This window comes from Gigantopelta aegis, chromosome 4 (assembly GCF_016097555.1).
Source record: "Gigantopelta aegis isolate Gae_Host chromosome 4, Gae_host_genome, whole genome shotgun sequence".
Taxonomy (NCBI): Eukaryota; Metazoa; Mollusca; class Gastropoda; order Neomphalida; family Peltospiridae; genus Gigantopelta; species Gigantopelta aegis.
The window spans coordinates 29817432-29888774 of record NC_054702.1 but is presented as its reverse complement, the minus strand read 5'-3'; the positions used below and the strand labels follow the sequence as shown (position 1 = coordinate 29888774).

Here is a 71343-nt window from a genome sequence, read left to right as displayed (position 1 = left end):
CAACCCAACCCAACCACGTCTTTTATCACCTTTTTATATTTTCATGCCGCCCCATAACAAGACTCATAAGATATTGTTATCCCCCACCACACACACCGTAAATTCCTTTAATTTAATTTGAACTAATGTCAATGTACTAGATACTATTGTGCTTTAAACATGTGAGGGGTCCTACTAAAGCATATTATAATATTTTTTGTGTGTGCGGAATTAGGGTAATCAAAAACGCTTAAACCCATTTTTTCCCGATTTACTTTAAGAATGAGGTGTAATAATATTTATATTCATGGTGTATATACTGACTGAAATGCTGCGTGTACCAATATAGTCTATGTGATTCGAGTTTGTGATACACAGCCTCTAAAACGCCCCATGTTTTACTAAACCCCCAGAAGGCAGGTAAAACATCCATAGCAAATATATAGGTATTTTAAGAAAGAAAGAAATGTTTTATTTAACGACACACTCAACACATTTTATTTACGGTTATATGGCGTCAGACATATGGTTAAGGACCACACAGATTTTGAGAGGAAACCCGCTGTCGCCATTACATGGGCTACTCTTCCGATTAGCAGCAAGGGATCTTTTATTTGCGCTTCCCACAGGCAGGATAGCACAAACCATGGCCTTTGTTGAACCAGTTATGGATCACTGGTCGGTGCAAGTGGTTTACACCTACCCACTGAGCCTTGCGGAGCACTCACTCAGGGTTTGGAGTCGGTACCTGGATTAAAAATCCCATGCCTCGACTGGGATCCGAACCCAGTACCTACCAACCTGTAGACCGATGGCCTACCACGACGCCACCGAGGCCGGTTAGGTATTTTAAAGATATTTACAGAATTTGTGATATTCCTGTCTAAAAAGCCCCCCCCCCCCCCAAAAAAAAAAAAAAAATAATAATAGTAAAAAATATAGAGTCGGTCTCAGACGAATATTCCAAAATTGTTTGTTTATTTTATTTAACGACACCACTAGAGCACACTAATTATTAATCATCGGCTATATTGGATGTCAAACATTTGTTAATTTTTAACATATAGTCTTAGAGAGGAAACCCACTACATTTTTTCAGTAGTAGCAAGATATCTTTTATATGCACCATCCCACAGACAGGATAGCTAGCAAATACCACGGCTTTTGATATACCAGTCGTTGTGCACTGGCTGGAACAAGAAATAGCCCAAATGGACCCACCGACGGGAATCCATCCTATCCCGACCGCGCATCAGGCGAGCGCTGTACAACTGGGCTACGTCCCACTGTTCCAAAATCGATGCGACGATGCAGGGTTTGCTTTAAAAACAAATGGTTGTTGTTGTTGTTGTTGAAAAGTATGGATTGGACTGAAAAGATTTGTATATTTTTGTTGTTTGATGTCTACCTCGTCTGCCTTGACCCCTCCTCACTGACCATTGTGCTCCCTCATTTGACTTCAGGGCGGATCCAGCGTGAAATCGAGCAGGGGTCACAACGAGACTGTGAAGCTTTGCGGTTGGAAAGTGGTGGTAGTACTTTAGCTATTTTAAAAAAATATTGTCATAACTGGCAGAGGTGCAATGCTTAAAAATGGCACCTATTTTATTCAAAACTTTTAATATATGATTAAATCTTCCATAGAAATGTTCCCCGCTAAAACCAGTAAATGTATTACATTTATCTGCTAAAAACTGGATTTTTTTGAAGCATTTCAAATTTCGGAAGGTGGTGGGGTGGGATGTGAGTGCACATCCAACACCCTCCTCTTGGATACACACTTGCAGTTCTTCAAGTGCAGTTGTTATAGTTAAATTGTTGCAATAAAACTGAACTGACACACTTAATGAACTGAACTGAATGAACCTCGCGTACATTTCTTGTAGTGTTTTATTCATTAATATGAATAGGAGCCATGCCCCCCAATCACGCCTCCCCGCCCACTGGCGTAAGAAGCGGGAAGGGGGGGGGGCAAGGGGGCAAGGGGCATGTGCCCCCCACTTTTCAGATAGTTTGCTTTATAATAGTGTAAAAGTGTGTAAATATAAGTGTGCCCCCCCGCCCCCCCCCCCCCACTTTTTAGCACCTTCCTACGTCACTGCGGGCACCCCAACATCATTTATGCGTGCCTGTCACCCCATAACACGACTCATTGACGGTGTGAGCCTATCCCAATATATAACCCTGTCTACGCCATTACCTACGCATCCTCTCCTGCTTCATCGGTCTTGATAAACAAACAAAAAATAAACAAACAAATAAACAAACAAACAATCAATCAAACACTTACCTATATAGATATATCCACTCCTAACAGCACAGTAGTTAGATGTCATTAGATGGTATTAGATCCATGCACATATATTTACACTTAAAACAAATATGCTTATAAATGTCAAAAAGCGATTCTATTCGCTATTTTCTAAAGTTAAACTACATTCAGAGGAATATACGTAGAATCGCTTTGACTTCAATAAGCATATTATTAAAGCGTCATAGTATTGTTGACGTCACGTCAAAGGATTGTTGACATTTTCATGGAAACGTTCTCGGTAATTTTCGTAACTTATGGAAAAATGTCGAAATACCATTGGAATGCGCACCTTCATACCCTTATGTTGGATCCGCTCCTGACAGGGAATACAAGTAGAGCAGAACTATGAACAGTAATCATCCATTGTCCGTCACCTCCAGACCCTTACCTTGGATCCGCTCCTGACAGGGAATACAAGTAGCGCAGAAATATGAACAGTAACCATCCATTGTCCGTCATCGCCAGGATTGATGATGCAAAAAATATTAAGTACATAAAAAATATTCGTTGCCTAAAATATGAGCCAGTTCTTTGTCAAATTCAGAATGTAATGTCACGTCTTAACAGGTCTGTCGGTCATCCTTATATTTTAATAAAATAATTAAAAACAAATAATAGTAAATAAAATTATTGAGATGTATTTTAGTTTTTGGGTGGTTGGAATACGGGTAAAATCGTTACCAGGCACGGCGGAGCAGGGAGGTGGACTGGGGGGGGGGGGGAGCTTTAGTCCCCCCAATAATTCTGAATCAAAAATATTATTGGTAGTTAGTCTTAAGGCAGAGATGAATTTTGCTTGTAGAATAGCATTTCAGGACATCAAGTTTGAACAATGTTACGGGCGAGCATACCCTAGAACTCCCTATAAACTTTGCTTTGTGTCAGACACCCCCCCCCCCCCCCACCATGTCTACTTCCGCCGTGCCTGGTTACATTTCACAAGAATTTTTTTAATATTTTGGTCATTATGCAGCTCTGAATGTATCTTTAAGCTCAGTGCAATCTCGGGGTTTACATGTATTATAGGCGAGAGTCTGTGATTTGCTATGAGATATGCAAGAAAAAAGAGAGAGTATATTTAGCATAATTTTAAGGGGATTCGTAATTTAGGTGGTTGCTCAATTTGCTAAGCTTTGAATAAAGAACAGCTTTTTTCTTTGCAATGTACTATTATGTAGCTAGAATAGAATAGCATATGATTGACGGTGGAAGGAAGGAAGGAAATGTTTTATTTAACGACGCACTCAACACATTTTATTTACGGTTATATAGCGTCGGAAATATGGTTAAAGACCACACAGATATTGAGAGAGGAAACCCGCTGTCGCCACTTTATATTCACCATCCCACGAACAGGATAGTACATACCTCGGCCTTTGTTACACCAGTTGTGGAGCACTGGCTGGAACGAGAAATAGCCCAATGAATCCACCGACGGGAATCGATCCTAGATCGATCGCGCATCAGGTGAGCACTGTACCACTGAGCTACGTCCCTGACGGTGGAAAGCTATTTCTTACAGGTCCTTGAAAAAGAATTGTTTACAATAACTAAATATTTACAAATTGTTCATTCTTCATTTTATCAACAGCGGCGTAGTATTGAGAGGAAGCCAGCATTATTTTCCCAATAACAGCAAGTGATCTTTTATATGCACTTTTCCACAGATAAGACAGCACATACCACGGCCTTTGATATACTATAGTGGAATGACAAACTTGATAGAAATAATTAATGAGACGTAAAAACATTTAACCCCATGTTGGACGTAAATCTTAAGGCAGAGATGAATTTTACTTGTGTAATGCAGGAAATTGCATTTCAGGACATCTTTTTTATTTTTATTTTACGGGGAGCATACTCCCGAACCCCCTAGAGACTTTACTTTGCGCCTTCGATCTCAATCAGCTACCCCCCCCCCCCAGTGTCTACTTGCTTCCGCCGTGCCTACGTAGGCCTACTTTTTTAAACCTGATTTTGAATATGTTTTATAAACGCATATTATTTGTTAACACTTAATTTGCATATATCACATGTAACAAATGACATTTTTGCACAAAAATGTTTGGAATTCTGAATATTATGGCTCCTACATTTATCATCACCCTGATTCAAAAATCTTTCCGACGTTAATATCTTAATTTTTAACATAAACGTCAACACGAGTCAAATTAACAGATTTTGTTCAATGATGGTGAGAACCTCTCTTTTGATATGAGATCTTCCTCCGTTACTGCCTAGGGGCGGGACGTAGCCCAGTGGTACAGCGCTCGTTTGATGCGCGGTTGGTCTGGGATCGATCCCCGTCGGTGGGACCATTGGGCTATTTCTCGTTCCGGCCAGTGCACCACGACTGGTATATCAAGGGCCGTGGTATGTACTATCCTGTCTGTGGGATGTTGCATATAAAATATCCATTGCTGCTAATCGAAAAGAGTAACCCATAAAGTGGCGACAGCAGGTTTCCTCTCTCAATATATGTGTTGTCCTTAACCAAATGTCTGACGCCATATAAACGTAAATAAAATGTGTTGAGTGCGTCGTTAAATAAAACATTTCTTTCTTTCTTTCCGTTACTGCCTATGATCCATGGTTCGGAGGGGGTAGAGGTGGCGGTGTAGCTAAATAACAAAGCGCTCGCTTGATTTACGACCCATAGAAACGACCGCCCTCGATTTTTTCAGTTTCAAAAAGTGTCAGAATCTTTACATGAAAGGCTGTGATACTGTCCTGCCTATAAAATACCTCTCATAGTTGACCATACAGATGTACAATTACAATGTATGATCAGAGGCAGATTCAAGATTATTCTTGGAGTGTAACTAAAAAAAAACCCCACACTTCTGGGCTGTAAAGTTCTAAAGTCAAGTAGTCAATTCGTCGTATATTTGTATTTGGGGTTTTATTGGCACCGTCCCGTGTGGACTCAATAACCCCACCCTCGCCCCGGATCCACTACTGATGAAAACTAAAAATTCCAGTGAGAGACACTGACGATGTGGGTATGACGTGAATTTTTTTTATATAAAAATGATGTGAAAAGTATTCTATCTGAACTCCTCGGCCGATTGTACAAATAAGTTCACAGATATCGACAACATATGCGACCAATCATATCACAGAACTCTGCATCTTGTTGGACCAATCACGGCCGTACCTAGCTGGATGACAGCTTTCAACCACCCCAGTAATTAAAAAGTTTAAATTTATTTTATTTAACGACACCACTAGAGCACATTGATATAATAATCAGCGGCTACTGGATGTCAACATTTGATAAATCTCACATGTAGTCTTCAGATAAAACCTGCTACATATTAGGGTCTCCACGAGTACTCGGGTACTCGGGTACGGGTCGAGTCTAGCAAGACTCGAGTCCGATAAAAAAAGAAATGTTTTATTTAACGACGCACTCAACACATTTTATTTACGATTATATGGCGTCAGACAAATGGTTAAGGACCACACAGAATTAAGAGGTCATGGAATTGAATCTCCTCATTGGACCCATAGTCAGATTGTAGTTTTTTTTCCATTCAAGGCAGTGTCCAATGACTGCTATCCCAAAGGCCAAGGTATGTGCTTTTCTGCCAGTGGGAAAGAAAAATATTTTATTTAATGATGCACTCAACACATTTTATTTACGGTTATATGGCATCAGACATATAGTTAAGGACCACACATATATTGAGAGAGGAAACCCGCTGTCGCCACTTCATGGACTACTCTTTTCGATTAACAGCAAGGGATCTTTTATATGCACCATCCCACAGACAGGGTAGTACATACCATGACCTTTGATATACCAGTCGTGGTGCACTGGCTGGAGAGAGAAATAGCACAATGGGCCCACTGACGGGGATCGATCCCAAATCGACCGCGCATCAAGCGAGCGCTGTACCACTGGGCTACGCCTCGCCCCCGTACAAGTGAGACAATGTAGACCATTAATTTCAGCAGTAACTAATCAGTAATACGAGTTACACAATAATTATATGATCACGCTCTAGTTTCTCTTTTTAATCTGGTCATCCGTCCATCCGTCCATCCGTCCGTCACAATACTGAACGTATCAACCGTGTTCTAAATGCAATACAGTTGAATGATTTCGCATTCATGTTCAGCGCTTGAATTAAGATGCATGATACTATTTTGCTTTATTCTTTAGTCTCATTATCATCTAAGGTAAGTGTCGGGTACTCGGGTCCAGGTCGAATTTTACCTTCGAATACTCGAGTCTGATCTAATATTCTGGACTCATGGAGGCCCTGCTACATATTCCCAATTAGCTGCAATGAATCTTTTACATACAACTTTCCACAGACAGCTCCAACCAGTCATGGGACACTTGTTGGGACCTAGGACCCAAACAATTTCAATTCCTAGTACCCTTTCTGTGTAAAACGCGCCCGCAGCAGTTCATAACTAGTCAGTGCGTGCCGGGGCGATACGTACCCAGCTGCTTTACCGCTAGCCTGACGCACGGTCGGTTTAGGATCGATCCCCATCGGTTAGCCCATTGGGAGATTTCTCGTTCCAGACAGTGCACCAGATTTTCTCTCTAAGACTATATGTCAAAATTACCAAATGTTTGACATCCAATAGCCGATGATTAATAAGTCAATGTGCTCTAATGGTGTCGTTAAACAAAACAAACTTTAACTTCTCATTGCGACCGGCCTTGGTGGTGTCGTGGTTAGGCCATTGGTCAACAGGCTGGTAGGTACTGGGTTCGGATCCCAGTCGAGGCATGGGATTTTTAATCCAGATACCGACTCCAAACCCTGAGTGAGTGCTCCGCAAGGCTCAATGGGTAGGTGTAAACCACTTGCACCGACCAGTGATCCATAACTGGTTCAACAAAGGCCATGGTTTGTGCTATCCTGCCTGTGGGAAGCGCAAATAAAAAATCCCTTGCTGCTAAATGAAAAGAGTAGCCCATGTAGTGACGACAGCGGATTTCCTCTCAAAATCTGTGTGGTCCTTAACCATATGTCTGACGCCATATAACCGTAAATAAAATGTGTTGAGTGCGTCGTTAAATAAAACATTTTTTTTTTCTCCACCAAATATTACTTCAGTTAAAAGATCTGACATGAGCCAACGTCTTTTCATGTCCCAGCGATGTTTAATCGCGAGCCATCATTCTGTTTTTTTTGCTTAGCTATAGTGACAAGGATATGCCAGCGGTATTTCGTTTGGTAAGTGAAAGGTCATATGGATACATAATATATTGGCTTTGGTCAAATCTCCTGACTGAGACCTATATAGTGGAAGTAGCCATTACGAAATACATTTAGTTAAACTACGTCAGATCTGCCTGTTGCCATGGCTAAGAAGTACATTTAGTTAAACTACGTTAGATCTGCCTGTTGCCATGGCTACGGAGTACATTTAGTTAAACTACGTTAAGCCTGCCTGTTGCCATGGCTACGAAGTACATTTAGTTAAACTACGTTAAGCCTGCCTGTTGCCATGGCTACGAAGTACATTTAGTTAAACTACGTCAGATCTGTCTGTTGCCATGGCTACGAAGTACATTTAGTTAAACTACGTCAGATCTGTCTGTTGCCATGGCTACGAAGTACATTTAGTTAAACTACGTCAGATCTGTCTGTTGCCATGACTATGAAGTACATGCACATTTAAACTACGTTAGATCTGTCTGTTGCCATGACTATGAAGTACATTTAGTTAAACTACGTCAGATCTGTCTGTTGCCATGACTATGAAGTACATTTAGTTAAACTACGTTAGATCTGCCTGTTGCCATGGCTACGAAGTACATATAGTTAAACTACGATAGATCTGTCTGTTGCCATGGCTACGAAGTACATTTAGTTAAACTACGTTAGATCTGCCCGTTGCCATGACTACGAAGTACATTTAGTTAAACTACGTTAGATCTGCCCGTTGCCATGGCTACGAAGTACATTTAGTTAAACTACGTTAGATCTGCCTGTTGCCATGGCTACGAAGTACATTTAGTTAAACTACGTCAGATCTGTCTGTTGCCATGACTATGAAGTACATGCACATTTAAACTACGTTAGATCTGTCTGTTGCCATGTCTATGAAGTACATTTAGTTAAACTACGTCAGATCTGTCTGTTGCCATGACTATGAAGTACATGCACATTTAAACTACGTTAGATCTGTCTGTTGCCATGACTATGAAGTACATGCACATTTAAACTACGTCATATCTGTTGCCATGACTATGAAGTACATGCACATTTAAACTACGTTAGATCTGTCTGTTGCCATGACTACGAAGTACATTTAGTTAAACTACGTTAGATCTGTCTGTTGCCATGACTATGAAGTACATGCGCATTTAAACTACGTTAGATCTGTCTGTTGCCATGACTATGAAGTACATGCACATTTAAACTACATTAGATATGTCTGTTGCCATGGCTACGAAGTACATTTAGTTAAACTACGTCAGATCTGTCTGTTGCTATGACTATGAAGTACATGCACATTTAAACTACGTGAGATCTGTCTGTTGCCATGACTATGAAGTACATGCACATTTAAACTACGTTAGATCTGTCTGTTGCCATGACTATGAAGTACATGCACATTTAAACTACGTTAGATCTGTCTGTTGCCATACAGCAATGCAGCCTCTGAATTAAAATATCTGTTGTATTTGTTATTTCTTTTAAAATATAATGATATGGTTACAATTACTGTGTTCCGTGTAATGAACAATATTCAAATAAGGATATTGCACATTATTATTTGTGCACAATGGATGCTCCTCTGTTGTCAACGAGAATTTTCAATATGTAAATTCATCAGCAATATTGCTCCACTTCATAACTGCATCTTTAAAGTTAATAGGATAGAATACGGTAGGCGTACGGACTCCCATTTTTGTAGATGGGGCGGAGTGTGTGTGTATGGATGGAGATAGGCTGATTTTTGCCCGAATTAAACAAAAATGCCCGAATCTGGATAACAACATTTATTCATACTAGCATCTCTGCCAAACAGCTATATAGGGTTGCGAAAGAATCACTACGCATTTTTACATAGATTACAACCAATACTGTCGGTAGAATGATGGAAATACATGGTGAAAAGGTTTCAGGCCCGCTCATTTTGCTCGAATATCTTTTTTATTTTACCCGAATTTGAGGATTTGCTCCAGCTCTGGAGGGCAGTTGCCACCCCCACCCGTGTCACCGTCTGGTAAGCTTATGAAAACCAGACAAATTATCCTAAAGCGCTCAACGTCTTCAACACACCATTACATCGAATAAAACCGGACCAAGGCGTCAAGACAATTTAGCAACAAACAACCAATGCGGTGTTCTAATTACAAAGTGTTTTCTTTATTTTGGCTGCACAAAACAGTTTAATAACAGACATACATATACATACCCATATATATATATATATATATATATATATATATATATATATATATATATATATATATATATATATGCACACGCAAACGAGGGGTGATCAAAACGTTCTCGGTCTAAGAGGACGGTGTGCATGACATGATCATGCAAAACCGACAACTAACCACCCAACCATCCAGCACATAGCCAGTGCATAACTGTGACTTCCATCCTATAGATCAACCACCGTATTCCCCAGATCTAACACCGTCTGACTACCATCTATATGTATTTCATAACCCGATAGTGATGTCATTTACACAGCTGGGGATTTTTTTTGATCTGCAGGAAATATCCTTCTTTGCCAGAGCGGATCCAGGAATGTCCGTTCTAGTCAATCCGATAACATTTTGATCATCCCTCGTATATGTGTGTGTGTGTTTATATATATATATATATATATATATATATATATATATATATATATCGAGGAATTGCTTAATTAGCAGATAAAGTTGGTACACTGTTCAAGTGTACCACTGTTAACGCACTTTCGTCCCAGAGAAATTAATAATAATAATAATAAAATACAACAGATACTTAAACAAGTGGAACCAAAAACAACAAGTAAAAATGTATTGAGGTATGTACGTACCTTTACATATCACCGCTGAAACGAAGTCAGAAGTCAGGAATAATTTAGTTTTATTAATATTATATGCAGGGTTAAAGGATATTTGATTAATGACCAGTAGAATGTAGTGTGGGGCTACGTTTTGTTTGCTGTTGTAACAATAGATCAATATTACTTCCTTTAAATGCCCTACTATCCCAAATGGACCTAATGTTACATCTGAAGCACTAAAAACAAGAGGTTACATTACTGATACATCACGACACAGAAAACAATAAACGTATTCCTTTTAAATATCGAGAAGTACAAAAAGGTGAACAGATTTGAGAACTTAAAGGCATAGTCACGGATTTAAGGACCGTAGTTCTCTAAAAATTTATATATTAATTTAAGGATTTAAGGACCGTAGTTCTCTAAAAAATTTACATTAATTGTTGGAAACCATATCTAGCTATCGCATCACCTTAACTGAACCATGGTAGAGTGAAATCCATGCCAACCCTCTCGGCAATTTGGTTTTTGAATTATGGACCATTGCCATAATTAATTTTTTTTTTTTACAAAATATCATTAATAAATGGAGTACGGTGGTTATGAAGATGGTTGAATAAAGTACATTTAGGGACAAATCAAATTATATTTGTTTAGGTAATACTTTGTTAGGCCATTAAATAGGTCAGTGGTCTGTAACAATATGCTTTAAAAGGCTAACGCAAATTGCAACATTTACATGTATGACCGTGTACTAGAATATGATTTTCGGAAAAGAATAGTTTAAATGATGTTTTTCTAAACACACACACACACACACACACACACACACACACACACGCACGCACGCGCGCGCATTCATACACACTCACACACAAATCCAAACACGCAGAAAATAACATACGACTTTTTGTTTTTACGATTAGTCCAGTTTTGTAAAGGACGACTATTCAAAAGCCGTGGTATATGATTGCTACTAATGAAAAACAAATGTGACATGTTTCCTCTCTAAGACTATATGTCAAAATAACCAAACGTTTTACATCCAATAGCCGATGATTAGTAAATCAATGTGCTATAGTGGCTCCGTTAAATACAACAAACTTTACTTTGCTCTCCCAACTGTATCATGAATTTTTTTTTTTAAACAACCTTTCATTATTTCATATTTACTTGCCAGCAACATAATATAAAAACAATTTATTCTGCTGTAAAACTATAGTATATTAGTGTGCTGCTCCCAATAACGCGTTTTATAAATTGAAACTTGATGAAAAATAACTCCTTTTTTTTCTGTCAGAGAAATGATGAGAAACATGCAGTTTAACAAATAAACCTATGCTATTATGTTTGTTCACAATCTGAATAGTAACAAAATAGAGTTACTTTGGCTAACAAATTTAATAACACAATACAAATATCACTGGCTTTGTCTTCTTGCATCTCACACAGACGAAAAGACTACAAAGAACATCTTGTATAATAACCTCTTGTTTTAAGGCCAGAAATTAAAATAATGTTTTTAAAAAAGAATCCGGTGAATTTTGCGGGATCTTCAAAAATAGAATATTTTGAAAGTTTCACCCAAGAGCAAGAACAGTTTTGGGGTTGTACTAAAATCCGGATTTCTTTAAAAAATATCAGAAATTCGGTGGAAATCCTAAATTCTGAAGATTATCAGAATCCGAGGAAAATCCGGAGATTTTCATCCCTGTTAATGGCGTCATAATTGTCCCTTCAACATAGAAATGCATTATATTTTAACCTCTCCCCATATACGCTTTTTTGAAACGTTTTGCAGGTCTTTTACGTATATTTAACACTTAAATAGGTTATTAAAATAGATCGATTCAGTCAATCATCTAGATGACCCGTGAATCAGAACGATTATCAAAATCGTATCTCTGCACAAGGCAGAGTCGAAAAGATGTTAGAGAAAGTCTGGACTGTTTCCATGATCCACTACCATGTACTCAGGCTTCAGTGTATGTGAATTTACTTCCACTGTGTTCGAGTTGTAACAAATAATTCGATAATAATTATAATACATTATTGTTTTTAATATCATTAATATATTCAGTGGCATAAGATCGTTCAACACGTTGAAACTAGTGTAGCTAAGAAATGGAAAAAAAAAACCCCAACCCTACTACAGGGGACATTTTAAATTTTCTTTCATTATAATGAATAATTATTCTGCCATAATAAATAAACTGGGTCATTTTCATAGTGATTTAACAAAAAACCCACCTTAATCTCTCGTAATAAATATATTCCGCTACTATACAGATGAGGGATGGGAAAATAGCACACATTTTAGGCAAACACTTCGAATAAAACAATGCAAGTTATATACGTTCTGATCAAACTTACGAAGGAGTGACCTTTTTAGTTTATAACTGCCCCATTTGTCAAGCTGAAGTCGATTACACGTTAGTCTGCTCCGATTCCTGGTTGTTGTGTTTTGCCCGCCTCCCCCTCCTAGTTATTTTAAGTTGGGACCATCCCTGTTTCCGTTGATTTCATTTCCAAATGAATTATTAAACCAACTGATAGACATTTCGATAAATTACTATTATTCACATTTTGTTTTACAGTGTCTTGCATGAAGTGGTTGCCATTTCTGTGGGACAGGTTTTTAGGTTGTTGTTAATTGTAAGTGCATCACGTCCACATAATAATATACATCCTACAGTCACTGTACAAACTTACAAATTACGAAGACTTAAAATATATCTTATAAATATATATACAAATTTCGAAAACATTCAATTAAATATGTATCAACAATATACACAAGATATTTTAAAACATCGTGTCAGAACGTCGCTACTATCGTTGCCAAGGCAACCACAAGCCTGTGGACTTGAGCAGACGTTCTAAACTTCAGCACTCAAAAACCGACGTCGCTGCCCACAACAGTCACAGTGGCGGATCCAAATGTTCAGGAAGAGGGGGTGGGGGTGGGACTAACCCTTCATCCCTGCCGACAAAAAGTTCAACTCGGTAGAGATCAACAACAAATCATCTGTCTAAGAAGGTTCCAGAACACCCCCATTGCCCCCAAACCTTCGCGATTGTAAATCCACCTCTGGCAGACAACAACAAATCAGCTATAAGTTCTTGTAAGCTCACAGGCGGTCACAACCATTAATCTTTGATTGACTAGTAAACAAAAATCTTAATACTGACCCCTTGGAAACAGTTGCCCAAGAGCGCATTTAGTTGTTCTCAACTGTAACAAATTAAAAACAAAAATCAAGCTGTCAGTTCACAAAACCACTGTCGGAATTCAATATGAAATTAGGTTTGCTAAGAAAGAATGAACGTGAGTGCGTCGTCAAAAGCAAGTGTAGCACCTAACTGAGGTAAACGTGTAAATATCTAGTCTGTAGTTTCGTCTGTGATAACATTTCATCTTTTTTCTTCTTCTTCTTCTTCTTGGTTTTTTTTGCGCTTTCTGCACCATGTGTCATTTCGCGCCAATCAACCCGTGGTCAGAGAAACTTTGGATATGAACAAAGCAGAAAGCTTGGCATCGGTTCCAGTCTTTTAGTCTATTCACGCTGCAATATCACATATATGCAGGGACAGTCGCCATTCATTAACAGAACAGTATATATAGACATAACGTACTGCGGGTGCTCAACATTATTTCCCCAACATACTAGCAACCAACCAACCAACCAACCAACCATGCATACGTCACATCCGGAACATTTCACTACGTCACATCCGAAACACTTCACACACCGACAGCAACCATTCCGAGAGGTGAGCGGACGCTATCGGCAGCCACAGGCCTCGACTACCATGTCCTTGTAGTTCTTCAAAACGATTTTCTCCCACTCATCCAGATACAGCATCGATATGGCTGAGAGTTCGGTGGGCACGCAACAAGCCTCTGGCACTGCAGTTGGATTAACTGAATTCACAAGAGTCTGAACTATTGCATGGTTTGTTGAGTTTAGATGGTGAGCTAAGGGAAAGGGACACTTCCCGTGGCAATAGAAGGCGTTGTAGCCCGTTGGGGCGACAATCCAGTCGTTCCACCCGACGTCGTTAAAGTCAACGTAAAGCGCGTGTCGTCTGCAGTGGTTCTTGTGGCCTTTCTTCCTTCTCCTCTTCTTCCGTTTGTTTTTCCTCCTTTTCGACCGCGCCCCGCGTTTCGTCCGCGACTTGGGATTTTTCCCATCGTCCGTGTAGGTCACCAGCAGGGGGCGCAGCGCCTGCCACTCATGATCGGGCGCGGTCGCCGAGCGACGCAATCGCACATGCGCCTCGGGCGACAGCGACGGATCGTCGGAGACGAGTCGAACCTCCAGTCCGTGGTTGAATCGAGGCCTATTCTTCCACTTTAATACTGCAGAATGCACGTCAAACGACTCCCAAGAAGAGTTCCTGAAGTCGACACTCTTCGTGTCGATCAGTCTCGATATGCACTCACTATTCTGGCTGGGAGGCTGCATGATCTCGTGCACCTCCAGTCTGAGTCGGTTTGTCCTTCCTCCACGAATAACAGCAGCACCAGCACCAGAACCACCAGTGCCAGCACCACGAGCAGCACTGTCGCGATTCGCTGTGTCTGTGTTTTTGTGCACGTCCTTAAACACCCGCAACTCTGCCGCTGAGAGGTCCTCAGTGTCTGGAATGGTCGAGATATTGAACCATATTCTCACACACGCGTTGGCTCTGCACCCCGACAGTAGACCGCCATCTGGAAAACAAAACAACGCCAACACTGAATAAGACAATATATATATATATGGAAGTGTATTTAAAATGTACAAATGTTTACAGTAATATTATATTAAAACATTTCATACGACCAGCGTTCGGTTTATGTTGTTGTTTGTCAAATGCGACTTGCAATTGAATTTGGAGAATGTTTTATTTTAAAATCGCCAAACATCTATATCAAAAATCATATAATTACAATTCTTTAAAAGACCTCATATTGAATAATTGATACTTGAAGATGGTTACAGATTTTCAGACCAAATTTGTCGAACTAGTAATAATGTTTTATTTTTTTCAATTAAGACATTTTACTGATTTAACCTTGACCTTTATAGAATTACCGTTTTTAGTAAACATGACCCTCTAGCTAGTTTAGGCCTACCATGGACATTATTGTTTTAGTATGGATATTACAAAACTAGGCGTTTAAGCATTGTTTATACATGTAATTTCAAGCGTCTGTCAAAAACAGGCTTTGTAAATTCTGCCCTAGATATGCCCGATCCGCAGCTGTGTTTTTTCACTAGGGTGGGGTGGGGGGTGGGGGGTGGGGGGTGGGGGTGCAGTATGAAGGACACGTGTAGAAAAGGTCCTTTCCAACAACGTGGAAACTGGTTTAAACAATATTTATTACCAATTATAATACTGGTTGGGGATTAGCCAACGTGGAAACTGCACTCTTTTCCCCATAAAATAAAACAGCCGATGACTAATTAATCAATGTCCTCTTGCGGTACGGTTAGACAAAATAAACTCTACTCTCTCTCTACCTCTTTTTTTTAACTCTTTCTATGTAGACAGTGTACACTTTACCTTTGTAGATACACATTTTACTCATCGAACGTTACCTCTACAAATACACAGGGGTTGCACACACCCTCCACCGAACCACGATATGCCTCTAATATTCAGGGCAGAATTTACGAAGCCCGTCTTGTTTTGCGCGTAATTACATACATTTACCATGCTTAAACTCGTGCGTGTAAGAAAAACTGGCTTTGTAATTTCAGTTGAATATGGTTTTATATCTTTCAAATGGCTGAAATATCATACCTTGGTCGGATGCATGTTTCGGGGAAGACTGACTATCCATGTTAATTTACATTTGATAACTACATATTTCCTTATATTTTTTAAAGAAATACTGCACCCTATTCCTAAAACAAAATCCTTACCACAGCCACGGTTTAGGATTTAAAATTCAGACGAGCCAGGGTCTGACGAAGATGGAGCTATGTATTGCCACACCTCGCTAACCCACCTGCTGGTCAAGATGATAGATAGACGGGGCTGATATGGCGGCGTGGTGCTGGTGTGTGTCATAAACACACGTATCTTATTAGTCTGAATGCATTTCCATCTCCATCACATCGTAAACCGAAAGAGTGGACCCAGCGGCGTGCTTGGTACAACCAAGGTTATACCGGATGTCTTCGCAACATGCACGTCTGACGTAGAAAACGGAGTACAATGCCGTGGTCAGGGTTGTACCTAGCGGTAACATCCAGGAAAGGAAAGACTCGGAGGACATGATATAATATAATGGTCAGGGGAAAAAAAGCGGATGACATGGTGCAGTATTATGGCCACGGTCGCTCCTAGTGGGTAACAGGCGGGGTAAGAGCGTAGAGAACCCAGTATAATATAATGGTCAGAAAAAACGCAGATGACATGGTGCAGTATAATGGCCACGGCCGCACCTAGTGGGTAACAGGCAGGGTAAGGGCGTGGAAAACACAGTACAGTATCTAACGGGCGGCAGGGAAGAAAACATGGATAACGACAAGAGCCATATCAAGCCAGGCCCTGTGGCAAAGGGTATGGGGGACTCACTCAAAATTTATGAAAAAAACCCCTATCTATTTGGTTAAAAGTGCTATTTTAACTAAATAGATTAAACACACGCCTATATTGCTATACCCTAGACTAGTTATTTTCTTATTACCCCCGCCCCGCTCCCCACACACACACACACACACCTCCTCCCCGTAGTTAATTTAGGCTAGGTTCTCTCCTGATAGCACAGCTGATGAGTAAGAAACACGACGTGAGCTGCTGTCGGCAAATAAATTTAAAACATTCCCGATGCGTAAAATGTAGACAATGTGTTCTGAGTTTGGGTTTTTTATTACTAAATCATGAAAAGTGTTACTGCACACCTGAGATCTCGGAAAATCCATAATGGCATGTTTGTTTTACCATGTCTTGCAAGAAAGAAAGTCTAGCAGTCTAGCAACATAAATCATTTAGAAACGACGGTGGGGCGGTGGTGGTGGTGGGGGGAAGGTAGTATTGCAGATCAATATTAGGCATACAATATTAACTGTCAAACTGCGCAGATAATATAATGGCTTTCCTGCTTTGGTTTACATTGAAAAAAAAAGAATGTAAGATCAAAGAAAATACAATACCACCCGTGGGTTTAAGACATTTTGATTTAGAGCGGCAAATAGAGTTGGTTATTTTTATTATATAAATGGTAAATTTAAAAAAAATCATCACATGGAGAAGGGGAACAGGAGTCATCTAAATTATGTTTTGTGCCCGGATGAATTATTTTTAATCTATGCATGATGGGTGGTTTTATTGCCGTTTCTTCCAGTGAATGGGAGCGAGTAAATGGTGATTTTTTAAAATGTATTTACCGTGAGTGGCCAAGCAGAGCCATTTAGTTTATTCATTATATACCTGTGTGATATTCAAATCTAGTTTACGAGTAATCGTTGTCGCAAATTATTTCATTTTGCTTTGTGGGCGGTGGGTACAAAAGAAATTCTATAACAACATAACAAAGGTAGATTTTAAAAAAACTGTTTTAGTAAGAAAACAGAGAAAAATATATAAAACTAACGTTTTAGTAGATAATTTAATCAAACATTAAAGCAAGTTATGCTACTTTTGTTGTTGAAAATAATATTATCCTAACATGCATAATGAAGTATCGTGAAAACGTAAAGAAATTTGAACAGAGGTAATGAAATAGCAATCTTAAAATGTATTAAACATTGTAAACAGTTAGCTGGCAAATACTAAGATGTTGATATAAATTTTCACCCGTAAATATTTAGTTGTGAACTTATATATATATATTAAAAAATAATAATAAAAGATACACGACAGTTCATAAAAGCGACATGACGCGCATACACCATTTTACTAGCAGACGTATTAAAAACTGGAGCAAAGAAAGGACAAACTATACGATAAAACATCCTATCTCCGCTGGATCCAGTAACGGTTCCAAAACCACGGAGGAATTGCCACCCATTGTGATAAATGTATATAATAACGTGTCTGATGGGAAATCAAATAAAAGAAAACGCCTATTTACTTCAAATTCGAATCGTAAGTTGTTAATTATGTATGGAACATGATGTTAAAGAGACTGTCTTGACTTCGTAAGATTGTAAGATATTTCTGACTAATAAAACATTTTAAAGGCTAAAATTACACACTAAATATATTTTCTTGTTTAGACTATTAGTGTCTGTATCTGTATATTCACTGTGTTTCTGGTCGTCCTAATGTTTGTAAATGGCTCAAATCTGATTTCGTATCCCAATAATTTTGCACGTATATAATAATATATATTAGGAAATAAAATGAAATTTCACCTGGTACAAACATTAAGACGCTCAAAAACACATGTACTATACAGACACGGACATTTTATGCAAACAAAAAGAGAGTATTAAATATACAATTTTAGTCATTAAAACGTCTGTCAGTCGACAACATCTTAAGAATGGCGGACACACGACAGTCCCATTAAAACATTTTTTTTCACAATAATTTATACTATAGTTTCCTTTGACAATATACTGAGAAGAAAAATAATACAGATATCATATTTTAAAAATACAAAGTCAGTTGTCAGGATTCGAACCTACCATCACACTCATAAATGTAGGCTACAATATTGTTTTTATTTACTCACCCACGTGGTAAAAACTCCGTATCGTATTAGCAGGAATCAGACCTCTGCCTTTTGTCTTCATGAACGGGCTAGCGGCGCCGGGTTTGCGGCTGTGTAGATCGTGTAAGTCCAACATGTACTGAGGTATCTGTGTATCTCGGGAGGGCTTCGGACGAGACTTAAGTCCGAAAATGTTCAACAAACTGGCCTCGATAGTTCTCACAAACGAGTCGTCGTATTTCGATTTCCTTCCGTTCCGTGGGGCCGGTGACGACGACGACGACTTGACGTTACGCTGCGACGTTGACGATAAGGGGAGGTTACTCTGGGCGACCACTGCCACGCTCAGCACGAGGAGAAGAGAGATGTGACTGCAGATGACGATCATGCTGAACAAGACGCCTGGGTGAGAGAAAGAGAGAGAAAACACGATTAAGAGAGAACTGTCAAAAGAGTCAAACACTCCTAAAACATAACTGGAATGGAAAGTATGTTTTTCTTGGCACAAACACAACGCGCATGCGCACCGAAACCGTAAATCGTTTCTAATTTTTTTTTTTTAAATAAAAAAGACAGATGAAAAAGAATTTTTTTTAATGTAAAACAATACCTCAGTACCAACAGAAAGTCACAAAACGAATAGATGTTAGATTGAAACAAAATAGTATTAACAAAATGCAAAATATTTAACAATTAAAACCAAAATAAAAAGTTAATAACAAATATACCTAATTTTGTTATAAATGACAAATAAATGACACAACATCGAAAAAACATTAATGTTTTTTTTTTAAAAGAAATATTGAACATATAGTAATATAAATTAATAGTGTATTCTTAATAAATTTTAAAACGTTAGGGTTAGTTTTTTAAACGAAACATTAACACTCCATTATAAGAAAACAAACGGTATAAACATAAACATTAAAACAAAAATAAACAAATGAAAAAATGCAATTTTATATACCTAAATAAAAATAAAAATAAAACCTGAACGCAGATAGTTAATGTACTGTTATACCTCACTGTATTTCACTTGCGTTTTGCGTTTTTCTTTAAAATAAAACATCGAACCCTCTAAATAAACACGTACAACAATTAGTATTCAGCTGGCATTATTTAATTAAATACTTGTTGGCTTTGTCACGGACCGGAAGCATTGCTACATAGACAACTTTGCTATTTGATTGCTAATGCGGTAGATAAAAAAACTAAATCTTGCCATCTTGTTTGGTATACTTATTTTAGTCGCAGCAATTAATATATAATGAATGAATGGATGGATGGATGAATGAATGAATGAATGAATGAATGAATGAATGAATGAATGAATGAATGAATGAATGAATGAATGAATGAATGAATGAACGAACGAACGAACGAATTAATGAATGTTTACCACACCCCAGCACAAAAAATACACATCGACCATTGGGTTTCAAACAAAGGTAAGTAAAATGAATGAATGAATGAATAAATGAATGAATGAATAACTAAAAGAAAGAAAGAAAGAAAGGAAAGAAAGAAAAGAAAGAAGAAAGAAAAAAAGAAATACATCAATGTCCTATTTCTGGCGATTACCTGATGGAATAATCTTGATGAGAGTAGCCAATCAGCAGAACAGTTATAAAAAACCCTGATTAAATGACTCAATGACTCAAAGATAGCAAAATGCGCAGATCTACGTGGACTAGCCTAAAGCGCAGTTTTGAAGAAACTAAAACGCTGATCTAAACTAAAGCTACAAGGTACAAAGATCTCTGTCTTTGTGGCACCAACAAAACTCTGATCCGGACGCGACCAAACATTCGGTAATATAAACGCAGAAAAATCGATGATTTTTCCTTTTTGCTCTATGGAAGACGACCACAGAAATTTGTAACAGCACAAGAACATCGAATACGGGTGTTTTATACAAAGACATCATTTACAATTTCAACAGACTACCTAAAATAGGAACTAAAACGCGATTATCTGTATCAGAAGGGTGGAAAATGAATTTATGAAATTTAGTTTTATTAAATTATCAGTAGAAAAAAAATGGATGGTGTGATGGTAACGACCAGGGATTTATCAAAATGCCTACAAAATTAAGACATTTTATAAACTGAAAAACTAAAATTAATATTTGTTTTATCAAAGTGATGTTTTCTTTAATAATACCTTTTGCACGTGTTTTAAAAAGAAATCGATCTGCTACAATGTGTATCTATAGTTTAAAACTAATATTTTATTGACCAACAATATGCTCCGCTACTTTGGCACAAAATCCCAGTAGGTAAAATAAAATATACATGTATGCGTTTACATTAATAGGCATGAGCCACAGTCAATGTAATACTGAAGTTTTACTTGTTTTTATATTGATTTATTTGTGTTTTGATATGCGACTGTATGGTATTTTGCCCCATGATATTTCAGCATGTTGTTTTGATTTTAAATATCTAATAGTTATCTTTTAGAGGTCGCGAGACGAAACCAATAATAGGGATACGTTTTGGTTTCATGCGTTTAAAGTTTATTTTAGTTACAATACGTGTTTTTACACTTTATTATTTCACACGATTGTATTTTGTCACTACTTAAGTTGTGTCAGTTTTCCTCCATAGAAATCAGAGCTCCTCAAAGTATTTTACTCAGTATTTAATTTTACTTTAAATTGATTTCATTGGTTATATGCAAATAAGAACGAAACACGCTGTCTTGTCCACACACCTCGGCCATCTGTCTAGACGACTGGGTTAATGGTTAGTTCTTAGTGGTTAGTGAGACAGACGTTAGTGCATTGATTTTACCAATCCCCGCTAAAATTCACCTCGAGAGGAAGCCGGTACCAGGATGCGAACCTACTATAACCTTATTATAAGGCTTATGTGTAATGGCTTAACACCTACACCACTAAGGCCGGTGACACACAGTTTTTTTAATATGTTTATGCCGATGATACCTTTTTTTTCAGTATGTTTATAAATACTAGTGACCTTTGCACCTTCCAAGGGCAAGGGCATGTATCAAAATGCAAGCCCAGTACGTACCAAGCCTAAAATTCGATCATTTAAACACTACATCACCGAGTCCAGTGGTACACTTTTTCAGTATGTTTATGCCGATGATACACTTTTTAGTATGTTTATGCCGATGATACATTTTTTTTCCAGTATGTTTATGCCGATGATACCATTTTTTCCAGTATGTTTATAAACAGCTCTGATTTTAGAATGAGGGTTAGTTAGTAACAAAGGACTGACTCGATGACGTCGACACAGGACGTGGAGTTTGAAGCGGAAGCGGGGATTAGGTGAATGAAACATGGCCGTCTTCAAACAACACCGTCACGCTGAGTGTTCAGCCAAATATAGTAATTAGCGGCGAACGTGAGCGATGAGGTGACACTGATTCACCAGCCACTGCCACAAAGAACTTCACTTCAAACAGTCAACACCGCCGTAAAAAATCATTCATTGTAGTTTTATCGCCCACTATACACAAGTGTTTCGCATTTTCGCACTTTCAGGTGATACTAGAAGAAAAAAAATTGTGTTGATACTTCAACCTGAATGGCAGTAAAGCGCAAGTGGAGGGAAAAAAGAAAGCTTTTTCACGTTTTGCGAAAGGATGTAGCACGCAGAAAAAAATCTTCAACTATCGTTACTGTCGACCATTTATCGGGCGTTTGTTTGCGTCATAATTGAAGGTTTTGGTAAAGACTCTCAAAAGCGTACATAATAACTCTACTGGTTCAATGGGAGTGCGTAATGTATGTCTTTCCAGGCAAAGGCTGGCAGGCAAAGGCAGTATATCAAAAAGCCATCAGTTAACTGGCATTTGTATTGACGATCGCAAGACGTACACTGTACAATTGTACACTGTACAATGGCGCACTTGTTGCCATACATGGCCCCTTTTTATAAGACTCAATACGAACACAGTTCCTTTGTGCGTCTTACAAATGCGGGAATGCACGAAAAATATACTTTCTATTGTATACAAAAGTACCACTATTATCCATCAAACAGGTGTACATAATAAATCTACCATTGTCATTTTTTTGGGCCTTCGGTAAATTATGACAATAATTTACCTGTATCTCTATGGCAACTGAATTGGACATTCTTAATAACGCCAAAAGTAACTACTGAACACTCTCCGAAGTGGTCAGACTAAGCCCACAGCTAAAAGCTGATGGGGAATGACAGCTGTGTGGCACATATAGTCACAAGAGACAAGCACATGTCGCGGTTGGAGAGACAAGGGCTGGAATGTGGAGGTGGACAGCGAAAGAAGTTGAAAGATAGGAGGAGTTGACAGATCGAGAAAAATTGAGTTGGAATTCTAAGGAGTAAAAGGAAAGGGGGTAATGTGATACCCCCCCCCCCCCAAAAAAAAAAAAAAAAACCCCACAAAAAAAAACCCCACACCTGAATTGGACATTTTGTGTTCAGATGGATTGCATGCAGAACTAAGGAACAGTAGGTAAATGTGAGATTAGTATCCGGAAATAGGTACAACGTGTTTGTTTCAAACTTTGGTCTCAGTATACCTTTAACAGGATCCTCCTCTTGGGCTTATTATCTACCTTTCACACATTGTTTTATACCTCACCTTCATATGCCTCCACCTCGTCACCATCGTTTAAAACTATGACTTACATATCAGATAATCAGATACAGTCAGGTTTGTCTGCAAGATGCCTCCCAAATAATGTTTTAGAACAGTCCTTCTTCGTGTAAATGACAACGGATGTACTTAAATTCATCTCGGTGGTTGTTACCGGATCTAATGCTACGCTCAGACTAGCAACTGCCAGCAAAAAAGTTGGCCAACTTTCTGCTCTCACGACTTTTACGACTGTCTAGTTGCTAGTCTGATCGCTCTTACAACTCAGTTCTCGTCGTATAACCCATTAGTTGTTAATCTGAGCGCACCAGTCATAACTCGGGAGTTGGTTAACTTTCTGCAGGCAGTTGGCAGTCTGAGCCTAACATTAGGCTAGTAGGTTTTGGGTTCGTATTTAAGTTCTAAGGTCACTACATCGGTTTCTCTTACACTAACCACCACCAAACCCATGGGCGAACCTTAATCAAATATAAGCTCGAAAACAAAATGAAATGAGCCTTAGGTGATCTGACGTTACAGCTATCTTTGCTACATGTATGAATCCAAACGAAGCTTTCATAAAAGGGCATAACGGATGTCTCTCTTATGCATACACAAATGCACATGTATTCATTAACATGCTGCCTTTTGTGACACCCAATAGCCTATGTGTATGTTTGTGCTGGGGTATCGTTAAACATTCATTCATTCATTCCATTAACATGAACACATGGAGAATACCCGTCCAAAAATGTTATTTGGGGGGTATTTTGCAGACAAACTTGACTCCGTAACTGATACGCAAGTCATGGTTGAAATAACGAAGATGAGGAGAACGTAGGAGTAACAAATAAACCCCTCACCCGCTACTGACCCTGGTCAGGCTGCTTGTGCTCCCTTGTACATGCCAGCGTGGGTGATCCCCTCCCCCCAACCCTTCCTATCTTGAACGGAGAAGCCGACGAGAGCCAGCACCTGCGCCCATGACAGGCTTATGCTACAACAGCTTGTTGTTAATGTGCACTTTAAATCCTATGACCATGACCATAACAAATCTAGGAGGTAGAGAAGGGGTCGTGGAGATAAATAAGGAGCTAAAAATGGTGTTGAGGATTCTTAGCGATGATGGAGGTACAAAAGGTATACATGTGTGTGTGTGTGTGTGTGTGTGTGTGTGTGTGTGTGTGTGTGTGTGTGAAAGAATACCCTGAACGACAAAATCGTATTACATGATCATGGCCGTATCTCTGCACAATGCAGTCGAATGGCCAAGCGCTCTAACACTGATCTACGTCCTACCCTCGACAGAAGGTGGAAACACAAGGAATATGATGTGTAGAAGTTAGATATGATGAAAGTAGACGAGGAAGAGACAGAGATGGCGAAGAGGGTGAGGTAGAGAACAAGGTATTTAAAAAAAAAGTCAACTGATTTTCATCATGCCCTATCCTACCCTGTCCTGTAAAGTCCTACCCTGTCCTGTAAAGTCCTATCCTATCCTATCCTGTAACAGGCGCAACAGAAAGCTAATAGAATGACCGCGAGCTGTTGGCCTCTTGAACATAGCCCAGAAAATAAAGATAATTTTAAAATTTAAAGATAATATTTAAAGTATTTGAAGCTTATGAGAGAGAGAGAGAGAGAGAGAGAGAGAGAGAGAGAGAGAGAGAGAGAGAGAGAGAGAGAGAGAGAGAAGGTGTTCGTATTTGGAGCTGTTGAAACGAGAGAGAGAGGGGGGGGGGGGAGACAGAGGAGGGAGGTGGGTGACACCCCAACCATTATTAATAATTTAATATTGTTCCTCCAGCAATAGCCATGCATGCAGACGGATAACATCTCGTCGCGTCGACCATAAAGCGCTGGGTGTTGGCGCTCTGCGAGAACGGCGGCTGAAAGTGTGACAAGATAACTCGCCATTACTCACAAGCATGCGGCAATGTGAAGGATACACGGCAAACCCGTGCTGCCCCTCGCTGTACATCAACCGCCCTGTCTCGTTGTCTCGCGGCCGATATCGGCCCGGCCGGACCCCGCCCCCTTCTCCCACTGTTCAGCCAGTCATAAACCTGGCCAGGCCGTCTACTGCAGCACACTATATCTTTTTTTTCTCGTGAAATTTTTATTAAAACCGGCCTAGGTGGTGTAGTGGTTAAGTCATCGAACATACGGCTGGTAGGTACTGGCTTCGCATCCCGGTACAGGCTCACACCCAGAGCGAGTTTTAACAGCCCAATGGGTAAGTAGAAGCCACTACATCGACTTCCATGTCACTAACAACTAATTGTTCTGGACAGACAGACCAGATATCTGAGGTGTGTGCCCAGAAATGCGTGCTTGAACCGTAACTGAATATAAACACAAAAATAACTTCCCAGAAAGACAATCCGAAAAACATTAGATAGGGTAGGTTCAGATAAAACGTTGTGTATATACTTTTGGTCACCAACATAGTGAAAAAAAAAAAAAAAAAAAAAAAATAATAGTAATTAAAACAAAAAAATAATAAAACATAAAAAGTAATACATTGAGACGAAGTTAGGGTCGGCTTTTTTTTTCTAGGTAGTTTTGGGTTCCCGGAAACACAATTATTTAAAGGCCTTATTTCTTCTTTTATATTTTATTTTATACCCAAGTGAGATATACGCTTCAGCTGTCTGGGTTGTCTGATGTTGATAGTGGTTTTGGTTTTGGTTTTGTTTATTTATTTATTTAAAAAGAAATCTTTGTTGCCCCATAATAAAATATACATAGTGTTACAACTGGAGTCCTAAATCACTACCATACAAACTACATGTACTAGTAGCAAACATACAGATTGATAGTTGTTAGTGAGAGAAAAATTAGTGTAGTGCAGGACTTATTCGTTGGAAATACATTTTAAATGGGTATAGTTGTGATTTTTTTTTTTTAATTGAGAGAGGAGGATGTAACAAAAAATAAAATGAAATGAAATATAAATAAATAAATAAATAAATAAATAACCGAATATAAATTATCAAGTTATGTTTTCAAAAAGAGAATGATACACACACACACAGACACACACACACACATACATACATACATACATACATACATACATACATACATACATACATACAAAACATACATACATACAAAACATTCATACGCATATATACGTATACACACATACTAGGCCACACATAACTGAACTGACGCTCGTTATCTGAGTGGTCCTACTAAACTCAGGTCGCGAGGCGCTCGTTAAGATACCTGAGTCTCGACACGGTAGCCAGGTATTGGCCTCGCGTTTCTCCGTGATTTATGATACAGGTAGCGGGCGACACTTCCCGCCGCATTATAGCCAGGTGCGCGGCTGCTAAACCGTCCGGCTCGCGGGATAAAGTAATCAACAACAAATGTCTTACACGTAAAGATCATCTCTTACATTTCATTCGAAACACACGCACGAACACGGTTAAACGTTAATCACCGAGTCAAGTGAAAAGTTACAAAAGTTTGTATAGCGCAATGATTTATTAATTATCGGCTGCTGGATGCTAAACATTTGGTGATTTCGATATTTTGACTTAGAGAGGAAACCAGCAAATTGTTTCCATTAGTAGCAAGGGATTTTTTTTATACACCATCCCGCACACAGGATAGCACATACCACGGCGTTTGATATACCAGTCGTGGAGCACCGGCTGGAATCACCGCGACAAGTGAAAAGAGTTGTATTTATATACCATAGCATTTTCAATAAATAACATAAATGTTTATGTTATGTCTACTGACTTTTCAAATTTGTACGGTAGTTCTTGAAGTTCAGAAATACTAAATTATTATTTTTTACCAGACAGATTTTAGAAAGGTTTTGTTCCCTTTTCTGTTAAAACATAATAATAGAATCAAGTAGTCTCGAAAATTAAATATATAATAACGATTAAAAAAAAGAATAACAATTTAAAAAGATAAGCAAAATTACGTTTTATGAGAATAATTAAATTTCCAAAATGGATAAGATTTAAAAACCACATTGCAGAATTAACCTTAGACACATTAATAATTTGAAAACATTTAGAGTATGAAACTCTAAAACCAGTATAGTACTTGGGTGGTTTAGGCTTGAGTGTTTTCTTCTTTCCCCGAGATTATATATATATATATATATATATATATATATAAATATTAAACTTGACATATCATGTCATCTAGAAAAACACTGTATATAATAAATATATCACGCTTAATGTTTTCGTAACCATCGCAAAAAAGATTAGCTGAAGATAAAAGGCAATATAATAGAGATTTTGTCAAATTTGGTTATCAGACATATTAATTTAATGGATGTAATAAGTAGACTAATTTAAAGAATTATATATAACGTACATGATTAAAAATTATAATACATGCTCTAAGCACTTGAAATGATTTTAATTTTTTTTTAAATTTAAACATTGTATTATGTTATCTCTTTGTTTAATATATATTTTTATTTGGCTTATATCGGAAATGGCGCTATAGTTGTTATTTTATCAATAGCAATGAGATATTCAGGAAATATTTATAATAAAATAGATAATGAGCTACAAGAGAGTGTATTGCATCAAATACTTTAAAGTAAAAAAATCGAGTCACGTGCGATTATATTTCATTAAGTGATTTACGATAAAACAGATTCTATATAGAGACACCAGGGGGCATGTTTCAGCTGGTTAGTTACAATGAATACACGTCGAGTCACCAAAGGGCAAATTTCTGAAAATTATTTATAATTTAATAGATATTGAACCACCTAAGGGCATATTGCAGTAAATAAATTTAAAATAAAATGATAATTTAAACCACATGAATAATATTACCGTGACGTTATGAAACAACAATAACAAACCCTCCCCCCCCAACCCCCCCCCCCAAAAAAACCCCCAGAAAAATAATGCGGTAACTTGCTTAGTTTATAAAATATTTACCATGTAAAATTAAAAAAACAAAATTGAATAATAATTTAAAAATAAAATAGAATAATAATTTAAAACCCCCACCACATTTACTTCTGTACATGAGTTAAAAGTGTCAATTCTAAGTTTTCGAAACACATGGACTGTTTGGTAGTACATTATAGCGCAATGCGCGCAATAAAATAGTTCTTGTAAACCTTGGGTTGAAGAATGAGATTTATAATAAATTATTTATGAATATTTTCCTCTCGCACAATACGAATGACAGACATTGAAAGGCAATGTGTTAACTCTCTGACAATAGGTAGATGAAAATGTTTTATGAAATTACTTTTTAAAATAAATTGGTAAAAACCACTAAGAAGTTCTCGTGACATTCTGATTATTATTATGAAATCGCAAAACGTATTTAGCCCAGTTCAGTTTCGTAAAGTTTACCGAAAATAGTTCAAAATACCATGAGTTTGTTTTGTTTAAGAACACTACTAGGGCACATTAATATAGCAACAAACGTCTGTGTATATAAATATGTGTCTATATAATAAAATGTTTTATCTTCAAAAAATAAATGCTATTATACATATAAAAAAAAAAAAATGGAAATGCTTGACCGTATAATATATTAATATAGCTGGGTTAAAGGTTTTTAACATTATACAAAGGTTAATGTAGCTATTTTTCTTAATGGTTGAATTTATAATAACATTTTATGTTAACATAGCTGGTAGAGCACACAGATTTAATCATCGGCTATTGGATGTCAAACATTTGGTAAAACAAATGAAAAGCGAATATTTCGTACGTTTATATACATTTGTTTTCATGATTAAATTAATTCGGTAAATAGACAGTGTAAATTAACCTGCAATGTTGACTTAATAATTTTAATAAACATAAAAAAAATGAATGGGATTCAAACTGAATTATTTTAAATAAATTAAGGAACACTAAATTAATATCGATGTTTCTATAGTTATATTACAGTATTTGCTGTGGATTATCACTAAATTAATAGTTTCTATTAGATCTGATGATGCACTTTAAAACTGACCACTGTCACATAATAATAGTTCCAGCCAGTGCACCACGACTGGCATATCAAAGGCGGTATAACAGACATATAGACAAACAGACAGACAGAACTGACAGACAGACAGACATACAGACAGACAGACACTGACTGACTGACTGACTGACAGACAGACAGATAGACACCGACAGACAGATAGTTTAATAAAGTCTCTCCTCATAACAGAATAAAATTTAGCACATAAATACAAGCAATATAAATTATAAAATTGTAATGAGCTATACTGAGTTATGAGAGACTATTCGCTAAAAGTATCTAAAAGACAAACAAAATAAACAACCCAAAATAGTACAGTTAAAACAATGGCAGCACAAATAAAACAATAAGATATATACCGTTGAAATATTAGACATAAATCATCTCATAGTATATAAAAGGGATGTTCGATATTTAAGAATGCTATGGCAGGTTTTGGCAGATAAGATAGAAATATCGGGGTTATTTCTCGTTCCAGCCAGTGCATCACAACAGGTATATCGAAGACCGTGGTAGGTGCTATCCTGTCTGTGGGATGGTTCATATAAACGATCCCTTACTTCTAATGAACAAATGTAGCGGGTTTTCTCTTTAAGACTTATATGTCAGAATTACCAAATGTTTGACGTCAAACTGCTGATGATTAATAAATCAATGTGCTCTAGTGGTGTCGTTGGAAAATTGACTTTTTTTAATGACACAATAAGTGCAAATTGATTTACTAATCATCGGTTAATGAGTGTTAAACATTTGATAATTCTTAAATATAGTGTACACTTTTCCTTCATATGTACTTTCCCATAGACAAAACAGTACATCCCACAGTATTCGATATACCAGTCATAACAGTACTAAATTATTCAAAGAACCAGTCCACTAACTTTTCTTTGTTTACATATTATAGACAACAGTGAAAACCAAATATTAATTAACTTTTAAAAAGACATAATTACCATATCTGCATCATTTCAGATTACTTCAAATCATTTCAAGGCTGCACAAACTTTTAACGACATATCTGTGTAATAAAATAATATAACTGTCGACCGCAAAAGAGAAACTAAAAAACTGTTCACGCAAACGTTGATGTTGTCCAATCAACCTGCTAAGAAGAAATGACGGCCTCATACAACTATTTAACTGAGTGTCAAGGACAATGTGTCATAATGAGTCAATGATTAAAACCAATTGAGCGACACCTGACGACACGAGAGAAGTGCTCAGCAGTAAATGACACGCTAAGTTGCGTGATTGAGAAAACCATTCCCGCACTAAATATGCGAACACACATGCATATAGTTTTTAAGTAAGTATAATTGCCCACTAAATATGCGAACATAATGTTTTTTTCTTTATATTTATCTAACGTAAGTATAGTTTTATAAGATTTTTAAAAATTTCATTATATATTTAGCAGCGTATTCATGTGTGTCCGTTTATTATTTATATTTTAAAGTACTGAGCGCAATTTCACAAAACATCGTAAGTTTACGTCTGCGACTAGTAGTTATACATATACAAATGTTTGGCATCGATTTCACGAAGAATAAAAAATTACATCATTAAGGAAAATAGAGCTTTTTAAGGACAAAAGAAAATGAAATATGTGTTATTAGTTGTTAGTTGTACTATAATAGTAAAAAAAAAATTGTATTTTTTTTAATCGTAGATTTACACTTACGTGCAAAACTAGGCTCACGATGTTTTGTAAAATTGGGCCCTGGTACCTACTTCATGTTTTTTTCCCCAAATCTGTGACTGGCGGAAAAAATATATGAGTGCTTAATATAATTATTATTGAAAGAAATAAAGAAACTACTCTATAGCAAATGCTGGTAAATGCCAGTTTTTGTTGTAAATTTTAGGTCCAGATCCATAGGAGATAGCCCCCACCCCTTTCCCCATGGTGATAAATATGGTTTAAATTACGATGAGCTTTAACGGCTCAATAAGCAGACGTAAGATCACTATATGAACTAACATTTAACCATTAATTCAAACGAGAACTTCTGTTTAAAAATCTCAGACGACGATTAATTATTTTATTTCGTAACATAAAGGGTTAGTATCTGGAATATTTTTTTATTTATTTTAACGACACCACTAGAGCACATTGATTTATTAATCATAAGCTATTGGGTGCCAAACTTTTGGTATATCAAAGGCCGTGGTATGTGCTTACATGATTCCTTGCTACTAATGAACAAAAATGTAGCGGGTTTCATCTCTAAGACTATATGTCTAAATTACCAAATGTTTGACATCCAATAGTCGATGATTAATAAATCAATGTGCTCTAGTGATGTCGTTAAACAAAACAAACTTTACTTTGATTAAAATGTACTATTACAGAGGAATACGTCTTTTAAAGCTAATTTAACTTCTCAGAACACAAATTATTAAAAAGCTCAATAATAATGAAAAATATTTAATTCGGGGAAATATTTTAAGAAATAGAGAATAATACATGTGTGGCCATTTATCTCACAAAGAGTTGTTTTAAAATGTATATATCCTCAAAAACCAGGTTTAAAGTCAATTTTAACATCTTTTTCGACTAAAAGATATTTACAACCTTTTCCATTTGTAGCGGACTTACGCGTCACAGACACATGATTGTCAGGTTAACTATACGTCACAGTGTAGTTACAGTGTAATAGATTTCCATTTGTTGTTTTGCATTGAATGTATAGCACTGGTAACCTGGTCATCACTTAGGAGCAGCCAGTCGTATGTCTTGAAATTGTTAACACACGTACGTGTGTAAACAGGGTATGTGTTATCATAAATAACGGATGTGTAAGAATTTGATTTAATCTACTCTACACAACATATTGCACCTAGATATAGTCTATTTATTATGTATGTTGATGAGGTGTAATAATAATTTTAAAAAAAACCCCACTTGAACTTGAATGCTCTGAATCTTATAATACTGAATACTTTCATGATTGCCATTGGTCAGATATGTGACACAACTTGTCATTTAGTGGGTCTGACGGGACATTAATGAATTTTGATTTGAACCAGTATTAGCATACCTTGTGATAGACATATGCGCGACTTTCCACTTAGAACAGCATGGCATTTTTGTGCTTAGCTAGCATAGCAAAGACAGTAAAGTTTGTTTTATTCGAAACAAGCAAATTCCCACTTTTTGTTCCATTAACTATAAGGGTAAGGTGTTACAGTATTTATAACTATTACGTATATGTTGATTAAAAGGTTGCATGTAGCAGCTTTAGCCATATATATGTGTTCAGGCACGAATCCAGGGGGCTGATGGTGTCTGGACCCCGTTCCACAAAGCGATCTTAGCACTAAGATCATCGTAAGTTCATAACTACCTTAAGCATTTAAGGTGATCTTAGCGCTATGATCGCTTCGTGGACCTCCTAGTTCATGACGAAAAAAAAAATGTGTTGTACTTATTTTAAAGTGCATTCACCAGTAATACACAACATCTATTTAAGTAGTTGTAAGTAACCCACCCTGCAAAAAATACTGGATCCGCGCCTGATGTTACCGTTGTCTTCTACAGGACTGGATTTGGCGGTATGCACTCTTTTTGTTTTCCCCACTGTTTTTACGAGCGTTCTGTAAGACTCAGCTGAAAACACGTGATGTGGGGGGAACGAGTGGGGTCATATATTTTTATTTGATGGCATATCGCGGGTAAAGTCAAACCAGAGAGACAATCTGCGGGTCATCTAACCCCGGAGATACACGACTGTAAACCAAGTACCATGAAATACAACACACTGCAGATAGTATCAGCGCAAACAAAAGATCTGTGTCTCTCTACATTCTGTACCGTTTGGAGGAACGCGAAAAGATACCCCCGCGTTTTAGACGGCCAGTTGTATAGGTTTAGAGTAGCACGCGTGTAATGGGCAAAGTTACGGCATGGGTGAAAACGTTTGACCACCCTTTAGACGTCTGTAAAGTTAAAAGACTTGAAATATTTTGTTGTGTCTGGAAATGAAGGAAAGAAAGGAAGGAAATGTTTTATTTAACGACACACTCAGCACATTTTATTGACTGTTATATGGCGTCAGACATATGGTTAAGGACCACACAGATACTGAGAAACGAAACCCGCTGTCGTCACTTCATGGGCTACTCTTTTCGGTTAGCAACAAGGGATATTTTACATGCACCATCCCACAGACAGGATAGTACATACCACGGTCTTTATTACACCAGTTGTGGAGCACTGGCTGGAACGACAAATAGCCCAATGAATCCACCGACGGGGATCGACCCTAGACCGACCGCGCATCAAGCGCACGCTTTACCACTGGGCTACGTATATCCGGTGTAGAAAGATAGCTTTACCATGACATTTTAAAGTTGCAATTTCGTCTCCCCGTGCTATTATTACATTGTCAGCTAATGCACATTACAATATCACGACAACAGCTTTAATAAACTATTGTGTATTCTCTATCATTCATATCATCGTATGCATCATAAAACAGTTTCCTCGACATTTTTAATACGTTGTACTACTAAGGAGTTGAAAAGCGTCCCGCCATTTGCAATGTTGATAAGGCAAATGCTAGATTTTTATGTGACACATTTTAGCGATATGAGCTGAATTAAGTCAAAGAATGGCGCGTGGTAGCCTTTTATAAGTGGATGATCTAGTGTAAATGCTGAGCTATATTATACAGGTATTAAAAATAAAGAATTAGACTAATTTTGATAACTAAAGGACACTCGGACTAGTGTAGAAAATGAGAGGACACTGGACTGATATAGGAAAATAGAGGATCTCAGGTTAATGTAGAAAATGAGAGGACACTGGACTAATACAGGAAAATAGAGGATCTCGGGCTAGTGTAGAAAATGAGAGGACACTGGAGTAATATAGGAAAATAGAGGATATCGGGCTAGTGTAGAAAATGAGAGGACATTGGACTAATATAGGAAACTAGATGATTTTGGGCTAGTGTAGCAAACTAGAGGATACTTGAGCTGACACTGAAAACTGTAGGATACTCGGGCTAATGTAGACAAACCTAGATAACACTTGGACTTAAGTAATAAACTATAAGACTCTTGGACTAAAGTAATAAACTATAAGACGCTTGGACTAAAGTAATAAACTATAACACACTCAGGCTAGTGAAGAAAACTAAAGTTTTTGTTTTGTTTAACGACACAACTAGAGCACATGTATTAATCGTTGATGTCAAACACTTGATAATTCTGACATGTAGTCCTAGAGAGGAAAACAGCTACATTTTTTCATTAGTAGCGATGGTTTTTGTACATGCATCATCCTACAGACAAGATAGCACATACCATTGCCTTTGATATATCAGTCGTGGTGCACTGGCTGGAACGAGAAATGGCCCAATGGGCCCACCGACGAGGATCGACGATGTCTTAACGGCGTTTAGTAGATTAAGATTACAGTTCAATGGGTCTAGTTTGTCCGCCTGATACATCATAACATAAACATATATACAGTTTTTGCTGTAATATATTTTCTTCTTCGGACAACTTTAATATTAATATCATCATCTACATTGGTCTAACACACCTGCGACCTATCAACACATACACGTAGAAAAATCTCACAAGTCCAAACGTGTTTGTTGAAGCCATACCGATCTGAAGGTAAATGTTTAAAGCCCATGCTGTTCGCCGGTATTTACTATGTAATTTTATGCCCACTGCCACTCTAGAATTACCCTGACCACGATCAAAGGTGGAGCTAATGTTTATCTGGTCGTGTCCTGGTCAGTATCATAGTCAGTGAAGATGTTGACCTGTCCTGAACAAACAGTCCACGGCTCCCGAGTATTTAGACACCTTTATGTCCGCTGGACATCAGCTCGTGTGATATATATGTATGTCATACTGGACATGAATTAGCGGCCTTCCAGTCGTTTCGTTGTAGGCTATCTGTTAATATTAACCTTTTTCTTTGTATTAGTAACTTGAACAGAGTGATATTTACAAAGTATTGTCTCACATTTCAGGGTGTGCTTTTCAACCGTACCAAATTAGATTTAGTTTTGCTATGTTAGTATTGTTATCAGCAAATTGGGTTATAATTTTATAACAAAATGTAAGTAAAATTAGTATACCAACCAATCAACAAGCAGAATATTAAAACCATTTGTTCGGGGGTTTTGGTGGGTTTTGTTTTGTTTTTTAAATTTCGAATCGTACGTTAGACATACAAAAAAGAAGTAAAAACTCACACACACCCCACCCCCAACAAAAATAAAAATATAAAATAACAACATAAAACATAAACAAAACAAAATTGCATTCTGATAAAAGTTGATTTACTGTTACACACTTGCATTTATTGAACATTCATTAAACATTAATTTATAAAGCATAAATCGGCTAACACTTTAAAAAAAACACCCATTAAACAACCATCATATACTTATTTAAACTTTTATATTAATCAAATTCATTGAAGTGGTACATACATTTTAATAATTACGAAATGGTTTTGGTGGGTTTTTTGTTGTTAGGTGGGGAGATTCGTGTTTTTGTTGTGTGTTTTTTTGTTGTTTTTTTGGGTGTGTGTGTGTGTATTTATTTATTTATTTATTTATTTGAAGAACATACAATCAGAAAACTATTTTTATGCAATATTAAAATATATATATATATAAATGCTTCTTTATTGTAATTAAAAAAGAAGAAGATAAAAATGTCAAAAGTGTCATTCAAAGAAGTAAACCGGCCTCGGTGACGTCGTGGTTAGGCCATCGGTCTACAGGCTGGTAGGTACTGGGTTCGGATCCCAGTCGAGGCATGGGATTTTTAATCCAGATACCGACTCCAAACCCTGAGTGAGTGCTCCACAAGGCTCAATGGGTAGGTGTAAACCACTTGCACCGACCAGTGATCCATAACTGGTTCAACAAAGGCCATGGTTTGTGCTATCCTGCCTGTGGGAAGCGCAAATAAAATATCCCTTGCTGTTAATCGGAAAGAGTAGCCCATGTAGTGGCGACAGCGGGTTTCCTCTCAAAATATGTGTGGTCCTTAACCATATGTCTGACGCCATATAACCGTAAATAAAAATGTGTTGAGTGCGTCGTTAAATAAAACATTTCTTTCTTTCAAAGAAGTGAATACAGAATATTTTGTATATGGATGCAATATATACTAAAATGAAACCTCTTAATGGCAACTTTAGACAAGGATATTGTCTTTACCCCCTGCACACACAAAGGCTATGGTGAAAGCCGGGTTTTTTTTCTTGAAAGTTGTCGACACAGAACTACATTTGGCTCGCGACTGTCTACTCCATAAATCTACTGTGTCACATTCCTAGAAGCGTGTAAGTAATTACACGTTATTTATTACATTAAACTATTTACAAGAAGAACCACTTACACCCCCTAGAGAATAAAATAAACAGAACCATATAACCCCAATAAAATCATTTAGAAAATCGATTAGTGATCATGTCCATTATTCTTTTAACGGCGCATTTAAAAATGATGACTATAACCTTTAAAGGCACACTGTCACGGATGTAAGGACCTTATTTCAATGAAAGTGGATATTAAATGAAAATTACATTAAGTTTTGAAAAACAAATCTGGCTATCGCATCATCCTAAATGAACCACAATGGAGTAAAATTCATGCCAACCCTCTCGGCAATTTTAGTTTTTTAATTATGGACTATTGCCATTTAAGTACATTTAGGGACCAAGCAAATTTATATTGTTTCAGGTAATACTTTGTTAGGCCATTTAATAGGACAGTGGTCTGTGACAATATGCCTTTAAGGCTTATACCATAGGCTAGTCGCGACACTTGGTTTGGAGAAATCTCCTTTAAATGATACATAAACAGAAATATATACATGAGAGCTTGTGTATTTCGAGGATGGACATTCAGGTGAGTTGAGAACGTAAATATGTTACCTGTTTCAGATATTTACCAAGATTACAGACGATGGTTTGAACCAATAATATTTCTATATAACGGGATCGTAGACCTACATACAATGGACATATCACAATAAAGTGATATCCGTCTTCTATGTCGTCCTTATTGCACGATTCACATTTTCTTTCTGACCTTTCTATGCCATAATATCTCCCTTGTTCAATGAGCAATTGCAACTTTTGCCAAATATATGTCATGATAAACAATTTGTGCACATCTTAAATTTGTGGATGATGTGATCAATGAGTCAGTTTGGATGTTCCATACATCACTATAGCAATGAAAGACTACAATTAGATATACCATCAATCAAACACAATAATTGCTGGTGCTTTACTTGACATATATTTGTTTAAACATCCCTGGAGAACGATGAGTAGTCTATTGTGTGTAACTTACGACGGGCTTTAATAGGCCAATACGTGGTTGTCTGGGTGTCAGTTAGTTGACCAACTGGTTTACGTATTATTCGAAATATGTACCGATGTCTTAATCATTATATCAACATTACAGTTATAAGTTAACTTTGTTTGTCTGAATTCTGCATGTATCCCTCCCCAAACCCCCCCAAACAAAACACCCTTATCAATTTATATGATCTATTTCAAACTCACACTATTAGTATTCTTTTCTTTTGCTTTTTGATATTTAATATCTTTGTTACATATATTATGCCGCCATAAAGTAATAATAGATGTAGTTGATGACCTTACATTAAACAAAAGAGTATTTTGGTCTTTTGAGAAATTTGTATCGACAACAGTAAAAACAAAGCAAAGAACATTTTTATTACCCGTTGCCATGGCAATCGTAAGCTCCTCGGAAGCCGGGTAGTGATTGATATGTTGTAATCACGGAATCTGTACAGCGCTCCAATCGATGTTGCATAAATATTTACAGTGTCGCTAGTTCCCTTTCTCCATACGCTGTGTTTTACAACAGTTTTTATCATCACATAGAATTGTTTTAAAGGCCAAATTGTCGACATTGAACACATCATATTTTTCTTATCTTTAATAAATTATGTTTGTTTTGTTATGACCAGGGTTTCGAGAGTCAAAACACCCACTGTTCAAAACGAATGATTTTCTGGACCTCGTTTTACAAAGCGATCTTAGCGCCTTTCCTGTCCTGGACGGAGGAGCCGACTGAGGCCGACACCTGCGCCCAGGACAGGCGTGCGCTACAACAGCTTGCTCTGAATGTGCACGTTAAATTCTCTGAGCTGACCTGACCTGATCTTAGCGCAAAGATCACCTTAAGTGCATTTGGCAGTATTAATGTATTAAGGTGATCTTAGCGCAACGATCGTAAAACGGGGCCCTGATCATAACTCGAGCCCCCTAAAAACTTCGCTAAACACAGTCTAGACCCCTCATCAGGCACGTGTGTTGGGGAGTTCGGGAGTCGAACCCATTCCTGATCAAGCACCTTTTTTTCCTTATATTTTCCGGGGGATCGTAAATCGACCCCCTCCACAACTTAGCTAGCCACAGTCTAGACCCCCCCCCCCCCCCCCAACCCCCACTGTTAAAATTCCTTCACACGAGCCTGCTCCCCTGCGTGAATTCTTGCTTACGCGCCTGACAACCCGACTCATCTTTCTAGCGATTGTTTTGTGTACGTGTGTATTTTTTGTGGGTAGTGGGTGGGGGGGGGGGGGGGGGGGATTTAATTAAATTTATAAAAATAAGTTTTAAGAGAATCACTTTTACTTCAGAAAGGCAGCTTGTCCCAGTTTAAAATTTTGTTACAGAATGTAGATTACATGTTACATTATGTTTAAAAAATTACATTGCTAAGGGGTGGAACAGATGATGGATTATTAAAAAAATAGGGAAGGTAATATATGTAAATCTTGTAAGGTTAGCATTAAGCTGCCAGGTTGCAATTGTTTAACACTCAATATATATCACCCCTCCGAAATATCGTTAAATATTCATGTTCATTAACCCCTGCGCGTGCTGTAACCTCACCGTGGTGCAGGGGTGTAACATTCTCTTTGAGAATGGCCAATACAGCACAAATTGAAGTTTAGAGTAAAATTCGGTGTCCGTAAAATTCTGTGATATTTGTATTTGTATTTATGCACAGTTCTTTACACTGTTTTTGTTTAAACCTTGAATTTTTATGTTGACGTTGATCATCACTTTATTTATTTGCATTACCATAGTTTGACACCCAATAGCCGATGTATTTTTCGTGCTGGGGTGTCGTTAAACATTCATTCATTCATTCATTCATGTTCATTAATTTCCACTTGTGCTTGAACATTAAATTGATATAAGCACGTTAATTCCCGACATCTGACCTGACAGTCATTCGTGGGCATACATACATACATACATACATACTTTCCACTCGTTACGGCTATGGGGCGGGACGTAACTCAGTGATACAGCGCTCGCCTGATGTGCGATCGATCTAGGATCGATCTCCGTCGATGGGCTCACTGGGCTATTTTTCATTCCAGGCTGTGGTATGTACTATCCTGTCTTTGGGATGGTGCATATAAAGATCCCTTGCTGCTAATCGGAAAGAGTAGCCCATGAAGTGGAGACAGCGGGTTTCGTCTCTCAATATATGTGTGGTCCATAACCATATATCTGACGTCATATAAGCGTAAATAAAATGTGTTGAGTGCGTCGTTAAATAAAACATTTCCTTCCTTCCGTTACGGCCATGTTAATAAATATAAAATAAAAAGTACTGAATGATCGAGACCAGTATGCATATACACATGTACATGTATTAAAGAACATACCGATATAATTTATTTTAATATCTAAAAAAACCCACCCAAAAAACTAACAATCTTCTAAACAAGTCTGTTGAAATGTTTCATGATAAAGTTTTGTCATGTTGTACAGCACATGTTTCATTATAAGCCAATCATTTGTATTATATTAGATCTCATTCCATTAAATAACCCACCCCCCTATCTCTCTATCTCTCTCTCTCTCTCTCTCCCCCCCCCCCCCCCCCAAAAAAAACCCCACACTTGAATTTGAACTTGTTTCGAAAAAATTAATAGCCAGCTAGTCACTAACATCAAACAGGTTAAAAATACGTCAGCACATTCTGTTTGGCGTCTAACACGTGGCTATTTTGATACCTGGTCGAGACAGAAAGAGAAGAAACCCACTGATGCCACATGTGTTCCTAACACAAAACAACAATAGTTCTTATTTATATGGGCGCTTTTTAACAGAAAGGACAGCACATACCAGCATTTTTTAAAGTCCAGATTATTAACCCCGGGAACAAATATGGTAGTGTCAGGGTTGGGTACCGTCATATCACTACCTTACAGTATTGTTACAGACAAAATGCTTACAATGTCTATATAATATTACAACAGTAAATATGAATGGATGAATGATTAACAACACCTCAGCACGAAAAATACATCGGCTATTGGGTGAATACGTGAAAGGCACGAGTTTTACAATATATGGGGTTAACAGTGAAGATGAAGATGGGACAGGAAAGAGAAAAAGTTAAAGAATGGAAGGGGAGGTGAGGGAGAGCGGGAGGGGGAGGAAGTTTGGAAAAACCCCAAGGCTTTTGACGTACTAGTGATAAACACCCGACACCCCAATCCCCACCCCACCCACCCCATCCCCACCACAACAGAAAGAAAGAATGTTTTATTTAACGACGCACTCAACACATTTTATTTACGGTTATATGGCGTCAGACATATGGTTAAGGACCACACAGATTTTGAGAGGACACCCGCTGTCGCCACTACATGGGCTACTCTTCCGATTAGCAGCAAGGGATTTTTTTTTTTGCGCTTCCCACAGGCAGGATAGCACAAACCATGGCCTTTGTTGAACCAGTTATGGATCACTGGTCGGTGCAAGTGGTTTACACCTACCCATTGAGCCTTGCGGAGCACTCACTCAGGGTTTGGAGTCGGTATCTGGATTAAAAATCCCATGCCTCGACTGGGATCCGAACCCAGTACCTACCAGCCTGTATACCGATGGCCTGCCACGACGCCACCGAGGCCGGTCCCACCACAACAAAGACAGAAATCTGATAACAAAGACATAAGTTAAGCCACACTAACATACATACATACAGACAGACAGACAGAGAGACACACACACAGACAGACACAAATATTTTATTAATCTGACGTCATAATTAAAACTTCAACATGTGAGGCCGGATACCATTATGTTGGAGATATAGCATCGTTTACAAAGTTCATCTTCTGTATAATGTAAAACTTCATTCACATCTTTATAGACATCATCATTGGCTTAGATAATAAACTTTTATTACTAGATAATCCCTGACTAACAATGAAAATACACACCCAAAATATCAACTTTGAAACAGTTGACCAATCCCAACCATTAACATGTTTGATGGAAATTTAAATAATAAAAGTACTTTGTTTAACGACACCACTAGAATGCATTGCTTTATTATTCACCGGCTATTAGATGTCAAATATTTGGAGAAAACTCGCTACACTTTTCCACTGTGTATCTTTTATATGTACTTTCCCATAGAAAGAAAGAAATGTTTTATTTAACGACGCACTCAACACATTTTATTTACGGTTATATGGCGTTAGACATATGGTTAAGGACCACACAGATTTTGAGAGGAAACCCGCTGTCGCCACTACATGGGCTACTCTTTCGATTAGCAGCAAGGGATCTTTTATTTGCGCTTCCCACAGGCAGGACAGCACAAACCATGGCCTTTGTTGAACCAGTTATGGATCACTGGTCGGTGAAAGTGGTTTACACCTACCCACTGAGCCTTGCGGAGCACTCACTCAGGGTTTGGAGTCGGTATCTGAATTAAAAATACCATGCCTCGACTGGGATCCGAACACAGTACCTACCAGCCTGTAGACCGATGGCCTGCCACGACGCCGGTCTTTCCCATAGACAACCCACTCCCCAGCATATTTACTAGGGCCGAAGCTAGGATTTTTTGTTGGGGAGGAGGGGGGCAACTGAGTAGTTAATAGTCTAAAACTCTGTAAAAGGTTAAGAAGAGAATTGTTTTTAAGTTTATATAGTTTTTTTCCGATTTTTTTTGGGGTGGGCAACTGCCCTCCTTGTCCCCCCCCCCCCCCCCTTAAGACTTATATGTCTGAATTACCAAATGTTTGACATCCAATAGCCGATGATTAATGAATCAATGTGCTCTAATGGTGTTGTTAAACAAAACAAACTTTTTTAACTATTCGGATTTTTTACATCACTGCTAAACCTTTTTTAATTTGATTATTTTTTAACCAATCAGATCGAATCTACAAGCTATTATTAGTCCGATTTATTTGGTTCAGCCAATCCGCCACCAAGAGCGCAATAATTATGGCATCTTTGCAACAGTCAGTCACTGAATTCCCGCCGAAGTAAATTCTTAATGGTCCATGTGCAGGGTAAACAAAAATTTAAAGTCACATTCATCACCGGACATTATTATACAAAAAGAAAGAGTAGAATTCTCTACAGCATTCCATCGTCGGTGGCAATTAACCCTTTCGCCGCGGCAGGAGACCCCAGCGGAGAGGGCGCGAAGTAAAAAAGGTTAAGGCGAAGTGGCAAACCGTTTGACAATAAACCCCTATTACCGACACACGATCGTGTTTTGATAAGGAGCGACCTGGCCATAATGATGACTAATTAGCGAGGTCCGCCTGACAATGCTAATCTGGGGAGAGTGTGCTTTGCGTGGGCTTATCGCGGGTGTCATGTGACCTAACGACTGAAAACAAATAATACCCATTTGTGCGGATCAAGGCAACGGACAAGTAATCTAAGCCGTAATGACCCCCTCACAAAGGAGAATGACGCCGCTGTGGCTTCCGTTCGTCCGTCCGGTGGACGATACTATAGGTGATAGGTGCAGGGTTCGCAGCCCGGTACCGACTCCCATCTAGAGCGAGTTTTAACGACTCGGTGAGTAGGTGCAAGACCACTACACCTTCTTCTCTCTCACTAACCACTAACTCAATGTCCTGGACAGACAGCCCAGATAGCTAAGGTGTGTGATTGAACCTTAATTGGATATAAGCACGAATACAGTAATACGTTGATACTGTAGGATTGGTATTGGGAACTCTATTTAACGTGCCCATATCCTTGAAGGTTCAGGCACGCCGACCACAGATCCAGCCTCTGACATAGCCAGCGGGTGGTTCTGGGGCAGGAGGGGGATACTGTAGGTGGATTGCATCACGACTGATTCTTATTTATAGAAGGGTTAATCAAATCGAAACATTTAATCTTGGTTAAAATACTGATGAAGACAAAATGAAATCAATCCTAATTAAAATAAGTTCAACTGAACTTGCTACTTTATATTAAATTTGTTGCTACACATTACAATCATGATTTTATTGTCTTTATGTCACGGGCGGCGAGGGGGGTAACTAAATTTATTAATGCTAAACCTTAAATCGGTAGCCGTTTGCTTATATTTTCCGTCAAAGGCTCCCTTTTGAAGATTCATTTCACTAACTTATTTTCGTGCTTATATCCAATCAAGGTTAAAGCACACTGTCCTGGGCACACACCTCAGCCATCTGGGCTGTATGTCCAGGACAGTGGGTTAGTTGTTAATCGTTAGTGGTTAGTGAGAGAGAAGAGGGTGTAGTGGTCTTACACTTACCCACTGAGTCGTTAAAACTTGCCCTGTGTGGGAGCCGGTACGTTGCTGCAAACCCAGTCCCTACCAGCCTTATGTCCGATGACTTAACCACGACACCACAGAGGCCGGCGAAGATTAAAAGGACCAGTCGGGTTATTTTATGCTAGAGTCAGCCAATGAACTACTACTGGTTTTTCAAAAAGCCATGGTATGTGCTGTCATCACTGGGAAGATGCATGTAAAACAAATGTCTTACTATTGCTAGAGGGAGTGGTCATTGTTGCGACAGTGGCCCCGCCCACCCAACGCGTAGAACACTAGCCTGGTGTGATTAGGTCGATGGATCAAATCCACCCGGTGGACCCACTCTCAGACCGTGTTTTTCCCGTCCCAACCAGTGTCCCGCGACTAGTATATTGAAGGCCGCGGTACTTGGTGCCATGTCTGTGGGGAAAATGCATATAAAAGATCCCTTGATACTAATGGAAAAATGTAGCGGATTCCCTCTGAAGACTTTGTCTATATGTGACAATTACCAAAATATTTGACATCCAATAGCCAATGACATTTGCTAAACACTTAACACCCATTGAGATATTCCCCTGCGCGTGCTGTAACCTCACCGTGGTGCAGGGGTGTAACATTCTCTTTGAGAATGGCCAATACAGCACAAATCCCCTTGTTTTCTTCGAGATACAATTAAAATTTTGAGTAAAAGTCAGTATCTATCTGTGATATTTGTATTTTTGTACAGTTCTTTACACTATTTTTATTTAAATCTTGAATTTTTATATTGATGTTGATCATCACTTTATTTGTTTGCATTATCATAGTTTGACACCCAATAGCCGATGTATTTTTTGTGCTGGGGTGTCGTTAAACATTCATTCATTCATTCCCATTGAGATACTGGGTGTTGTTATACATATATTTTCTATTCGTCATATTATACGTGGCCTGAGGGAGGGGGGACGGGTATGCCAGAAATAGGGCGGTAGGGCGTTGGCGATTGGGTGTTAGGGTTAGGGCTAGGTTTGTCTGGCCTCCCCTGCCCGCCTGCTACTCGCAGTGGGGGTCCGGCCCGGTGCGGTGGTGAAAATCTCCACCCGGGTGTTGGACCGCGATTCGAGATTGGTCGCGATGCCCACCCCGATCGTTAACCTTTCCTCCAGGGCTTAAATATATCCTAATATTAAATAGAATATAAATTTAGAAAGCCCGATCTAAAATAGTGTCAATTAAATATCCTTAATCTAATATCACTTCACCTCTTTTTTAGGCGGACACATCAAATGTTTTTAAAATCCCCCGAATTTAGTGTAAATTTCTAAATTAATCCCCCATTCTTACAATCCCTCTCCCCCTGGTCGAATCGCTGGCCTTGCCAGGGATAAGACCAGGGGGAAGGGTGGGGGGGGGGGGTGGGGGGGGGCATGCCTGAACCCCAGTGGATATAGGCATGTAAAAACTGGTTCGAAGTTGAAGTACTGGCGGACACCCATAACACCAGAGGAGCGCTCAGAAGTGACAGATTTTACGGTGCAGTGCGCCTGCCTTGCCTCACAAAGCTACGTCCCTGTGTGTTGGTGTCTTTCTCTACGCCAGTTTACGTCTTTATTTGTGTGTAGCATTACAATAATTCGCATTTGCCCTGTCGTCGATTTACTGGCGCACACAGCTATATATATATTTCACATCAGCCTGGCCTCGCGGACACGTAGCATTGTTACATGCTCAGAATAAAAAAGGAGAAACGACAAGGCACGTTGGTGCACTCGACATAAAACTAATTTCAGCTTTTTGAAGGCACATTTTTATCCCGCGATACGATCTGGCGCGTTTGACTGGTTCTACGCAAGCTCGCAGATGGCGACCCGATATGGGAAAACAGTTGAATGACGCCGTTTAAACGCCTGGTTTTTATCGTTCATAATTCGCTACAGCTGCCAGATACCCGTGGTGCGTGTGTGTCCTCAACAGCCAACAGACTACACAGTCAGGTGTACAAATTACCTGGAAGAATACACGCGCAGGCACGTATGCGCACACACAGACACACACACACACACACACACACACAACAAACACTACCATTTGAGCCCATAGTACTATATATTTATCAAAATAGTAAAAATGAGAGATATGGAGACAGAAAGAAACACACACACACACACACACACACACAGAGAGAGAGAGAGAGAGAGAGAGAGAGAGAGAGAGAGAGAGAGAGAGAGAGAGAGAGAGAGAGTGGTGAGATTAGACACGCACACAAAAATTCCCAGTAAGGAACTGTTTTTACCTCGAGTAATATCAAACATAAGTCTCTGAACCACAAGTACGGTTTTAAACACCCCACCCACCCACCACAAAACTGTCACATCACCGACAGACACTCACCCACCCATGGGCTTTAAATGTCCGTTTGTGTATCATAAAACACTTGTATTCATTGTGCATGAGTCGGTATTTAATAAATAAACCATCCACATTTACATTCCCCCTCTATTCGTAAACGACATACCAAGTCCGATTTTGCGACCTTTCCTTTAATTGCGTACACGTGTTTTTACGTTTATGGAATGTTCACTCTGATTCATACAATATGTCAATGTTACGCGACTTTTTCCTTGAGTGTGTACACACATTTTCTTATAGTGTTTCTCAACATTTGTGAATATATACTGCTCGACACTTTTGACTACATTACGGAACACGACGCAACACAACCTTAAAACATCTTTCATAAAATACATTAGTCATTAGTTACGTTATAGTATTAGAAATACATTATTTCTTTTAATAATTTGCAGTCGCTGTGGTTACTAAAAAGTCTAAAATTAACAAAATATGAAAAGTAAAGGATACTAGTTTATATATTTAACAAAGATGTTTTATTTTTTTAGTGTAATTGTTTTGTTCTATTTCCCCCACAAAGTGAAATCAAATGGTCGAATCTCTAGAAAAAATAAAACAATCATTTTATCGTGCTATGAAATAGGTGACGATAATCGTGAATAGTCCATGCCATTTTATTTGTAACTGTGTTGTATGTATATTTACATGATATAATATCACATTAAAGTTACATAACTAAAAGACCCAACAACATTTATTCCACGAACTGTATTTGTTTTGTTTGTTGTTTTGTGTGTGATGTATTTTTGTGTATTTTGATTTGTGTGTTTGTTTGTTTAGTATCATACATATTCTTTATCCATCATTCTCTAATCAATGTAGCTATGTCAAACTCGATTTATGTATTTTTTTTATATCCTTACAATGTAATCTGATATGCATCTACCATTTATCTGTGTTCACGATTAAATAAGTATTTTCTATGACATTAACATTAGGTTTAATTATCAGTTTTAAATTTCCACATATGCTAATCATTTATGTATGCAATGAGATACGTCTAATTATTTGAATAATCTGAAACGTATCCTGTCATACACTTTTTATTTGAAGTAATAAATCACTAATTATAAATAAAATGTTTAGATTAACGACAGCTCATTTTATCAATAAAGAAACCAACCTAATCCTAGTGTATTAGAAATAAAATCCCCCCTCCCCGGTACATATAGAGGATATCCCTACATGAGTCTTGGGGTTTAAAATACAGGGTACCAGCAAAAAATGTTTCAGTACAACAACAGAAATAGAATAGATGTTTAACACCCCAGCACGAAAAATACATCATCTAAATGCAAAAATAAAGTGATGATCAACATCAATATAAAAATGCAACTGTGAAATTAAAACACAGTGTTAAGAACAACCCCCCCCCCCCCCACACACACACACACACACAACACAAACATTATAATATTGAATATGGTGTATGTTAGTGTCCACTTAGTACTATGCTAAAAAAAATAACATTAATAGCAGCCTTGGAACATGTGATATGAGGTGGTGGTGGTGATGATGGGCGTGTGTGTGTGTGTGGGGGGGGGGGGGGGTGGGGTGGGTGGCTACGTTAAAGTCGGGGAAGGGGGCACAAGCACATTATTTGTTAATGGGGGGGAAATATTTTGCGCCTCAAGTTTTATAATACATTAAAAATAACCTTGTTCGTTTTGTCTTTTAAATAAAATAATTATCCAAATGATCTTCTCAGAAATATTCAACTGACATGGCGTTATATATTTCAGCTTTTATTAAATACAAATTTAAATTAGCGAAAATCTTAGTGATGTAAATTGTAGTTACATCTGTGGATGCCTGCACTGTGCAGATGAAGCGTTGCGTGGTTTGGTTTTAACGTCATGCTATTTTAAGTTGGATAATTTTTAAATAATCTTTGATTAATTTATAAATTATAGCTGTGGGTTAAAACGAAAAAGATAATAATGTAGACAGGATTTCATAACCAGATATCAGTCGGAGCTACATCCCTCCTTTCAAGCAAAAGAACCCCAGTGGGTAAGGTATAATAACTGCATCTTCCTTGCCAAAGAGTTCATTTCGAGTGTGGTATCAGAGGATGCCTGAGGTTAGGGATTCCCCCGTAAGTCAAGTGTGCTTGAAGGTCCTTCAAAAGTCGAGTATTTTCGGTGTAAATTAAGCAACAAAGAAGAGGTAAATGAAAAGGGCATTCAAGCCCGCAGCGGTTCATTTTGTTGTCTCCCCACAAAGGGTGAACTGTCGGGAGAAAACAGCTAAGTGTGTGATAATTGTTGAGAACACTTGCAATGTTTGTTTGCAGTCCTTCACGGTAAACGGTGGTATCTTCACGCCAAGCATTTGAGTCCTGTTGTTGATATTCCCGACAGTTACTTGTTTCCGTTTGGTTATCTTTTTGTTTTTTACTCCCCGATCCACTTGTGACTATTTCTCATAAATAACTGCTGTTTTGGCGGGTGTTTTTCTTCAGTGTTGACAGTTATACATTATTTTATTTATCCAATGAATTTTTAAAAAAGGAAATAAGAGACTTTTCTTTCTTTTTCTTTTCGTGCTTATATCCAAATAAGGTTCAAGCAGTGTTAGTAGTTAAGAGATAAGAGGGTGTAGTGGTCTTACACCTACCCATTGGTTCTGGGTGGGAGCCGGTACCGGGCTACGAACCCTGTACCTACTAGTCTTATGTCCGATGGCTTAACCATGACACCACCAAGGCCGGTAATAAGGAACTAACTAACGAATGAATTGATAAATGAATGTTTAACAACTAGGTAGCACATCAAAAAACGTCAAATATTGACTGTTGCCGTACTTCCTTGAACTCTCTCCTCGCTGCCCCCCCCCCCCCCCATCTCTGTATCTCTATCATTCTATCTATCCATCCATCCATCTGATTCTATCCATCTATCTACATACCTACCTACCTCTCTCTATCTCTCTCTCGCTCGCTATCTCTCTCGCTCGCTCTCTCTCTCTCTCTCTCTCTCTCTCTCTCTCTCTCTCTCTCTCTCTCTCTCTCTCTCTCTCTCTCTCTCTATCTATATATATATATATATATGCCTCTATATATCCCTATCTGTCTGTCCGTCTCTCTCCCTGTATCACACACACACACACACACACACACACACACACACACACACACACACACACACAGTCTCAAAACAACTGCACTGCACCTGTAAATGTTATACATTCCCTACACACCGTTACATCTCCATAGACATTTCATTTTTTTTAAATAAACGTACACATTACTATTATAGCAACATAGCAGTCATGTAGCGTGGGTGGAAGAGACAATTTTTTTTTTTTTTTTTTAAACTAAAAATATGCAACGTTACATGGAAAAACGGCTGGAAAGAGATAGCCGCGAACTGATTTGTAAATAGATGTGTGATTTATGGTTGTGGGCATACGCACATAGTTACTGCGATAGATAGCGCGGTCCGCCGAAGGGCGAGCACCGAACGGAACAACAGAGTCCACTGATGTCCCATGGGCGTGATGGCTTTATTGCCGCTGGACACACGGTGATCGGTGGGACCCTCCCAACACCTGTTGCTACTGGTCATAACGCACCAATTACTACCTCGGCCCCTTTGTGCACTCGGTAGCTCATAAACGCGTAAAATATTTATAGACGTTTGCGGCGAAAGTTGATATCTTTTTAAATATGTGAATGGTTTACGTTCTGAAGAAGAAAAAGGGGGAAAAAAAATTCTGTGTGTAGAATGGCTGTTTTGTCACATAGGATCGAATTTACAAAGCCTATTTTGTGTGTGGGTTTTTTTTTTTTTTTTTTCACTTACGCACGTGTAACTACATCATTTATAGTGCTAAAGCACCTGCGTTCAAGAAAAACGGGCTTCATAAATTCGGCCCCCAATGTTTTGGGTGGGTTTTTTTTTTTACCCAGTATTGAGGTCTTTTAAAGTTTATTCATAGATATCAATATACTTTCATTTGTGTTCCAATGAACAGATGTTTAGCGACACTCTAGAACTATAACAAAAACACCCAATAAAACGTTGGCTGTTGAGTGTCAAAGAAAGATAGAGTATAAAATGATTACTTTATTTTAGTATTACCATTATGTTTTCTAGCAATATGATGATATAATATCATTAATGTTAAAACAAATTAAATCATTAATCAAATGGTTAATGGTTAAACAAAATATTTACAAAAAGACACATTTTGAATTTTAAAATAATAACAATAAAGTACCCGCTCCCAATTAACCTATGTGCTTTTTATGAATGGTGACATTTTCTTATTAATAAAGTCCTTGGTTCTTTGATTTCGATAATGTAATATTGAAGACATATTGAATTATTTGAGTTACAAATTATAAAGTGTATTCCTGTAGTGTTAGTGTTTATGTTTAAGTTTAGTAAGTGTCTCGTGGATGTGTACAACTCACGGGTGCACTTCCTGTAGCTTATAATAAGTGATATTTTCTTCCTACTTAAAAATAAACTGTTTTGAGAAAGTTCATAATGTTTTGTGTTTCCGTCCATATCTTAAAAGCGTTCCTCTCAGTGATTTACATGTGTGTTGTTCTTGTTAGATATATATATATATATATATATATATATATATATATATATATATATATGTTCTTGTACACGTTATAACGTTCCCGTATACGCAAAAAGCTACATAACAATTATTGTAGAAAGGTTTTTGCGCACAACTAACAAATTCCATTGTCGTGTGCTATATAAATAACACACATTTGCACAGGGTCAGGCCAGGGAGGTGTGCCGGATGGATGCACATGCACCTCACCCCACAAACCTGTGAGGTCTCCTTTTTGAAAAAAAAAAAAGATGACAGTAACCGCCTTTTACAATGTCAACACTCACAAACGTACCAACCCCACCTACCACCAAAAACGTTGCTGACAACTTATTTGTGCTTCATGATTGCATTGCTTTGCCAAGTAGAATCACTACTCTCACTCTCTCTCTCTCAATAAACATTTATATTCAAAACACCACCCCCTCCCCCCCCCCCCCCCCCCCCCCCCGAACAAAACGAAAACGAAAAACAAAAGAAAGAAAAAGAAACAATACTTACTTGCTTAGTGAATAGTAATTCCCTGGGCGGGGCTGTTCTTTATAGCGACCGGCCCATTAGTACCCCGGACCAGGGACGGTCCATGTCCCGGTTTTGTCCCAGAACTAAGAGATGTCTTTTTAATGTCGTCTGCTGTTTTCGAACAAAACTGTCGTGATTTCAAAATATTCACAATCGAATACAAATTTGTACAAGTCCACAGGCAGGTGACGTTTCCTCCAGCGTTTTAACCGATATTATTATAATCAGTGAAATAACACCTATTAGATGAATACGTGTGAGACAAACACTTCTCTTTCATCCTCCTGTCATGTGCAACAAAAACAAAGTGGTTGTTCACATATTTATAAATATATATTTATATATATATATAAATATATATATATTACATTTATTTATTTATTTTATTTTGTGGAAAACACGCTAAATCCAAACAAAATCACAATGCATTTTCTCCGTGGCGTGGGTTTTTCGAGAAGTATCTATAACACTATATGAAATATTCTCGTATCCAGGTAGGCAAGGAAGGGATCCCGGCGTCGCTTTGGGGGAATATTCAGGTGATAGTGCGTACTGCATCACGATCCAAGTGGCGGCAGGTAAAAATCCCGTGTCACTCTAACATTCTTGTGTTAGTTATTCTGCTGGTCTTTCATTTGTCTGGCGAAAAGACTCCTCCCCCCAGGACGACCGAAATGACTGTCGAGGTGAGCGTCACGGATCACGGGTGATTGTACTGCCTCGAATCGCAAATCCATAAGATGTATTCACTTTATATTACACAGTAGACTTTTTCTTTTTCCCACTGAATTCCCCCATGGCTTGATTGTTCGACTTCTAAGCTTACTGTATGTTAATGAACTTCACCGGAGTGTCTTTCAGACGAAACGTCACCTCCCATTGGCTGTTACAGCGCAGGCGTGCTCACGGCTTTTGATTACGGGTCCCAGTGGCCAGTCGGCGTTTTGTCGTGTGGGAGTGAAAGATATTCGTAAGCACTTCACCCGAGAAAATAGTCTCCAAAAACTCTTTAACATGGATAAATATCCACACAAAAATCCGCATCAGAGCCAGTATTTTTTTCCTTTTTTTTTTTTTTTTTTTATTTTTTACTCCATGTGCTAAAATACTTAACGCGGTCATTCGAGTCTTGGCCTAGGAAACAAGAGTTCGTGACGTCAGCGGCATTCGCGTTCCGCCGACGTCTGGTCTGCACGTGCCGGCCTGAACAACAGCGTTTTGTAATTATTGTCAAATATTTATTTCATTTTTGACCACGGCCACATGGCAAAGGACAATCTACTGGATGTTGTAGCAAATGCCGAACGCATTAGTGGAAGGGAGTGCGGGAGAGTGTATTTGATACTCTCAATGAGTACCAGATATTCGTAAATGTGTAACATCCAAGTGTTTGTTTTCTATTTCTCCCGCTAGATGAACAAACATAATGCGAGCTATACACAAAAAAAAAGAAAAGAAAAAAAAATGCCGACTAGTAGACATTAACCCGCGCTTGTTTGCTATGCTTGATTTATTATGTATGCAATACATGCACCTGTCCAACACTGGAATCGTGCCGCGAGCCAAGTGAACTCGCTGCCCCGGGAGAAGGGAAGTAGATATTGCTAACTCCCTCGGTTCACTTTCACAGACTGCACACACGCGGATACAAGCACAAGATGATGATGCGGGCTTCTACTGCAGGCCCGCGACGATTGTGTCGTTCTAGTAGGCCTACCTACACACGGCTTGCTTCACTTCCTGGCTCCCGTTTTACGAAGCGATCTTAGCATAACTTCGATAAGGTGCTATTATATAGTATTTAGGCACTTAGGAAGTGATACCGGCCTCGGTGGTGTCGTGGTTAAGCCATCGAACATAAGGCTGGTAAGTACAGGGTTCGCAGCCCGGTACCGGCTTCCAGAGCGAGTTTTAATGACACAATGGGTAGGTGTAAGACCACTACACCTTCTTCTCTCTCACTAACCACGAACAATTAACCCACTGTCCAGGACAGACAGCTCAGTCATTTCATTTTTTATTTACACTTATTTTCGTGCTTATATCAAATTAAGGTTCAGACACGCTGTTCTGGGCACACACACCTCAGCTGTCTAGAGTGCCTGTCCATGACAGTGGGTTAATGGTTAGTTGTTAATGGCTAACGAGAGAGCCTGAAGTCGGTGTCCAGTTGACTTGCACCTACCCGACGAGCCGTTGAACTCGCTCTGGGTGAGAGCCGGTACCGGGATGCGAACCAAATAGTTACCAGCCTTTAAATCTGATGATTTGGCCACTAGACCACCGAGGCCAATTTGTGCGTTGTCACAGTAGCTGTTAATGCCTGGTGTCGTGGTCTATCAGAGTGTGCCTTACAGTCCAATATCTGTGACTTCAGCGCACTAGGTTTTTGTTGGTTACCTCACCTTTGGCACCCCTGCGCGTGCTGTAACCTCACCGTGGTGCAGGGGTGTAACATTCTCATTGAGAATGGCGAATACAGCACAAATTGAAATTTTGAGTAAAAGTCAGTATCTATCTGTGATATTAGTATTTTTGCACAGTTCTTTACACTGTTTTTATTTAAATCTTGAATTTTTATATCGATGTTGATCATCATCTTATTTGTTTGCATTACCATAGTTTGACACCCAATAGCCGATATATTTTTCGTGCTGGGGTGTCGTTAAACATCCATTCATTCATTCACCTTTGGCAGGGCTTCTAGATTATGGTAGCCCCACTCCCATAACTAGTGATATTCAATGTTGAGTTAGTAAATAAGTACTATCGCCATGCCCGACGGCTAGTGAAAAACAAAGTTGTCAAATGTTGTATTTAAGTGTATTTTGTTAATATGAATATCCTGCATCCACCCCCACCCACCCACCCCCGCCCCAATCAAAGTGTTTTTAAGCTCTATCTCCTTTAGGGGACATATCCAATTATTCCTATTAGTAAAATTGTATTTACTTCAAGTAGGGCTAGTGAATTTTTAATCATGGCTAGTAAAATTTTAAAATCACTGATCTCATGGCTAGTGGATTTTTTTTATTTATTCTAGAAACCCTGCCTTTGGGCCATATTCGTCTACCTATAAACCAATCCAGCCTGGGTGTCACTAACAGAAGTCGAAGCTTCCGTTGGCATAACCTCTGTGAGTCACTGATACGTACCCCCTCCCCCCCTCCCCCACACCAAATCGCGAAAATTGAGTCGATGGAGAGTGTTGATGCACCATTCACGGCGATCTATCCGGGAAGGGGGAAAACCCGAGTCCATCGACAGCGGTCGATCCTACGACCCGTCGCACCTCAGACTAGCACTCTACCACTGAGTTAAACCCCGTCCCTCACTACATATTTGACCGTATCTGACAGTGTGCTCCTAAATATGGAATGGGGTCGGGTCTGTCATAATTTAACAACTGACATACTTATATCAACAGAATCTCTTGGGCTATATGCATTTTTGACACACATGACATATAATTATTTAAGGGCCAGTAGTCTTTTGATAATTCTTTGTTATTGTCATGTTAGTTTGGAAAATTTTGATTACAAATAAACATTGTTTCAGTAAAAATCTGACCTGCGAGGCACGCAAAAATCTTACACATGATGGATATTTCGTCCATTTATGAAAACTAACGAAATGTGCTTAGGCTAGTGTTGGTTACATGTTAGTTCGTAACAATACTTGGCACTTTATTCGCTCTGAATCGTTGTTTAAATCATTGAGTTTAAGGACATCCCACAACGTCCACACCTTACAACTGAAGTATCTGGGTGTGTTTTTTTTTTACCATATTGAACGGTTAAAGTATTTATAAAAATGTTGATGTAAGAACGAAAAAAAAGAGTAAAGTTTGTTTTATTTAACGACGCCACTAGAGCACATTGATTTTGTGTATTTTATCATCGGCTATTGGACGTCAAACATATGGTCATTCTGACACTGTTTTTTTAGAGGAAACCCGCTGTCGCCACATATGCTACTCTTTTACGACAGGAAGCAATGGATCTTTTATTTGCGCTTCCCACAGGCAGGATAGCACAAACCATGGCCTTTGTTGAACCAGTTATGGATCACTGGTCGGTGCAAGTGGTTTACACCTACCCATTAAGCCTTGCGGAGCACTCACTCAGGGTTTGGAGTCTGTATCTGGATTAAAAATCCCATGTCTCGACTGGGATCCGAACCCAGTACCTACCAGCCTGTAGACCGATGGCCTAACCACGACGCCACCGATGCCGGTAAGAACGAGATTACTATATGTCATGCACGTTGATTTGTCACGCATACACGTGCAGTATTTATTTGTATACAATTCTGATGCGCAGTCGGTTTAGAATCGATTTCCGAGCGGTGAGCCCATTGGGCTATTTCTCGTTTCAGACAGTGCACCACCACGAGTGGTATATCAAAGGCCGTGGTATGTGCTATCCTGTCTGTGGATAGTGCATATAAAATATCCCTTGCTACAAATGGAAACATGTAACGGGTTTTAGCTCTAAGACTATATGTCCGAATTACCAAATGTGTGACATCCAGTAGCCGATGATTAATAAATCAAAGTGCTCTAGTGGTGTCGTTAAAAAAAAAATCAAATTTCTTTGTATACAATTATGTCATTCTTCTCTACACTGTTAATGTTATAGTTCATGAAAATGTATTGCCATTGTCACTGTTTTAATTGAAATGCATGGATTAGAAAGAAAAGTGGTTGGAACGGGAAATAATTCCATGGGTTAGCTGATGACTATACGACTCACTGCACATCTGGCGAGCGCTCCATTCTTGAGGTCATGGTCATTTATGTATTTACGGTACTTACTTATATTTTTACAATGTACCTCACATGCATGAATTACAGCCAGAATGTAAAGTTCAACCATGATGCCACTTAATAATATTATTTTTATGGGCTAATTTGTTTCCTTGTGGGGTGAAAGAGACCGTTCATGTTTGCAATGTGTACACATGATGACATCACAGCTTTTATTTGTAGATTTATCTTGGACTGATTGTGACGCAGATACGATTTTGATTGCCCGATAAGTCTTTGGTAGAATTGATTATTCTTATCATTTATCGAAGTTTAACAACACCACTAGAGCACATTGGTTAATTAATCATCGGCTATTTGGTAATTCTGACACCATCTTCAGGGGAAACCCGCTACATTTATCCATTAGCAGAAAGGAAATGTTTTATTTAACGACGCACTCAACACATTTTATTTACGGTTACATGGCCTGGGACATATAGTTAAGGACCACACAGATATTGAGAGGAAACCCATTGTCGCCACTTCATAGGCTACCCTTTTCTATTAGCAGCAAGGGATCTTTTATATGCACCATCCCACAGACAGGATAACACATACCACGGCCTTTGATATACCAGTCGTGATGCACAGGCTGGAACGAGAAAATATCCCAATGGGCCCATCGACGGGGAACGATCCCAGACCGACCGCGAATCAAGCGGGCGCTGTACCACTGAGCTCCGCCCCGCCCTCATTAGCAGGAAAGGATGTTTTATATCCATTTTTCCACAGACACATATGACAGCGCATACACTGGCCTTTGAAATACCAGTCGTGGAACACTTGTTTGGGATTCTCGCTCCAGCCAGTGCACCACAACTGGTATATCAAAGGCCGTGGTTTGTACTACCCTGTCTGTGGAATGGTGCATATATAAGATCCCATGCTGCTAATCGAAAAGAGCAGCCCATGGAGTGGCGACAGCGGGTTTCCTCTCTCAATATCTGTGTGGTCCTTAACCATGTGTCTGACACCATATAGCCGTAAATAAATGCGTTGAGTGCGTCGTTAAATAAAACATTTCTTTCTTTCATTCTTTTTTTCTTGTTTGGGAATGGGGAAAGGCTACTAGGTACTTCAAAGTGGTTCGATCCGACGACTTAAGCGCTCCAGGATAGCGCTCTTATCTAGCGATTGAGCTAAATCCCGTTCCTTATCATTTAATGAAGTCCAATAAGTAGTTACAAATGAATATTCGTAAACTTTAAACGAATACTGGAAAAACTTCTCGTCCAAAATACGAAACACGCGTAGGCGCAAGAAAGCAAACGAAAACCGTGTGTTATTCAAGATGACACGATTTTAAAATCTATATATCGAGAACGAAAATAGAAGCCTTTATTGAAGTGAAATAACAGCGATCGGACTTTGGCGAGATTGGCATTCATCCACCCGAGTCTGTGAATAAAGAACCTAGCAAGGCAAGGGGAAACGCGGAGGTTCGAGTTACGCGTTTTCATGCCTTTCTCCAAAGGAGCGCAAATATTTTCTAAACGACATGATTTCGCCAGGAATGCACACACAACTGAAGGGGCGACTGGAGAGGACAACATTATCCCCGCACTGGCTCGAGTGTCACGTATGTTTAAAACCTTTGAAAGTGAAAAGTCAGCGCTCTTCTAAACAAAGTTAAAGGTACTAAACTGAACCAATAACAACCAGCAAAATAACGAACCCGTTTTCTTATAGGTTTTCTTTTTTTTCTTTTTTTTCTTTTCTTTTCTTTTTGACAAAGCGATTTTTGTTGGATACGTCACCGCACGGCATCGGGGGACAGCCTATGTAGTTTGTGGGATGCTTGGTTAGGTCCCCATAAGAGGGGACGTGTCTAAACGTACATATTGTCGGCTTTGTGACTCAAGTATTGTACAAATAAACATAAGTTCTCGGCTCTAACAGGTGTTGTTTTTTTAAACCACTAGTTTGAAAAAGGCGTTATTACCTTTCTGAAGATTATTCTAGAAATTATCATATGAGGCGGATGCAATGGGGGAGGGTAGGGGTAAAGTTGTACATTGTGGCAGGGGTTTACGTATGGGTGGGTAGGAGTAGAGATAAGGGTGGATATAGATATAGCGAGTTAGGAGTCGAGACACGAGTGGAAGCAGGCCTCGGTGGCGTCGTGGTTAAGTCATCGGACATAAGGCTGGTAGGTACTGGGTTCGCAGCTCGATACCGGCTCTCACCCAGAGAGAGTTTTAACGACTCGGTGGGTAGGTGTAAGGCCATTACACCCTCTTCTCTCTCACTAACCACTAACAGTTAACAACTAACCCACTGTCCTGGAAAGACAGCCCAGATAGCTGAGGTGTGTGCCCAGGACAGCGTGCTTGAACCTTAATTGGATATAAGCACGAAAATAAGTTGAAATGAAAGGGGTGGAACTAGGGTAGATATGGAAGGTAGAAGTAGGTGTTGATGTTTGTGTGAAAGGAGATGTGAGGGATCAATATGTTTTTTATCTGCTGGAATTTTTTGTTGTACAAATGACAATTTTAAAATTTATTTAATTTTTGTCTTTGATATTTAGAGCTACCACTTCTGTGTTACCATTTTTGGATTGATCGTTAAAAGAGTTCACTATATGTTTCTAATACCAATGTTCCTCCCCCCCCCCCCCCCCACCCGTACTTTCATCGCTCAAGTATCACATTATTCATGTTTCTTACACACCAGTTGGTGAGAACATCGTTCGTTATTTTTGGTAACACATACTTGTTTACACATGTAAGTGTGTCAACAATTTCAAGACATACGATCGTTAGATACATTTTAAAACAACTCGTTGTAAGATAAATGATATCTAACGGCCACTCATGCATTATTCTCTGTTTAATACCGTTCATCTTGTCATATAACATATGGTATTTATTATGGGCAATTATTATACTTACTCCACAAGTTGGTTTGTTGTATAAACCCCTCACCTGTGTTTCTTATTTGCTACTGTGACGAGCATATCTTTAAAACTATCTTTCGTCATCATTTATATTGCCTATGACCCCCACCTCCACTTTCTCTACCAGCACAACCACCAACACCACAAGTACGACCACACATTTCTCACACTACTTTCCTCGCTACATGTAGTCTACAGTATTTGTTTATAAGGAACTGAATGCGTCTCCAAAAGTACATACAAAAGACCACTTTCTACCCACGTGAAAAAAGTTCTTTTGTGTTATAGTTCACATGTCACAAATGCGATGTATAATTAAAAACCCCCACATAGTTTGTTTTGTTTAAGGACACCACTGAAGCACATTGATTAATTAATCATCGACTATTGGATGTCAAACATTTGGTAATTCCGACTAGTACTCATCAGAGGAAACCCGCTACATTTTTGCTAATGCAGCAAGGGATCTTTTACATGCATTTTCCCACAAACAGTAAAGCACATACCACGGCCTTTGTCCAGTTATGGTGCAATGGTTGGAACGAGAAAAAAACCAATCAGCTGAATGGATCCACCGAGATGGTTCGATCCTGCGACGCAAGCACCTCAAGCGAGCACTCAACCGACTGAGCTAAATCCCCGCCCCATATATAATGTATAATTTAATGTTACAACGATGAGACCTCGGTTCAGATATCATACCATTATTGCAATTCAGAATGTTCGAATGTAGTTCCACTGAAAAAGAGTACCACTTTTCTTCATTTTAGTTTGTTGATATCGGAACTAATACGACTGTTAGGTTATGCAATGTTGAAAGGGGGTGGGGGAAACTTCCATAATTATGGAGTAAAAATCGTGAAGAGTGTTGCCCGTATTGGGGTTTAATGAAAGATGCTTGCCTTTTCGGGACCCCTCGAAATACAAATAGGTATTATTTCAAACTGTAGGTGGTGAACTTTGTTTTAGTAGAATAACGTCATACGGGCTATTCTGTTCTAAGGTTAAATTATGTACAATCTAATTAAAATTAGCTCCACTATTACATGTGGATCTAACAGCAGCCCGTTGGAGCTCATTTCCAGTTGACCTTTCATTCGACCAATCAAAACCTTACTTGCAAAATCATGCCAGTGATTTGAATCGAATTTGAAAACAATCGGAATTATGCCGAGGGTATACGAAATTATTCATGTGAATTACGAAGTATGCCGGAAACTAATTGCAATATAAAATTTTATATAAAATTCGTTTCAAGACGAAAAACCCCAACCGTGATGGTATAGCCATAAAATCTATTTATACTAGTATACAATTCAGAGTTTATTACTCTACTTTTCCCCCTGTTTTTTCAATGTTGAAATAGACCAACAAGTTCGTCTATTGCATAAATAGTCTCGCCCGATATTTTTAAAATTTGTATGCTCTCAAATAACGCTATAAAAGGCGAAGTGTAATTGGTCGATATTTAAATTGTTATTTATAGATGAAATGTCACCTGGACATGGGAGTCCACGCAATGCTGTTAGATCTACTGGTAGATCTAATTTTAATCAGATTGAATTATGTATTTCCGTTTTAGTTGCTATGAAAAACAAAACAAAAATAAACAAATAAACAAAAAACCAACACACTAACAAACAAAAACAATCAACCCCAAACCCCTCCGCCCCAACCAAAAAACCCAATAACCCCCCCCCCCCCCCACACACACACACACCAACAACAAAAAACAAAACAAAAATCCAGACAATAGTGCTGACATACCTTCAACTGATACGAGCGTCCCATAACGTTTCGAAACGCTCGCTAGACATGCTTTGTCCCGAACGCTTAAAGCATTTGGATAGGGCGGGTACAGGTGAAGTAGGTAGATCGTTTGTGACAAAACCCCATGTACTGAACACAGCCCATGGGTATTAAACCAAGTCAATGTACCATTTCGTATAACTACTGCATTTACGAAATGCAGTAGTTATACGGAATGGTACCTTGGCTTGCGAAGATCATATTAAACATACCAGTGCTTTTTCTTTTTGTTCCTTTCCTTGCCATCGTATATTAATACGACTTCGTGTTGATGGAAGAAATGTGGTGTAATATTTTCGATTCCAGCCTGAACATGTATTAAGAGTTTTTTGAAAGACACTGGAGTTTTATTCCAAATTATAAATTTACTTACCTGTGATATATTTTTGCATAGCTCTCCTTACGCTGTTTTGAATTTTAAAATTATTGATTCGGTCATCATTTCATTCATGTACTAGCCTTCATTTGACACCTAATAGCCAATGTGCTGGGGTGGGGGTGAAACAACCATTCATTTATTCTACGGGAGGATGGAGGTATAGCCCAGTAGTAAAATGCTTGTCCGATCAATGATCGGTCTAGGATCAATCCCCGTCGACGGGCCCTTTGGGCTAGCTGTCCTTCCAGCCAGTACTCCACATCTGGTCTTGCCCGAACCCTTAGTGGTATAGGGGCATGTTAAAAGGTACTCTCGTACATTCTCACTCTCTGTCCCTGTCTCTCTCTCCGTGTGTGTGTGTGTCTGTCTCTGTCTCTCTCTCCAAAACTGGTGTACCGTACTATCCTGTCTGTGGGCTGATGCATATAAAACAATGGTCCATGGAGTGGCGGCAGCGGGTTTCCTCTCATATTATCTGTGTAGTCCTTAACCATACAGCCGAAACAAAAAAGAGAAAAAAGTTATTGAGTGCGTCGTTAAATAAAACATGATTTCATTCTTTACTCCACAGGCTCAGAATGCTAATATTTTAGAATTAAGACTGTTTTGGTGCATATCCGTGCAGCAGCAGCTGTCTGCGTGTGGTCTATTAGATACAGACATTAATTCAATAACACAGATTATATAGTGCATTTGTTTCCAGGAGCGAGACGACACGTAGTCCAGTGGTAAAGCGCTCGCTTAATGCTCGGTCGGTCGGGGAATGATGGAGGCCGGTGGTTCCATTCAGCTATTTCTCATTCTATCCAGTGCACTACGACTAGTATATCAAAGGTCGTGGTATGTGTTATTCTGTCTGCGGGATGGTGCATATAAAAGATACCTTGCTACTAATGAAAAAAAAATTGCGGGGTTTTTATCTAAGACTATATGTCAAAATAACCATATATTTGACATCCAATAGCCGATGATTAATAAATCAAGGTGCTCTAGTGGTGTTGTTAAACAAAACAAACAAACTTCTTTGTTTCCAGGGATCAATCGACTATTTCAGCCACTTGGTGTGTATCTCATTCTGCCTGTCTCAGCCAGTCAGTATCTGTCTCGGCCAGTCAGTGGTGTGTAGGGGTCTGTCTCTGCCAGTCATTGGTGTGTAAGTGTCTGTCTCGGCCAGTCAGTGGTGTGTAGGTGTCTGTCTCGGCCAGTCAGTGGTCTGTAGGTGTCTGTCTCTGCCAGACAGTGGTGTATAGGTGTCTGTCTCTGCCAGTCAGTGGTGTGTGTGTAGGTGTCTGTCTCTGCCAGTCAGTGGTGTGTGTGTAGGTGTCTGTCTCGGCCAGTCAGTGGTGTATAGGTGTCTGTCTCGGCCAGTCAGTGGTGTGTAGGTGTCTGTCTCGGCCAGTCAGTGGTGTGTAGGTGTCTGTCTCGGCCAGTCAGTGGTCTGTAGGTGTCTGTCTCTGCCAGACAGTGGTGTATAGGTGTCTGTCTCTGCCAGTCAGTGGTAGATAGGTGTCTGCCTATGCTAGTCAGTGGTGTGTAGGTGTCTGTCTCTGCCAGGCAGTGGCGTATAGGTGTCTGTCTCTGCCAGTCAGTGGTGTGTAGGTGTCTGTCTTGGCCAATCAGTGGTCTGTAGGTGTCTGTCTCTGCCAGACAGTGGCGTATAGGTGTCTGTCTCTGCCAGTCAGTGGTAGATAGGTGTATCTCTTCGCCAATCATGGGTGTGTAGGTGCCTGTCTCTGCCAGTCAGGGGTGTGTAGGTGTCTGTCTCGGCCAGTCGGTGGTGTGTTTGTGTCCGTCTCGGCCAATCAGTGGTGTGTAGGTGTCTGTCTTGGCCAATCAGTGGTCTGTAGTTTTCTGTCTCTGCCAGACAGTGGTGTGTAGGTGTCTGTCTCGGCCAGACAGTGGTGTGTAGGTGTCTGTCTCGGCCAATCTGTGGTGTATAGGTATCTGTCTCGGCCCGTCATGGGTGTGTAGGTGTTTGTCTCCGCCACTATCTCGGCCAGTCAGCGGTGTGTAGATGTCTGTCTCGGCCAGTCAGCGGTGTGTAGGTGTCTGTCTCGGCCAGTCAGCGGTGTGTAGATGTCTGTCTCGGCCAGTCAGTGGTGTGTAGGTGTCTGTCTCGGCCAGTCAGAGGTGTGTAGGTGTCTGTCTCGGCCAGTCAGTGGTGTGTAGGTATCTGTCTCGGCCAGTCAGTGGTGTGTAGATGTCTGTCTCGGCCAGTCAGTGGTGTGTAGATGTCTGTCTCCGCCACTGTCTCGGCCAGTCTGTGGTCTGTAGATGTCTGTCTCGGCCAGTCAGCGGTGTGTAGGTGTCTGTCTCGGCCAGTCAGTGGAGTGTAGATGTCTGTTTCGGCCAGCCAGTGGTCTGTAGGTGACTGTGGTGTGTAGGTGTTTGTATCTGCCAGTCAAGTCTGTGTCTCAGCCAATGAATGAAGCCAACTATTGACCATTAGGTTAGAAAACAAAATGTGGACGGTTTGGGACAACGTCTATGGTTATTGTATAGTAACAGAGGTCATTGATGCACTAAAACAGAATACCAAATCATGTAGATTTTTACATTTACACGTATATACACAGAGTTCTAAAATGAGTTGTGTTCGTCAGACTTTTCGAAAAAAAGAAGAAAAAAAGAGTGGTGATAATTTAAACTCTTCATAGTCAACTTTGATAAATATGGCAAGGTCTATTTTCTTCCGCCAAGGTAAAAAAAAAATGAAACACTGCATTTTAGGATTCATTAATATGTACCGAGGTTAAAATTTGTATGTTGGGCTGTGTAACATAAATAGCGGTACAACACCTTCAGGGCAGAAGCGCCACCAGGTGGCAAATCCATGTTCTGGGGCTATTACTCGGGTTTAGATGAAACATCCGCACATTGTCACATCCAATCTTTGATCACACCGTATCCATATACTAGATATGATGTGTATATTAACAAGCGTAAAATTAATGCATGTACTTGCGTGTTTTTATTTGTATAACGTGTGTGTAATACATCATCGCTGATGCGATCAAATGCTATTTCGTTTACAATTCATTGAAAAGGCGCACCGCATTGATGAATGCGGGCTGTAGTATCAACAATAATTTTTATTACCCTTTCAAAATACCACCCATTTGGCGAATTAATACAATAATTTAGTACGGATTACAATACAACAATTTTATCACCTCCGATCAAAAAACTGTATTCGGTAATAGACTATGTGTGGTACACAATTGGATTCTTGATCGATGCGATAATTGCTTTGTGTACATCAATCAGCTTTTGGCCTTTTTTATGATGCGCCAAAAGCGCCTGAGGAAATTCTGATAAAAATACAACCGGAAGATTGTGGATATTGCTGTTTCAAGTTGATCATTTGAGGGTTTAACAACTGGAACGAGGAAACTATTAAAGGAATCCAAAATAGTTTCTATTATATATAAAGAGATCCAAATCGGGCAATAAAAGGAATTTGCCCTTGGCTGTAGATTGAGACATTCCATGTAATATCAATTGAAAAAGAAAACTGAATTATGCGCGATGTAAACTGTTACGGGGATGAGTTGACATTGGCAGGATCATCGTCACTGGCCCGCGGCTGTATGTACGACAAGCGGAAACTCTAACTGGATTTCAGTCTAATATCTGTCATACAACTGTGATATCACGAGGTTTCGCAAGTGGCAACAATTCTTACAATAACGTACATAGTTAGTCATGTAAAGCGATGAACGCGTATCAGTGGATTTGGGACTTCTCGCCTGAGGTGTAACTGGTAGCAGGATCGATCGCCTATGGATGATATATATATATATATATATATATGTGTATATATATATATATATATATATATATATATATATATATATATATATATATACACACACCACACACACACAAACACTTATGGTTTCTACCAGCCGTATGTTCCGCCCCAAATTAAGACAGCGAATGTTTCACTGACGTTCGCGAACTATTTGATTGGTTCCCGACATGGTCATTCGGTTTACAGTGATGCGCATAAACCAGTGTAGCGGACGTTTTTCTGTTCGGTCTGGCTGAACGCAGACCAGATAGCGCTAAACCAAATAACACCTCGCCTGGTCAAAGTTCGTTGTGCACCAAACTTTTGATAGAGCAGTTAATATCACCAGTCCAGTCATTGGTAATAAATGTGACCGTGTTTGTTGTCAATTTGTTTCATCTGCTTCGACAATAAAAGTATTCAAGGCCGTGGTATGTGTTATCCTGTCTGTGGAATGGTGCAATTTAAAAAAAAGATCCCTTGCTACTAATGGAAATATGTCAAAATTATTAAAGGTTTGACATCCATTAGGCGATTATTAATAAATCATTGCGTTCTAGCGGTGTTGTTAAACAAAACAAACTTTAACTTTTAACATTTTGTGAATCGTATAGACATGATGACGTGTTCTCCACTTCTCTTCGACTGTTGACAACTTAAAGAAGAAAAAACAAGAAAAAGAAAACCCCATACCATCTAGAAATAGATTTTTAAAAGGGCGTTACATATTAAAACATAAAAGTGAAAATGTAGTCAACGACAGCGGGATGCCCGTATACCCAGTGACTTGAGATGGCGATGATTAGCAGCACAATTGTAACTTTAAGTGACAGGAATTAATGATCCGAGTCCTCGACTCGGAGGCAATAACAGATGAACACCAACCGTGAAATGGTTGGCAACTAACACACACTCTCTCTCTCCTAATTCCGCAGCCCTAAAATCCCATGCGCAATAAACACGTTTGCTTTAACGGCACAGGTGTTGTGCTTTAGGAGCTGTAAACAGGTCCGAGGCTCACCAAACTAACTGTCGGAAACAGGTACAGGGAAGACAGTAAAGACAGAATATAGAGTAAGCTCATCTGTGTAAGTCATAAGTAGATTTGTGGTGGAAGAAAAAACAACAGATTAGCTACAAACAAACAAAAATAAACTACATTTTAAAAGCTGCCATAAAGATGAATTGAAAATTTCTTTATAACACAAATGTATCAATCTTTGATGTTAAGTGTTTCGCATTATAAATATTAATGAAGTAGCAGTTAATAGAAAACAGAGAGAGAGAGAGAGAGAGAGAGAGAGAGAGAGAGAGAGAGAGAGAGAGAGAGAGAGAGAGAGTCAAATATACAGAGGGAAATAGAGAGGGAGACTGAGAGACAAATATACAAAGAATCAGAGCTAAGAGAGAGAGTCATATACAAAGAGTGAAAGAGAGAGTCAAATATACACATACTCGGAGAGAGAGAGAGAGAGCGGATAGGAGGAGAGAGTTGCATATATTCAGAGAACATTTCACTTCTGACCATCTAGGCAGATTCCCATATGACATATAGGCGGATACTATTATGGCATCTAAAAACATGGGTAACACAGCCAATAAAACGACTTCTCACAACTAAACCTAAGTAGGCACTCAACTAATGGGTCTAACTTTAATCTACCAGTGACACTATCTCTAACAACCACGTAGTTCTATGACTTCTTACAACCCAGGTGGACGCTTTACCAATTGTAAAGGAGTAAATACACGCCATATTCACATTGATTTAGTAAAAACTCGAAGTGGTTACTTTTTAAAAATTAATAAGTCTCCATAGTACCTTACTATAGTACCAACTATCGACTACAAAGAAGCCACTCAATAAAATATTAAAATGGCTTTTTAAGTAAGGTGCTACATGCATCTGACTTTTTTTGCTTTGTAATCTTTGGGCAATACAATTTTATTTTCTGATGTTATGATTGGTTTAAAAAGAAAAAAGATTACCGTTAGATCAAGTTTAATACGGGTTATCAATTTTAATTTTTTTTTTTTTACATTAAGCATGTTTGCGATCAAACGTACAGTACACGTAAAAAGTTTTGTTTTTCAAACCGCATCTCTTCTTTGTTAACGTTCACCGAGTGTCTAAATTATACCACGTAAAACTCCCGATTATTCCACTTTTGTTGTTGTTTGCAAACGAACAAAAACTCTTATAAACTTTCTAAAAGGGGATATGATGAAGTTCCTACCACTACTATTTGATGGAGATTAAATTAAGGGCATTATCACACCACTCAACTCATCAGGCTGAAGGAACTGACGGCGTGGAAGCGAGCCCCTGGCTTCGCGCATTTTCTCCATCTCTTTCCCTGGAGGTCCATTCACAAGACAGTTGATGATAAAAGACATTTTTGTGTGTGTACCAACCCACTCACTTGTGTGTTTCTCCAGCCCTGGTAAGACATTGTGTGTGTAATTTCACACTTGTCAACTAGATTTGTAAAATATGTCTTCACTCTTTGTGCCAGTGTCTCAACGCCACAATGGATGGTCCTTAACACCCATAGGTGGCCGTTTTCGGTGTTTTAAGGTGTTTAACGGGAAAATGTTTGTTATTCATAGAGGCGGTGTTTTTGCCCTGATTTCAGTTTAATGACGATGGAAAAATGTAGCTGAGATTTAATCTCCGTAAATTGTTTACTTTGAGAGGTGAAAAAAAAGAAGAAAAAGTGAAAGAAAAAGAAGAAGAGAATGCTTAAACGAGCGCTTGTCTTTGTTCTCCGGAAACTGTAAACATGTATTTTGATTTATAGTGACAACAGACGATCTGCTTTTACAGTTCGTGTAACTCAGATGATTAACTGGACCCTTAAAGGAAAGGAATGTATGTTTGCTTAACGACAATTCAGCACACTGTTTAATCAGCAGCGAATATTATATTATTATTGCTGCTTGGTCTAGAGAAAAAAAACCCCAACCTTGTCACGACCTGCCTACACCTAAAGATATTTTAATGATTAAAAGCTATGCTCACCTATCACAAACATCTGATATCATCCTGAAAATGGCAGTCCTCCTGCAGGCGGATTAGGAAGGATGTATCGTACTGGGTAGTGGTTGTCCGCCTATAGACAAAGCACATGGCAGTGATTCATGATGGCAGTCACGGCCTTGTCCAAACATCTCTTTGGCTCCGCTTGCGCATATAAACGGTTTTTGATTGCGATAACTATTTTGCCCGTTTGCCTGCACACAAAAGCAAAGAAACAAAAAACCCAATCCAGCACACAGAAACCCCACGAAACAAGCAAGAAAAAAAAGAAAAGAAAAAGAAAAAAAAACCCCACCCCCAACAACAAACAAACAAAAACAACAACAAAACACGAAACAAAAACAATAAAATAAAAACAAAACAAAAAACACCCACAACTCATTAATTAATGATTATATTAAGCAGCAGATGCAATTTCAAAGGGCAATGTCTTATTTCGTCTTAAATATTTAATGAGGACACACAGACTTTTTCGTTGTGTTTGATGTTTTAAGCAGATAACAATGAAACGGTTTGTCTTAAAGCTGCATTATCACCTTGCCGATCTGGGACGGGAAACAAAGATGAGAGTGTACCTTTAATAGTACTATAATAATCGCTGCCGATCTTTGATAGGAAACAGATGAGAGTGTACCTTTAATAGTACTATAATAATCGCTGCCGATCTTTGATGGGAAACAAAGATGAGAGTGTACCTTTAATAGTACTATAATAATCGCTGCCGATCTTTGATGCGAAACAAAGATGAGAGTGTACCTTTAATAGTACTATAATAATCGCTGCCGATCTTTGATGGGAAACAAAGATGAGAGTGTACCTTTAATAGTACTATAATAATCGCTCCCGATCTTTGACGGGGAAACAAAGATGAGAGTGTACCTTTAATAGTACTATAATAATCGCTGTCGATCTTTGACGGGAAACAAAGATGAGAGTGTACCTTTAATAGTACTATAACAGCGTTCGCGCGGGAGTGAGGGTGGGGGCTGATTACAGAACTGAGTGATCCTTCCCTGATGAGTTCAATGATGGCAAAGAACAGTTTTTCAATTAGAACATTAGATCTTTTTTTTTTTATTAAGTGAAATAAATATTTTATACAATAGTCCATAACTGGCCATAATAGATCTTAGCAGAATTTTGGTTGCAAATGGCTGTGGTGGTTTTCTACAAATCCTGTGGACATTTGCTCCACTGCAGATATGGTGAATGCTGGACATAAAGATCTGTTATAACCAGTTCAGGGTTAATTATGTAAGTGTTCTTTATTAACAACAAAACAATGTTTAAAAATTGTAAAGGAAAGAAATATAAACAAAACAAACAAACATACATATGCTCATCACAACAACCTGTAAAGATGTACAAGCAGAGTCACCATGGCAATGGACCAAATTGCATTCCAGGACATCTAGTTTTCAAAATTTTACGGGGGAGCATACCTCCCGAACCCATAGAAACATTGCTTTGAGCTTCAACTCAGTCAGCCCTCCCCCCACCCCAACTCCTCCTCCTCCCAATGTCTACTTGCTTCCGCCGTGCCTGTAAATATGTTACCTATAAAGAAACATTTATGTTTATACATCTTGTTATTAATTTTGTACTAGTGCTGTAATAAGTACTTCGCCAAATCACGAAACGTGAAAATTAATTTTAAAATAAAATAAAACCTTTACCACATTAAACTACCATTTGTTAATCGACAAAAGGAGGTAAAGCTCCCCCAGCCCACCCTCTGACTAACGGTAAGTTGCAGGTAATCTGTAGAACACGAGATCGACGGCAATCTGTGAGAAGAGTCTGTACATCGTCATTGCTGTTGTGACAGAACAGAATGCTCCTATCAGTGTTGTGCCACTGATAAGCTCATCGCAACGAAACACGTCGACGTGTACGCACGCGTTGGTATTGTATTTATTTTATTACACGAGCTCCTTTGATACTTGTGTGGGGCGGCCAGTGTAATAAAATTAAGACAAATAAACAAGTGAAACCAAAGGTAAAAAAAACTGTCGCAGCAGTAATGTTGTTTTCGATAGGCTGAAGAAAAATTAAAGGAAGGAAGGAAATATTTTACTTAACGACGCACTCAGCACATTTATTTACGGTTATATGGCGTCCGACATGTGGTTAAGGACCACACAGATATAGAGAGACGAAACCCGCTGTCGCTACTTCAAGGGCTACTCTTTTCGATTAGCAGCAAGGAATTTTTTTATATGCACCATCACACAGACAGAATAGTACATACCACGGCCTTTATTACACCAGTTGTGGAGCACTGGCTGGAACGAGAAATAGTCCTAAGGGGCCTCCGACGGGGATCGATCCTAAACCGACCGCGCATCAAGCGAGCTCTTTACCACTGGGCTACGTCCCGCCCCAAAAAATTAAAGAGAATAAAGTGAATTTCGATAATGTTTTTAACTGATAATTAGCGGTGGATGGGACACAGATACTTTCAGCAACTCGTGTACACACAAACACACCCCAGTGGCACGCAAAAATACATTCTTTATACCAAAATTAATTTTGATTACTCATTAAGCTTGAAAAAATCTTCTATACCCCCTCCCCCAACACACACACACACACACACACACACACAAAAAACGTATAGTAACTACATTCCAAGATTACTAGCGGCATACTAGTTTATTATTAAACAAGGTAATATGTGCTCTCTCTCTCTCTCTCTCTCTCTCTCTCTCTCTCTCTCTCTCTCTCTCTCTCTCTCTCTCTCTCTCTCTCCTCTCTCTCTCTCTGTGTGTGTGTGTGTGTGCATGCTGTAAGTGTAGTAACAACATGTTTTGTATTCGATTCGTATGTGAAACATAACAGAAAGGAAGGAAATTATTTATTTAACATAATAATGCACGTGTCAGTGCTTTTAACATTCCCAATACATTCTGCAAGCTTCGTATGACGTTATTATTATCAATATTAGCATCAGTGTTAGTATCAGCACTTCCATCATCATCATCTTCGTCGTCGTCGTCGTCGTTGTCAGCA

At 38.8% G+C, this 71343-nt stretch overlaps 1 protein-coding gene across 1 annotated transcript; it reads right to left on the bottom strand.

Moving 5' to 3' along the window:
- Nucleotides 1–10855: 10855 nt before the first annotated feature.
- LOC121370342 (bone morphogenetic protein 2-like) lies at nucleotides 10856–52872 on the bottom strand. Its single transcript, XM_041495494.1, has 3 exons — nucleotides 51581–52872; nucleotides 18957–19337; nucleotides 10856–14996 (listed from the first exon to the last, which is right to left on the bottom strand). Exons 2-3 carry the CDS (start codon nucleotides 19321–19323, stop codon nucleotides 14065–14067), a joined length of 1299 nt encoding a protein of 432 aa, XP_041351428.1. The 5' UTR covers nucleotides 19324–19337; nucleotides 51581–52872; the 3' UTR covers nucleotides 10856–14064.
- Between the last annotated feature and the right edge of the window lie 18471 nt (nucleotides 52873–71343).

Excerpts from the sequence above, each read along its gene's own strand:
- LOC121370342 (XM_041495494.1), bottom strand. The coding sequence starts at position 19,323 with ATGATCGTCATCTGCAGTCACATCTCTCTTCTCCTCGTGCTGAGCGTG. Across the intron at positions 14,997-18,956 it reads ACGGAGTTTTTACCACGTGG|ATGGCGGTCTACTGTCGGGG; the intron begins GTGAGTAAATAA and ends TTTGTTTTCCAG.